The 72089-nt window shown below is 33.6% G+C and overlaps 3 protein-coding genes and 1 pseudogene across 4 annotated transcripts in view; 1 reads left to right on the top strand and 3 right to left on the bottom strand.

The window, feature by feature from the left end:
- Positions 1 to 17649: 17649 nt before the first annotated feature.
- LOC146917566 (F-box protein CPR1-like) lies at positions 17650 to 26993 on the bottom strand. Its single transcript, XM_085721894.1, has 2 exons — positions 25188 to 26993; positions 17650 to 18400 (listed from the first exon to the last, which is right to left on the bottom strand). The coding sequence occupies exons 1-2, from the start codon at positions 25721 to 25723 to the stop codon at positions 17650 to 17652; spliced, it is 1287 nt and encodes a 428-aa protein (XP_085578020.1). The 5' UTR covers positions 25724 to 26993.
- A 3483-nt stretch (positions 26994 to 30476) lies between these two features.
- LOC146917565 (NAC domain-containing protein 83 pseudogene) lies at positions 30477 to 31585 on the top strand (annotated as a pseudogene). The gene is made up of 3 exons (XR_015016671.1): positions 30477 to 30710; positions 30897 to 31186; positions 31255 to 31585. The product of XR_015016671.1 is annotated as an NAC domain-containing protein 83 pseudogene (transcript).
- A 33022-nt stretch (positions 31586 to 64607) lies between these two features.
- Positions 64608 to 66070, bottom strand: LOC146917564 (uncharacterized). Its single transcript, XM_085719374.1, has 2 exons — positions 65903 to 66070; positions 64608 to 65833 (listed from the first exon to the last, which is right to left on the bottom strand). Exons 1-2 carry the CDS (start codon positions 65987 to 65989, stop codon positions 64694 to 64696), a joined length of 1227 nt encoding a protein of 408 aa, XP_085575500.1. The 5' UTR covers positions 65990 to 66070; the 3' UTR covers positions 64608 to 64693.
- A 4514-nt stretch (positions 66071 to 70584) lies between these two features.
- Positions 70585 to 72089, bottom strand: part of LOC146917563 (uncharacterized) — a 1700-nt gene continuing 195 nt past the window's right edge. Inside the window, exons 1-2 of the mRNA XM_085717282.1 lie at positions 71776 to 72089; positions 70585 to 71703 (exon numbers count right to left, since the gene is read on the bottom strand). The exon at positions 71776 to 72089 is cut by the window's right edge and continues 195 nt beyond it. Coding sequence (XP_085573408.1) covers positions 70585 to 71703; positions 71776 to 71862 — 1206 coding nt within the window. The 5' untranslated portion in view covers positions 71863 to 72089. The remainder of the gene's footprint in view (positions 71704 to 71775) is intronic.

Raw genomic sequence — 72089 nt, 5'->3', positions numbered from 1 at the left:
CAAAGGAAGTCTCTTGCTTGTGTGCTTGAGCATTGGAAGTCTCTTGCTTGTGTGCTTGAGCATTGGAAGTCTCTTGCTTGTGTGCTTGAGCATTTGTAATCAGATATTACTCATAGTGAAATCTCCTTGGAAGTGCAAGGGGGACTGGACTACTTCCGGATTGTGGAAGGAACCAGTATAATTGCTTTGTGTCGTTCTTCTTCTCTCTCTCTCTGTTTTATTCCGCTGCATTTAGATTCTGATTATCACTTCAGAAGCTGTCTCGCTTAGCTTCTGATCAGTGTGTTCAGTTTTTAGGAGAAACGAAGAATTTTTCTAAAACACAATTCAACCCCCCTTCTTGTGTTTTTCTCACCTTCAATTGGTATCTAGAGCCTTGGTCTGTTGTGTATCACTTAACCGTGCAACAGTCAAAGATCTGAGAAAAACATGTCTACTCCTACTCCTACTGGTCCTGGTGATACTAGCTATAAACATGTCTCACATGATTATAGTGATAGTAAGAAAACCAGTATTGGAAAAGTTCCAAAGTTCAATGGAGATGCTGAAGAGTTCTCTTGGTGGAAGACCAACTTTTACAGTTACATCATGAGCCTAGATGAAGAATTATGGGATATTCTGGAAGATGGTGTTGGTGATTTAGTCCTTGATGAAGAAGGAGCTGCTGTGGACAGAAAGAAACATACTCCAGAACTGAGGAAACTTTACAAGAAGCATCATATTATCAGAGGAGCTCTTGTCACTGCCATACCCAAAGCAGAATACATGAAGATGAGTGACAAATCCACTGCTAAAGCTATGTTTGCTTCTCTCTGTTCAAATTATGAAGGGAGCAAGAAGGTCAAAGAAGCAAAGGCTCTCCTGCTTGTACATCAGTATGAGTTATTCAAAATGAAGGATGATGAAACTATTGAGGAGATGTACTCAAGGTTTCAAACCTTAGTTTCTGGTCTACAGATTCTAAAGAAGAGCTATGTTGCTTCTGATCATGTAAGCAAGATACTCAGAAGCTTACCTGCCAGATGGAGACCAAAAGTGACTGCCATTGAGGAAGCTAAAGATTTAAACACTTTAAGTGTCGAAGATCTTGTTAGTTCTCTCAAAGTTCATGAGTTAAGTCTTAATGAACATGAGTCTACTAAGAAGAGTAAATCAATAGCTCTTCCATCCAAAGGCAAGTCATCAAAAGCTCTCAAAGTGGTTGAATCTGAAGAGGAAGAACAGTCAAGTTCAGACTCTGAACCAGATGCTGCAGAAATGGCCATGCTCTCAAACAGACTTCAATATCTGGCCAAGAAGAACAGAAAGTTTCTCTCCAGAAGGGGTAACTCCAGAAGCTCAAGGAAAGAAGATCAGAAGGGATGCTTCAACTGTAAGAAGCCAGGTCACTTCATTGCTGAATGCCCTGATCTTCAAAGAGAAAAGTCAAAGGACAAGTCAAAGAGGTCTACATTCAAACCAAGCAAATTCAAGAAGCAGATTAAGCAGAGTTTAATGGCAACCTGGGATGATTTGGGTAGTGAATCTGGATCTGATAAAGAGGAAGCTGATGAAGATGCAAAGGTAGCTGTTGGGTTGGTAGCAACAGCAACTTCAGAAGCTGGGTCAGATTCAGACTCAGAAGATGAAAACGAGGTATGTCTAAGAGCAGTGCCAAAGCAAAGATCATGGTACCTAGACAGCGGTTGCTCAAGACACATGACAGGAGACAAGTCCATGTTCCTCAGTCTAACAATGAAAGAGGGAGGAAATGTGAAATTTGGAGGCAACCAGTCAGGCAGGATCATAGGTACAGGAACTATTGGTAATTCCTCTACCTCAATTAATAATGTATGGTTGGTAGATGGTCTTGAACATAACCTTTTGAGCATTAGTCAATTTTGTGATAATGGTTATGATGTGCTTTTTGAAAGACCCAACTGTACAGTAATCAACAAGGAAGACAAATCCATTGTGTTCAAAGGAAAGAGAGTTGACAATGTCTATAAAATCAATTTTTCTGAACTGGCTGATCAGAAGGTGGTTTGCCTACTATCAGTGAATGATAAGAAATGGATGTGGCACAGAAGGTTGGGACATGCTAACTGGAGGTTAATCTCTAAGCTTAGTAAGTTACAACTTGTGAAAGGGCTACCAGACATTGACTATTATTCAGATGCACTCTGTGGTGCATGTCAGAGAGGAAAAATTGTGAAATCATCTTTTAAAACAAAAGATATTGTTTCAACCTCAAGACCTTTAGAATTACTCCATATTGATTTATTTGGACCAGTAAGTACTGCATCCTTATATGGAAGTAGATATGGATTAGTCATTGTTGATGATTACAGCAGATGGACTTGGGTGAAATTCATAAAGAGTAAAGATGTTGCGTGTGATGTATTCAGTAGCTTCTGCACTCAAATTCAATCTGAAAAAGAATCAAAAATTTTGAAAGTCAGAAGTGATCATGGTGGAGAATTTGAAAATGAGCCACTTGAAGCTTTTTGTGAAAAACATGGAATTTTCCATGAATTCTCTTCTCCTAGAACACCACAACAAAATGGGGTTGTAGAGAGAAAGAATAGAACTTTACAAGAAATGGCCAGAACCATGATTCATGAAAACAATTTACCAAAACATTTTTGGGCAGAAGCAGTGAATACAGCTTGCTATGTTCAAAACAGGATCTATATTAGACCTATTTTGGAGAAAACAGCATATGAACTCTTTAAAGGAAGAAAACCCAATATCTCTTACTTTCATCAATTTGGATGTACATGTTACATTCTGAACAACAAGCTCTACCTAAAGAAATTTGATGCCAAGGCCCAAAGAGGAATCTTCTTAGGTTACTCTGAAAGGTCAAAGGCATACAGAGTGTATAATTCAGAAACACTTTGTGTTGAAGAATCTATGCACGTTAAATTTGATGACAAGGAGCTTGAAGATAAAACTTCAAAGCAAGGTGAAAGTTTTGCAAAGATACAGGTTCCTGAAGCTACTCCAGAACCTGATCAGATAGCTGAATCTGAAGATAGTCCAGAAGCTGAACCCACATCAGAAGCGCAAGATGAAACTGCTTCTGATGAAGCACAAGATGACTCACATCAAGAAGATCCTCCCAGAAACACATTCAAACACAAGTCTTCACATCCTGAGGAGCTAATCATTGGAAACAAAGATAGTCCAAGAAGAACAAGATCACATTTCAGACAAGAAGAGTCAATGATTGGACTAATCTCAATGATTGAACCTACAACAGTTGATGAAGCACTTTCAGATGATGGATGGATCCTAGCTATGCAAGAAGAGTTGAATCAATTTCAAAGAAATGATGTGTGGGATCTGGTACCCAAACCTCAGCACAAGAACATTATTGGAACAAAATGGGTATTCAGAAACAAGCTGAATGAGCAAGGTGAAGTAACAAGAAACAAAGTCAGGCTTGTTGCACAAGGGTATAGTCAACAAGAAGGCATTGATTACACTGAAACGTTTGCTCCAGTTGCAAGATTGGAAGCAATCAGGTTACTTCTTTCCTATGCAGTTAATCATGGCATAATATTGTATCAAATGGATGTCAAGAGTGCATTTCTAAATGGTGTCATAGAAGAAGAAGTGTATGTCAAGCAACCTCCTGGATTTGAGGATATTAAATATCCTGACCATGTTTTTAAACTGAAGAAATCACTATATGGGTTGAAACAAGCTCCCAGAGCTTGGTATGATAGACTAAGTAATTTCTTAATCAAAAATGATTTTAAAAGAGGACAGGTCGATACTACACTCTTCAGAAGGACCCTTGAGAAAGATATTCTTGTTGTGCAAATATATGTTGATGATATAATATTTGGTTCTACTAATGCATCTCTTTGCAAGGAATTTTCTGAGTTAATGCAGGATGAATTTGAAATGAGCATGATGGGAGAGCTGAAGTTCTTCCTGGGCATTCAAATCAATCAATGCAAAGATGGAGTCTATGTTCATCAATCAAAGTACACAAAGGAGCTTCTGAAGAAGTTCAAACTTGTAGATTGTAAAGTGATGAACACTCCAATGCACCCTACGTGCAACTTGAGCAAAGAAGATGAAGGAGCTAAAGTAGATCAGAAGCTGTATAGAGGTATGATTGGTTCTTTGTTATACCTCACTGCATCTAGGCCAGATATTTTATTCAGTGTATGCTTGTGTGCAAGATTCCAATCAGATCCTAGAGAATCTCATATGACTGCTGTCAAGAGAATCTTCAGGTATTTGAAAGGAACAACTAATCTTGGACTCCTTTATAGGAAATCCTTAGATTATAAGCTAATTGGATTCTGTGATGCTGATTATGCTGGTGATAGGATTGAAAGAAAGTCAACCAGTGGCAATTGTCAATTTCTGGGTGATAATCTTATATCCTGGGCTAGCAAAAGACAAACAACTATTGCTATGTCTACAGCAGAAGCAGAATACATTTCAGCTGCAAGTTGTTGTACACAACTACTTTGGATGAAACATCAGTTGGAAGATTATCAGATAACTGCTAACAGTATTCCCATTTATTGTGATAATACTGCTGCTATTTGTTTGTCTAAAAATCCAATTTTGCATTCAAGAGCGAAGCACATTGAAATCAAACACCATTTTATCAGAGATTATGTTCAAAAAGGAATTTTAGATATACAATTCATTGATACTGAAAATCAATGGGCTGATATATTTACTAAGCCTTTAACTGTTGAAAGATTTGATTTTATAAAGAAAAATTTGAACATGCACTTTGTATCTGATTAAATGCTTGCTTGCTCCTGAATAGGATTTTAGGTTCTGAAGTTAGTTCAGAAGCAGTAGTCCATCAGAAGCTCTTTATTGAGGTTCTGAGGAAAACTCGCTTCTGATGATGACGTCAGCATCTGAAGTCCAGAAGCTGGATTTGTTGCTTCTGAATAGTTGAATTAGTGGAAACGTTGGAAGTTACCTTTTAAAAAGTAACTTCTGGCCCACTAACTTGGTAGTTACTCTGTGAACTTCTTACGTGGCCTGTATGTGTTGGTGTATAACTAAAAAGGGCAATGATGATTTAATAGCTTTGAAAGTACTTTTCACGCGCCCCCAATTTTGTCATTAATGTTATGTTTGGTTGTCTCTTTTGAATTGCAATCGTTTTACTTTTAACACTTTGTCAATTCACACACTACTCACTCACAACAAACACATTTGCTCTCAAACCTCTTGCGAAGTAAGCGCATTCTCTCAACCTTAGAACCCTAAAATCTTCATCTTCTTCAAATCTTCGTCAATCATCAAATGGCATCATCAAGCTCAAAAGTTTCAGAATCTACATCAAACAAGCAAAGCGTATCAGAATCTGGGTCCATCTACAAAGAGAAGACTATGGATATTCCATGGGAATCCTTAATAGTTCAAGTAGAGTCACCGGTGGATTTTGCTTCACTCAAGAAGTATGAAGTAAACATGGAAGGTTTGATAGAAACTCAGATGATGTCTGAGTATTTCAAGATGCTAAATGGGCCAACATATGTGAACTTGGTCAAGGACTTTTGGTTAAAAGCTGAAGTGTACAATGAAAAGCCTGCAAAAGTCGTAAGCAAACAAGCGGGGTCAAAGAAAGGGAAAATGGTCATGGATATGAATCCTACATCATTTGATAGCTTAGAAATAAGGTCTGAAGTGATGGGCATTCCTATAACCATCACTGAGGACGTTATAGCTAAAGCTTGTAGGATGCATGCAGAGGGAAGATTCCAAGAAATAGTCAGGAAGGAAGATGTCCTGCTAAAAGGTTACTACAACTCTCTTCTGGGTGGGAAGAAAGATGCCAAGCCTTCAGAGATGGAGATTCACAACAGAATGTTGGTGAAATTCAGTAATGATTGCTTCTTTCAAAGAGCAGGAGGGTCTGACCAACCCAACAACCAACAGAAGCTAGCAATTTATTTCATGACCAATCTTGAAAAGATAAACTTCCCCAGATATGTAATGGATCATCTCTGCTGGGCCATAAACGAAAGCACTACAAGAGGAAGAAAACAAGTACCCTATGGAAGATTGCTGTCTGAAATCTTTCATCAAGGAAGGGTGCTGGAGTTCTTAAAAAGGACAAGGAGTGCTTCTGATAAATGTTTCGAAGTCTCTACTGCTGAAAGGACTATCAGTAGCAGGAGCTTATGCTCTATGAAGTTTATCAAAGAAGCCCCTAAAGATGAAAAGTGGTTAGTGATGACAACTGCTGAAACTGAGATAATCAGGGACTTTCCTCCCATCTTTAAGGAAAGTGACTCTGATTTCCTAGTTCAATCAGTAGCTGAGTACGTCTTGGAGGAAGATGCGAGGTCTCAGGAGGAAGCTGCTCTTGCTAAAGGGAAAGGCAAGAAGACCAAGGCAGTTGCTGTGTCAGAAGTTGCTGTTTCTGATGCACCTGAAGGGAAAAGGGCCAGAACTAGTTCTGAATCAGAAGCTGCTCCTACTAAAGGAAAGAAGGCCAGAACTAGTACTGAGTCAGAAGCTGCTAAACCTGTTTCTATCAAGGAAAAAGGAAAGATGCAGAAGGTTGGTGCTGCTTCTATTCCACAGAAGAGGAGAAAAGGTAAGGCAGACTTGGTAATCACTCAAGAGCAGCTGGATGAAGCTCTTGAAGAAATAGAGAAAGAGGAGGCTGATCCCAAGCTGAAGAAGAAGAAGGCTCCCCTTCAACTTGTGAGTCCTATGGTTGAGATGACTCGAATAAGGAAAAGGATGGCAGATGAACGTGCTTCTGAACTTATTTCAGACAACAAGTATCTAAAAGCACAATACACTCATCAAAGAGATGAAAAGCTCAAGGCCTTGGGTATGGAAGATTGTGATAGGTACTTCAAAGAGAAATTGGCTGAAGTAAGAGCCATTGCTGGTAAGCCTTCTGAAGACAATGAGGAAGACGATATGATGCTCATTTTTGAAAATGCTCCAGAAGAGGGAACTTCAGAAGCAGTTCCTCAATCTGCTGGTCCACAGAAGATCTCTTCTGAAGCTGGCCCTGCAGATCAGGCAATCCAGATTCCAGTCACCTCTATCCCCATTTCACCCTCTTCACCATCAGCACCTGAATCATTAGAAGACACTTCTGTCTTAGACAATCTTGCTCTCCACTACTCAGGTGAGTTACCCATAGACAAATCTACCTCAGAAAAGGCCTCTGAAACAACTCCAGAAGCAGCTGCTTCTGAAAATGTTGTTTCAGAAAACCCCCATCAACAAACACCTGAACCACAAAAACCCACAACAACCCCACAATCACCAATAGCTACTATTGACCCCCAACTCAACACTCAAACATCATCTTCACCACAACAACCATCAACTGAAACTGAGTTTCAACCTTTACCTGAACACTCCCCTGAACCAACTCCCATGGATGTTGACATCTCTCTAGTCAATGTTCAAGCCTCAACCTCCACCACACACATTGATTCTGACCAGCCTTCATCTTCAAACACACAAACACACTTTACCATTCCAGTTCCTAACCCTGTTCAAGATTTGGAAATCAATGATTCTGATCTTGAAATCCTTGAACAACCACCCACAGACATCCTGGAATCTGGATATATTAATTCTGAGCTTCTGACAATTCTGAGTCAATTGCATAATCTGGTGGATCAAAGAGGGACAATTGATCTCACAGGTGCATATGAAGACTCCTGGGCATCTCTTCAGAACCGGGCAACTGAGCTAATTGAAAGCATAAGGGCTAAGTGCATCAGAAGCAAGGAAGCTACTGTCAGGAAGTTAATGGAGCATCTGAATCAGAGTCTCAGAGTAAGAAGTTCTACACTGCTCCTGGCAAACCAGCCTTTCTTCTTTGAAACGGATTACTTGACCAGAGAAGCAAGGTTGTGTAAGCTTCTGAAGAAACAGATGGCACAGCAGCAGCAAGAAGCTAGAGAAAGGGAACAAGCTCTTCTTCAGAGGCAACAACAACTTGAAGAACTGTTGAAGAAGAAGATTGAAGAAATGGAAGAGATGAAGAAACAACAACAAACCAACCCTTAGTTGCACACCCTTGTGTTTTTCTTTGTTTGTTGTCTGTTTTAAAATTTCTTAGTCCTTGCTTCTGAAACCATCTTGTCTTATTTCTCTTGCTTCTGAATGCTTACTGATTCTGACTGTTTAGCTGCTTCTGACAATTGAATATACATGTTCATATATTTTGCTCTGATTTATTTAGTTCATTGCTTAGTATACTCTCTCATGTTTGAGTTTTTCTCATATCTCTTTGTCTTTTATGCCTATATATTTCAATTTTTTTTTTGATAATGACAAAAGGGGGAGTATATGTGACAAGTATTTAAAGGCTCTGAGCCCCATTAATGGCATTTGAAATTTTTGAAAACCTTCTATCATTTTTTTTACCTTATTGGTATAAGCTATGAACGAACGAAGGAGTATCAAAATTCAAGTCAAATTAATTGAACCATTCTTCTTATCTATAAGTTAATTCTTTCAATGATTCAATTTTGTTTTTAAGCTCTGATAATATTATTGCGCGAAAAATGAATTTAATTAACCTGGATAGAACTTAGGGGGAGCTTACAAACCTCACCTTAAAGACTATCAGACTCAGGGGGAGTTTGAGCTTACAAACCTCAGATTCTGAGCTTACAAACCTCAGAACCCCAAAGTCAACTTGTTAATTAGATTAACAACAATTGATCAATTTTAAATACTTTTGTTTGTCATCATCAAAAAGGGGGAGATTGTTGGAACAAAATGTGTTTAACAATGAACCTTAAAGGGTTTTGATGATAACAAGGTATTAAAAATTGTAAATTGGACTAGCTAATATTTGTTCAAGTGTACAGGACCATAATTATAAAGTTACATCATCATTGGTTCTGAATGAGCAAATAAAGAGCTATGGAAACAACAAAAATTTGAAGCTTGGACGCTCCTGAAGGCAACTTGCTACTGAAGAGAAAAAGCGCTCCTGAAGTCAAGCTGCTCCTGAAGAAATAGCGCTCCTGAAGTAAGCTGCTCCTGAAGAATAGTGCTTCTGAAGACAAGAGGTCCAGAAGCCACATCATCAGAAGCTGCGTCATCAGAAGCTGCAGAAGTCATATCATCAGAAGCTGCATCATCAGAAGCTGCCTCATCAGAAGCCATTTCACCAGAAGCTGAATATCAACTGGATTTGCAAAGAATCAAGAATTGAAGAATTATCAATGCAAAAGCTGTCTATTGGATTCGAAAACACAAACAAAGGATTAGTGGAGTTTGCAACGGTCATTTCAAAGGTGTTTGAAGGCGTGTGTTTGCAATTTGGACGAAAGCGTTGACATTGTACTTTGTACGAATTGTACAACCACGTTCTCCACTACTCTGTTTTGTGTCCGCGCTACAGGACAAGAAAACAGCTCCAGAATACGGTTTCGCCTGCATAGATGTTCCTTTGGATAAGGAATGGATTTCAAATTTGTTCTTCATAGGACAACAGCCAAATCAGGCAAAAGATTATTGGTGAAAGATCAAGCTTCAACAACGACTCTTTGGTGTGCTGGCAATTTCACAACGTCTCTTTCACACCACTATATAAAGGAGTGAAGACCTAGAGAATTGGTAATGCATGAACTCTGAACGAAAGACTCACAAAGATTTTCACAAGTACCAAACCTCTGCTGAAATTGTTCTGCATTCACTTAGAATTTCTGTGTCTCAAAGTCATATCTTAGAAATTCTTAAGTCCATTGAGTCTGTATCTGATTTGTATTGTGAGCACCTCTGATTGTATATCAAGTGTTCAACCTTAAACAATTTTCTGTGTAATTTTGTTTAGTTAGGAAGTCTCTTGCAGTTGTGCTTGAGCAGGAAGTCTCTTGATTGTGTTCTTGAGCAAAGGAAGTCTCTTGCTTGTGTGCTTGAGCATTGGAAGTCTCTTGCTTGTGTGCTTGAGCATTGGAAGTCTCTTGCTTGTGTGCTTGAGCATTTGTAATCAGATATTACTCATAGTGAAATCTCCTTGGAAGTGCAAGGGGGACTGGACTACTTCCGGATTGTGGAAGGAACCAGTATAATTGCTTTGTGTCGTTCTTCTTCTCTCTCTCTCTGTTTTATTCCGCTGCATTTAGATTCTGATTATCACTTCAGAAGCTGTCTCGCTTAGCTTCTGATCAGTGTGTTCAGTTTTTAGGAGAAACGAAGAATTTTTCTAAAACACAATTCAACCCCCCTTCTTGTGTTTTTCTCACCTTCAGGTCCTAACTCAAGGGATTGATTAGGGCTAATTTGTTAACTATCGTGAAACTAGAAAATCATTAGTAACAATAGGTGCAGTAACCAATTAGGGGAAACATAGAGGATTCGAAGACCTGATCTCATCTCTCTCCATAATTTCTTAATCAAATCTTATTCTTTTACTTGATTTCATAAAATCAAACCCAATCTGCTGCCTAGTGGCAAACAAAAATAAACTTTTATACATCCTATTTTTATAACGCGATTGAATTATTGAAGTTAAAAACAGTCCTCGTGGGATCGATATTTTTACTACTTCGATAGTATTTGGTGCACTTGCCAGAGATCTATCATCGTATGTCTCAGAAGAACAAAATGATAAAATCATGCGGCAGAAAATAACTACATAAACATTTATAAGGCACTGCAACGACATTGTTATGATACAAATGATGGAGTCAGAACTCCTATGTAAAGCCAAGCAACAAGACTTCCAAGTGGAGGCTGTTAGAAATGAGGCGGAAATCAAAGAGAGTATAAAAAGCTGCAGGAAGCTGTGCACAAACCAGCTCGCAGAAACCAGAAGCCAAACTAGCAGTCAGAACAGTACGAAATTACCACTGCGAAACGATGACAAAAAAAACAGACCACCGAAGCAAACTAAAGTCAGTCAGCCCCAAAACAAAATATACATCTTATCAAACAACTATAAGAATCGCCATCTCCATAATACAAACAATGCAGCATTTTCAATCTACCGAATCCCCATCTCGACGACATAACTTTGATATCCTCCGCCACCTCTTTAGGATCCTTACCTTACCTTCTAAATGGTCAAAAGATGTGAACCAAATCAAACAAAATCCCTTCCTAAGTTTCTTATTTCTAGCACCCCGCTCAGACAAGAAACAGAATAAATAAATTCCGGGGAATAATCACAACCAAAACAAGCCACTGAAAGACATCATACCAAACTTGTGAGGGGAGATCACAGAATAAAAAGATGTGAACATTAGTTTCTATGTTACCAACACAAAAGACAATGCTTTGATGCATGCAAATAAATTACATCATACCGCGCTAAAGTATTTCTCATAAGATTCCTATTTTGCCGGTGCCAGGCTTTTCGATAGACTATGAAACACACTAGTCTCCGTCCCAAGATAAGTCTCATTCAACATCTCCGCAGAAATCAACGAGTATGCTGATTTAAAGGTAAAAGCTCCATCGTCATCGGGACTCCAAACCCACCTGTCCTCCTCCAGAGATAGATAAGGTATTATTTAACAATCATAAACCTGCATTATTGTTTATGCTTACTCTATCTTACCTTATTATCCAATGCAAATTAAGCTATTATATAACCAAATTAATTCAGCATAAGGCCTATACTTACCGACAATAGAAAGAGCAAAAGTACTCCATTTATAATTGCTTTCCACTAAAACGACTGAACTCAGCTAATATAATATAATAGAAAGAGCCAAGGATACAAAGATTACAAGAAACTTGATACAGAGAAGCCACAAAACACCAGCAACTCCAACCCCTACTACAAGATACCACCCCACCATAAAGCTAACAAAGTGCTAGAAGGAAAGTACCAGATACCACTAGAAAACTATAAAGATCCTAAGGCAGTAAATACATACTGTTGAATGCATAGGACTGCAAAATGGCATGGATAAAAATCAGATCCCAAAACATTCCCAACGGCACAAAAATTATATTCCATCCAAGCTACAGTTGGCATGAATGAGGTTTGAGTTTTAGTGATTTCAGCCAAGCCATTTGTTAGTAACATGAATTGCTAAAATCTAATCAATTCCACTTAGCACTAATATAACATGAAAGGGTTGCTGGAAATATAGTCCATATAGTTATGCCATGAACGGGTTGCTGGAAATATAGTCCATATAGTTATGCCATGAACAAGCATTAAATGACACGAAAGAGATTAGTTGATTTGAAACAACTTATCAAGCATGAACCAGACCAGTTTATCATCTAGATATTGCTGGCTTATGAAAGTTAAAATAAAGATTTATTGCTCGTTAGATTATTAAGTTTCTCATATAGGAGTTATTTCTACATAAAACTAGAGGCCATCCGGTAAAGCTAAAAGGTCATTCTTTTCATTCATACGATAGCAAAATTAGATTGCAAATAAAAAGAGAGTAAACATTCACAATAAAGTAACATAGGCTTGCCAAAAACAAAGAAGTCTCCACCAGAAAACTATAAAGATCATAAGACAATACAATACATATTGTTAAATGCATAGGACTGCATTATGGTATGCATAAAAATCAGATCATAACATTCCTAATTGTACAAAATTCCTGCAAAACAGTACCAACCAAAGATACAGATCAAAGTGCCTACAATGCAGCCAGACCAGGATACCCCTCAGCAGTATAACAAATGAAATCAGAGAAGTAAAAAGAGGTGTGTTTGGGTCGCAATTCGCAGGAGCAGTAAAACAAGAGGTGGTGACCAAATTTCAGAAACCCATATAAACCCCTTTGCCTTGGCTTTTCATATATTAAGATAAGTCAAAAGTATTGATTAAGTGAATGTTTAGGAAAAAATAATAATATATGTATTTGGTAATTTGAAAAAAGGGTTTATATTTAGGAAAAAATAATAATAAACTAGAACGCCGACCCGTGCATTGCACGGGTCTCACGGGGTTAGCTTTAGGGGTTAAGCTTTAGTAAGTAAGATGTTTCGTAAAATAGAAGAGATAAATATGAAATAGTTGTTTCGGAAAATAGAATAGATAAATACGAAATATGATCAATGGCTAAAATTGAATAGCGCCTAAATGTGCAAGATCCAATGGCTTAGAAAAGTGGAGGGAAAAATGGGGGGAAAATATTAGGGTTAGGGTTAGCTTTAGGGGTTAAGCTTTAGTAAGTAAGATTTAGGAAAAAATAATAATAAACTAGAACGCCGACCCGTGCATTGCACGGGTCTCACGGGGTTAGCTTTAGGGGTTAAGCTTTAGTAAGTAAGATGTTTCGTAAAATAGAAGAGATAAATATGAAATAGTTGTTTCGGAAAATAGAATAGATAAATACGAAATATGATCAATGACTAAAATTGAATAGCGCCTAAATGTGCAAGATCCAATGGCTTAGAAAAGTGGAGGGAAAAATGGGGGGAAAATATTAGGGTTAGGGTTAGCTTTAGGGGTTAAGCTTTAGTAAGTAAGATTTAGGAAAAAATAATAATAAACTAGAACGCCGACCCGTGCATTGCACGGGTCTCACGGGGTTAGCTTTAGGGGTTAAGCTTTAGTAAGTAAGATGTTTCGTAAAATAGAAGAGATAAATATGAAATAGTTGTTTCGGAAAATAGAATAGATAAATATGAAATATGATCAATGGCTAAAATTGAATAGCGCCTAAATGTGCAAGATCCAATGGCTTAGAAAAGTGGAGGGAAAAATGGGGGGAAAATATTAGGGTTAGGGTTAGCTTTAGGGGTTAAGCTTTAGTAAGTAAGATTTAGGAAAAAATAATAATAAACTAGAACGCCGACCCGTGCATTGCACGGGTCTCACGGGGTTAGCTTTAGGGGTTAAGCTTTAGTAAGTAAGATGTTTCGTAAAATAGAAGAGATAAATATGAAATAGTTGTTTCGGAAAATAGAAGAGATAAATATGAAATATGATCAATGGCTAAAATTGAATAGCGCCTAAATGTGCAAGATCCAATGGCTTAGAAAAGTGGAGGGAAAAATGGGGGGAAAATATTAGGGTTAGGGTTAGATTTAGGGGTTAAGCTTTAGTAAGTAAGATGTTTCGGAAAATAGAAGAGATAAATATGAAATAGTTGTTTTGGAAAATAAAAGTGATAAATATGAAATAGTTGTTTCAGAATATAGAAGAGATAAATATGAAATAGTTGTTTCGTAAAATAGAAGAGATAAATATGAAATATGATCAATGGCTAAAACTGAATGGCGCCTAAATGTGCAAGATCCAATGGCTTAGAAAAGTGGAGGGAAAATGGGGGGAAAATATTAGGGTTAGGGTTAGCTTTAGGGGTTAAGCTTTAGTAAGTAAGATGTTTCGGAAAATAGAAGAGATAAATATGAAATAGTTGTTTTCCGAGAGATAAATATGAAATAGTTGTTTCGGAAAATAAAAGAGATAAATATGAAATAGTTGTTTCGGGAAATAGAAGAGATAAATATGAAATATGATCAATGACTAAAATTGAATGGCGTCTAAATGTGCAAGATCCAATGGCTTAGAAAAGTGGAGGGAAAAATGGGGGGGGGGGGGAATATTAGGGTTAGGGTTAGCTTTAGGGGTTAAGCTTTAGTAAGTAAGATGTTTTGGAAAATAGAAGAGATAAATATGAAATAGTTGTTTCGGAAAATAGAAGAGGTAAATGTGAAATATGATCAATGGCTGAAATTGAATGGCGCCTAAATGTGCAAGATCCAATGGCTTAGAAAAGTAGAGGGAAAAATGGGGGGAAAATATTAGGGTTAGGGTTAGCTTAGGGGTTAAGCTTTAGTAAGTAAGATGTTTCGGAAAATAGAAGAGATAAATATGAAATATGATCAATGGCTAAAACTGAATGGCGCCTAAATGTGCAAGATCCAATCGCTTAGAAAAGTGGAGGGAAAAATGGGCGGAAAATATTAGGGTTAGGGTTAGCTTTAGGGGTTAAGCTTTAGTAAGTAAGATGTATTAAGTCAAAAGTATTGATTAAGTGAATTTTTAATTTTTTAAATAATAATAAAGTATTGATTAAGTGTAATTTGAATGTTTTAGTATTGATTAAGGGTAGGAACAACCTTTAGCCATACAAATTTGTAAGGATTTTGGTGCTCGTTACTATCCATTTCTGTTGATTTGTTGTAAGCACTACTAACAGAATAACAATGAGATAAATGCAAATGTGAAACCTAATGATTAGCTGATTCGACCTGTAAAACCACTGAAGTCAGCCGCCCAACACACGCCCTCACCAACTCTTTCTCCCAAAATAGCCTCCTACACCCCTTCCGCACCTCACCTTTTACCCCCAACCCAAGAGAAAACATATCCTCCACAGTCGCCAACTTATTGTCAGGCAACTCATATAATCATTTTATAAATTATCATTGACTATAAGCTACAATTATGCAATGGCAAATATATATTGGAATAGAGATAAATGATCATATTTCTAGATAAAAAAAGAACATATATATTTGATTAGAAAAATTAAATAGCAATGTTCATAATTTTTTCCCATAACAAACACTTGCATCGACTCATTTTATTTTTAAGTTTTAAATAATATAAGAATATAAGAGATATATCCCTAAAAAAATAAATAATATAAGAGATATAATTATTTTTTTCCTTGAAAAAATATAATTATTTTTGCAAAATTAATGTATGTATGACCCCACAAAAAATACGAGAGAAGTGATGCCCACAAAATCACCCATCACTATAGACACCCATTTTTCTAGGACATCAATGGGGGTGCCTATTTAGCATGATGTAAATTAGGGGAGAAACTCCTTACTGTAGATGGTCTAAGGTGTATGTTTAGTTCTGGATGATAAAAATTAATTTCAGAGAAATTGATTCTAATATAAAGTAAGTTAGTTATAGATAATATGATTTGTGTGTAAATAGATTCATGTAAACATGAGTTTACGTATCCATTTGTGTGTAAAAATCAATTCTATGATTAAAATCTATAATTCTTAACTTAAAGTAGAATCAATTCTTGTGAAAAAATCAATTATAATGGAAAGCATTCAAACATGTCAAAAATAATTCTACATCTCCCACATCAATTTTTGTCGCTCTAGAATTGAAGCCAAATACACTAAGAAAGTCAAAAACAATTAATTTTAAAATTTATATTAATAGAAAATACTAAATTAAATATATAGTTAAATAATTTTAATTTACTTGTTTCAAAAATTCCATTATCACTACTCAATATCAAACTTAAAATTATAAAAAAAAAACTTAAAATTATATGCATGTTTTAAAATCGTAAGTAAATAAATAATTCTATTATATATGTTAGATATGCTAGCTAAATATATATGATATATAAATGACAAAATTACCCTTACAACAAAACCATACTTCAATAATAATTTTTTGGAATATTATTATTTAATAGAAATCTTCCATGTTTTTTGGGAGAGTGATTGTGTAGAGAATATACATGATTAATATATTTTAAATTTTTAAAGTATGATAATAACATGTATTGAATCTTCCTTCAAAAAAAAATAACATGTATTGAATCTTAACCTCTCAAAAAATGTACAAAGCATAACCCCATTCAATTTATTGAGCATGCAAGTCAAAACTAACTATATTGATCAATGAAAATTCAATGCCAAACAAATTTACATATAGGCATATATAAGCTTCGTTCCTCACCAACCTCTCCGGTAGGATTTAAGCTAGAAAAATATAACAGATAAGAACGAACATTACATTAATCGACATTTACAAAACTTAACTGAAAAGGATGTATATGAACGCTGACATTATCTCCTCAATTATTCAAGTAGTACACTGAACAAGTCATTTATAACTATTATATTGATCAGTGAAGGCTGAGTTTCCCGTAGCCATCTCTTATGAACATGGATGGTAAGAAGAAATGACAGCTCTATAATCTATACTGCTTATAACGCACAATGATGTATAACGGGGTGACGATAACAATTAGCAAGCAGTTTAACCAAAGATGTGGCGTCTTCTGAACATCATCCAGCTTCCAACTTGTCCAATAAGTTTAAGCGGGTGTAGGGGATATTGTGAACCTATGCGAAGGGGGTCAAGAACCAGGTGGATGCCAATTAGCCGAAACTGAGGTCAAAATTGGAAGTCAAAATTTGTTTTGGCGGGTCAGTCTCTTTTTTTCAAAGTTACCGGACGTGACTTTCACATTTCCAAAATTACTGCCACAGTCCTTTGTCTGTAAGACATCTTCAGACCCAAAAAAATTCTAGCAGAACAAAACAGTGACAACTATTATGAATAATGAACAGACAATAAATCAAAAGGAGCCAGCTGGGTAGGAAAACAAATGCACACAAGAGTCTCCGTTTGCTAACTCAATGTGAAAACCTTTCAGAACTCATCATAGGATAGTACCGAAATTGTTGATACTTGAAATGGTAATCATGTTCACGATTTACCAAAACTCTATCTGTTATTTCTACGCAAACACTTTTGTTGCTCATCAGATTATATAGTTTTCCATACATAAGTTATTTCTACATAAAACTAAAGGTCATTCAATAAAGGAAAAAGACAATTCATTTTATTGGATATAGACGTCTGAGAAATAAAACAAGCGTACACATTCAAAATAAAAATGTGAAAGCAAGATCAAACAGTTTCTTAGTTTACTTGACAATAATTGTGACATCCCAACAAGCAAAACAATAAAAACAATTAACTACCTATTCCTCAATTGGAAGAATGATTTCCTTGTAATTTATTATCCTACAACGAAAACTCTGTGCTTTATAACCAAGCTGCTCGATCATCTGGGTACTCAAATCAAACCAAGCTAGTTCCTCATCATTTCTTATGAAGAATATTTCCCCCTTCGTACCCACTCCAATAGGACACTCAACACAAGGCAATGGTCCAATAGTGAAGAGATTGGTCCATGATTCCTTCACACCAATCTCACCCATAATTGATATGTGAAAAGTAGTCGTCTTTTCATAATATGAGATCAATGCAATGGTCCCATTTAACACTGCCAAGTTTCTCCAATTTGTTTCAACATCAAAAGAATCATCTACATCTGAGGGTATGGGTGTTATGCAGAACACTTCATTGCTCAAGTAAAACGTTACCAAACTAGGTTGAAATGGGATATTATGTTTTTTCCAATATCCATATTCATATCCATAATTATTTTGACACAGCCAATGATACACTCTATCCATGTAGACTTGGGTGCCCTCAATACGATCCGAAGAATAAGGCATGTCAACAGGAATCTCTCTCCACGAGTCACTTCTTAGGCTATATATCTCCCATGATGGCCCAATGTTTGTTCCCGAAAAGCCTACAGATATATAATCTTCGAGCTCACATCTACCTGATAATTCTATCATAACTTCTATATACCGAATGACTTTATAGTCATTTATAGCATGGTCATATCCAAATCCATGAAGAAGGGTCATAACATAAATACTACTAATATCCGTATGGTCAGCTGGGATAGACAATCCAGCCAACTCAATCTCACTAGGAGGAAGACACTTGATTGTTTGGGTAACTGGGTTCCACAATGCAATTTGTTTATTATCACTGTTATCGTAATAATGACGATGGAGACAAAGTATGCCACTAATACTACCAAAACCAAGTATTTCAACATCTAAATTTTCTTTAAATGGATTTGATAAATCTAATTTCACTTTATTCTCAAACCTCTCACCAGTAAAAGAATAGAAAACGTCTTTGTTGTGTTTGAAATCCATTAGGATGATAGATGATCCGTTGTAATAGGAACAACGGGGAGAATTAGATAAGAAATCGCTGCGAAATATGCTCATGAAGTGATGGTTTTCATATAAAAGAGACCATGATTTACGAACACATTGAAAACGCTTGAAAGATTTAAGCGGTAATTTTGATAGAATGGAGAAGGAAAGATCATCAGATATATATGTGCTCACCTTCTCATTCGTCACAGCAGACACTGATTTCTTCTTCTCCATTGATTTAAGATAAGAAATGCTTTGATTAGCGTTCATAGCTATGAAGAAATTTTGGAGACTGGTGTATGTTAGGGTTTCTACTACTCTTTTTTTTTTCTTTTTTTTTTTTCCTTTTATAATTCCTTTTATATAGCCTTAAAAAAATAAATAAGATTTTAATTCTGTCACAAAAAAAAATACAAACACGTTAGTAATTTTGTCACATTTTACACTTAGTTTTTTTTTTTTTTATTATTGAACACTGACAAGGTTAATGTGATTCTCTAGTTTGTCATGTGGTTGATCACATGACAACATATATTTAAGTTCTTCCTATAAAAATATTTGGGGAAGTTTGATCCCAATTTATTATAAAAAAAATATAATCCTTAAATTTCAATTTTATATGCTTCATATTTCGAGGTTGGTATACATTTGCTCAATACAAGTGTTTTCAATTTTTTTTTTAAGAAATCAAAATGATATATTAACACAAAACTACGGACTATCTAGACGGCACAAGATGTACCATCTAAGACAACCGAAAGATACAACAAGAGTTCAGCCAAAAGAAAAATAATATAGTCAATACCCGCACATAAGAAAGGGTTTTGGCACCAATTGTGAAAGCTATAATAAAAGTTTACAGATTTAGCTTTAAACCACCAGAAGGAAAGAAGTTTAATATTCTCCAATATCTCAGTCAGAGAATTTTCTTTATTTTGAAACAACCTGACATTTCTTTCCTTCCATAAAAACCACAAACAAGCAAACCAAATCAGGTGCATAAGAGAGCATCGAGATATGCCATAGCCGGAATAAGTATCAAACTGATAGAAATGATCCACAATATTAGAAGGATCCGCTGAGTAAACACCAAGCCAATTCCTAACCAACTGCCATAACTGGCCAAAAAATTACAAGACAAAAATAAGCGAGTCTCTGATTCCTATTGCCCACAGCCAGAGACACAGTTGAGCCTCAGAAGTAATAATGCATCTACGGAACAGGTTTATCTTAGTGGACAACCTATGCCGAAAAAGGCGCCAAGCAAACACGGAAACCTTCAATGGAACGTCCTTCCTCCAAAGTAAAGCCACTGGGACATGCATAGTGGTGGGTGGCCCTGATGTGAGTACTCGATAAGCACCACTGACAGTGTCCAACGACCGGATCAGTGTATCTCATTTTTTTCTTTCGCACTTGTATGGTTCAGATTTTGGAATCCGAAAAGTGTGTTTCGTGCTTTCAAATTGTAGAATCCAAAATCTTTTTAGAGTAGCAAAATTGTTGATTTCTCATTCATTTTCATGATTTTATTAGCATATGTTCAAATTATGGACATGGAAGGACCAAAATGATAACTATATAATATATACCGTTTATAACGTAGTAGAAGATTACAGGGAGAGAATAAAGATCAACAAGAAATTGTGGCTAATGTCATCAACCGACGTCGCTACTAAAACAATATAAATCTACCAACTTGTCCAATGAGTTAGCACAAATTTACACAAGTATATAATCTTAGATCATGTAATATCCCGCTTGTCAGTATCGGAATATTACCCGTCAGACGCGTCAGAGGACAATGTTCATGGAAAGTAAGGGTAATGGAAATGTCTATTAATGGCATAAGTCAGGTATGAGCTAGATATCAGAGATTAAGTGTTACAGGAAGTCAAGTACGACGAAAGATGTTTTTATGAAATATCAGTCAAGCAGGGGTTTATATATCAGTGTCAGGTTAATCGCAACCAAGACGAAGGGCATTTAAGTAATCTCGCACAAGGGAGTATATAAGTGATTTTGGGGGTGGAAACCTCATAATTCCTTCTTCTTTCTCTCTCTAGGTTTTGAGAGAAAGAGTTCTCTCCTCCTTCTCTCTACCATGCGCCCTCCCTCTCCTCTCTAAATCATCCAAACTTCTTCCAAATCATGATCAAGCATGGATTAAGGCAGCTTAGCAAGCAAGAAACACATAAGGGAAAGGATTAAAGCATGATTTGGTTTGAAAGCTAAGGATCAAGAATTGGATCAAAACCTAGGGTTTGGGCTTGAAGCTTGAATAGATGCAAGAAACATGATTAGGTGAGTTCCATAGATAGTTTACCTTCCCTTGGTTGTGTAAATTCATGATAAAAAGTAGTGATTTATGTTTATGAGAGGTTTAGAACCTTAATGTACTTTTGATAAATTCTTGTTGATTACTTGTTAGTTTGCCATGGAATATGTTTATAAATGTATATATATATGTTGCTGGATGATTATGGTGCATTGCAGGATTGATTTGAATGAGTTTTGGGGTCAAAAATTGCAGATTTGGTACCACAGACCCGAAGAATTGCACTATTAGCGAAATCTACGCTAATAGCGAAATTCTTCAGGATGAGCCACGCTCCAGGGGCGCTATTAGCGCAGCTCTCTGGTTTGGCCAACATGCTTTTGGCCTGTTGGTCCATTCTAGGGTCCGTGGTGCATATACTGAAGCTTTTCTTTCAACGTTTTACAACTTTATAACCCCAAAACAACATCTAGGCAATGCACATAACATCAAACGATTCTTGAAATGAAAATCATGGCAATCTTAACGTGAATGACAAGAGTGATTCAAGAGAGTAAGCCGAATTACTCGGGTAGCAAAGAACTAGGCAAGGGAATGAAAGTAAAGCCTTGACATAGCTTGTCAAGAACTAGAATAGTTAGTAAAGATTAGAATGCTATGCATTAGTATATGCTTGATAAGACGCGAAGTGGTATAGAATATTATCTTCGCATAGGAGCTAAGTTTCATATGAGTATGGCAAGACGTGAATTGATTAGATATCTTTTCACATAGAAAGTTAAGCAAGCATTTAGTTTACCTCTAGAGGGATCGTTTAAGGATCCGAGGTAAAATAGATAGTAAGTATAAATTTAATACTCATGCATCTATAGACTCAGACTTTATTAAAGCTGTGAAGCGATTAGATATCTATTCACATAGAAAGCTTTAACAAATGTAGGTGTCATGTCTCTTGTGATCCACATTAGGTTGGACGTAAGAGGTTTCCACTAGGTGAAACGGGGTTAGCCGTAAGGAACCCGCACACCACTGAGGGAGTGCCGTTGGTTATACCTTAGATAGGTTTCCATCGGTTAGATATGGATTGCGCTCAGGTTTACTCCACCCCGAGGCTCTCCGTAAAAATGAACTCAGATAATAATTGTTGTTACACGCTAACATAATCAATGAATCTGACTATGCATATTTATTAGACATGTTTATGCTATGTCTTAGAGCCTTGACGTAGATCGTCAAGAATTAGTAGAGCCTTGGCGTAGATCGTCAAGAACTAGCATGATAACAAGATAGAATATGTTGTTAGATACAACGTAGTTAATGCATAGAGCAAGTATAAAGAAAGCTATGCCGATGACGATCCTAGGTTTCCCCTAATCGTCCGGTTTAGAATCGTGTCATGATTATGTTATGCTTAGGCCTCGATACGTATAGCGTAATCTCGGCAAATCGGTCCTAGAATCCCCTTAACCGCCATGACACGTATAAGAAGTGAAGCCTATAACAAGGTAAGAAGAATCTTATGACGGCCCTAATATGCACGACCGTCTAGGAAAGCAAGTCCCCACACACGTATAATCAACCGGCAGGTTGTATTGTAGACACGTGGTGACCGTAGGTTTCCCCTGAGGTTACCTATAGCCTAGGATTAGGTGGAACTCACTGAGACATTATGTCTCATCCCAATCCTTATTTCTTTCAGATTAATAGGTTGGATGGCAAGCTAGTAGCCGAATGGATGTATCAGCAAGTGTTCGTTCGTACCCGCTGCAGGATGATATGGATATGCAAGGACACATTCATTATTTTAGAAAAGTTGTGTTACTTTATTATTGTATGAACACACATTGTTGTATAAGATATTCATTCGAAGTTTTTCTGTTGTAAATTTTTAATGTATCCAGTACAAAATAAATGCACATGCTAAACTTCCTAGGTACGTTTAGTATGGGTATTACAGATCATCTGAAACCGCGCTCCTGTCAAATTTCGCAAGTTAGATCAATCAAAGAGATAATAATATTATATCACGATCATTATATTAGCTGAACAGACAAATTTGAAGAAACTGTAATTCTACACCATCACAATTCATTACTATTTCCCACATTATTCAAGTAGAGACTCAATATACTTGTCCGTACAGAATTCAATGGTTGCCACTAAACATGGACAGTACATTCAAACTTACAAAGTTCATTTATGGACAGACCAGAATCCATTCTGATTATTGAGCATACAAGTAACGAGATGAAACATAATAAACTAATACAATAATAATCATGTCAGGCTGAGTTTTTGACAACCATGTCTTATGGTTACGGAAGGACAAAAATGATAACTCTAATATATATATATATATTGCTTTTAATGCATCGATAACGAAATAAAAATAACAATCAGCAAGCAATTGGAACCCTTGACATCCATAATAATGCAACAAAACATGAGAGTTTACCAAAAGAGTATCATTCTTGCTGCCAAAATGTGATTAAATTGCGCTATAACATCTTATACAGTTGCCAAGCAAAAGACATCTATTACAACAAACAACACTTTATATGTATATATTCATAAAGTCCACCAGGACCAGGAATAGTTATTTGATGACTGAGTTAAAGTCAGCTGCCTACCCTTTTTAACAGGAAAAATAATCCTCGAAGATTGAAACGTTAAAAGTACACAGCTCAAAGTAAAAATCAAAAGTAAAAGAGTGAATGTAACAAAAAAGGCTGACAGGCAACTGCACATTAAAATGCAAAGGAACTATGATGCCTAAGCAGCACTTTGCGATGCTTTGCCCTTCAAATTAATATAAAACTAAGCCGCTAAGCTAGAACAGGCGCAGTTTGTTAATTTTGATTTGGAATGCAAAAGAAAATGAGATTACGGGTTGAACTATCTAGACCATCACCTACTATCACTGCCACAAATTGTCTTATGACAATGTGTACTTCACACTTACAGCTCAAAATGTTGTTCGTGGAACAATGGCGGGTTACATACTAGTGCATTTGTCAGCGGAAGACAAACTTCTATCAATAACATCAAGCAATGCATTTATTGGTTCCTATAAAATAACGTTGTGATATCTGATAGAATGCGGCTAGGATGTTATCTTCAAGAAATCACAGCGAAGAGCATAAGACATAACAATGCAGTATGTACCTGCATTTTAGTACAAGGGGGTGATCAAAGGCTGATTACAGTTCTGTTCATAGCAGAAACTACAGATTAAGCAAAAGTGACGCTCCCTACCCTCCAAACCTACAGATTAACCATGATAATGGCTAAGTCGGAATATTTTACTCTTAATAACATAAGAAATCCTAGGTATTTTCCATTTGTGGACATTTAGTTAAAGGTCAACAGCATGGTGAAATTTATGTAGAACTTAGACCAATTATGCATAGGAGGATTTTGCTTGAGTGAACAAGAGACATTCATCGACAAAGAACAAGTGGGAAATAGCTCGCCATTCTTAGAGGTAAGGATACATACATTGAGTCACCTTGTCTCAGTCAAACCCCTTCTAGGAGTGAAACTCTGCAATTTCTCGTTATTCCGCTTTAAACTGGTAAAGAAGAAGTTACACAATTTATGATAAGACAATTTAAACAATTCCTATCTTAAAAGGCAATTTGTGTGAGAGAGATATATGCATCAAAAAGAAATTCAAAGAAAATGTTATTAAAGAAGAAACCATACAAAAGGGAGAATTATACATTGGTATTGCCTAAAGACAGACTTTCAGAAATTGTTATTGGCTGAACTTCATATGATGCTAATCAACGGAATCAAATGAATCCAGCAACGGAAAGCTTCATTGAAACCAAAGCTACTAAGAACGTTCAGCAAAAAAGAATTGGCATCAGAATACTTTGTAAGAAAAAATTGGCAAAGAATAAGATAGAGCATACTCTGCAATAGTCTACTTTTGAGCACTTGTGTATGAAATTCAAAAAACAATGCAACATCCAACATTAATTCTTTTCATATAGAAATCAAATCTGTTTGCAAATGGAAAGAGACTAAACATTAAAAACAAAATTGATAAAGCAAGATCAATTTATTTCATAATTTAATTGACAATAATTGTGATATGCACAATTGACAAGCCAGTTTGCATAAAATGTAATATCTCAACAACCACAGTCATATACCTCTTGGTGAAAACAAGAAAAATACGAACATGGTCATAACCAAATCCATGAACACATGGGAAATAATACGAACATCAACAAAATCCTTAACATCATCTGGGATAAACCACTTAACTGAATCAATGTTGTAAGAAGGAAGGATCTTGATTGACTGGGTTTCTGGCATCAACAATAAAATTTTGTCCGAATGATCGTACTCATAGAGACAAAGTATACCATTAATACTACCAAAACCAAAAATACGAAAATTGTATAGGTTTGCGAATGGATTTGAGAAATCTAATTTCACCTTATTCTCAAACCTCTCACCAGAAAGAGAATAAAAACCATCTTCGTAATAGGGGTCATTCAACTGTAAGAGTAGAGATGCTCCGTCGTAATAAGGACCACAGTGCAAATTAGATAAGAAATTGTTGCGGAACATGTTCATGAAATGAGTATTTTCAAATAAGATATACCAAGATTTACGAACGCATCCAAATCGTTTCAAAGATTTAAGAGACAATTTCGATAGAATGGATAAGGCAATATCATCGATTATATAGTTTCTCACCTTTCCCTTTGTTGCAAACACAGTTTTCTTATCCATTGCAAATCGCAATCGTAGATCTGCAAATTCACCCGTACACACGTAATTCCACTCTCGTTTGTCTCACTCAAAATGAATTAGTTTTGAGAGCAGTAGTAACCCAAGCGAATTTACTGGTGTTTTTGCTAGAGTAATGAAACAAGCTACCCCTAACTTTAGAAGGGGAAGAAAAGGCATTGACATCATAAATTATATATAATTGGCGATTCCATATTGTTTCTGCATACATTTAAAACATTGGAAATGTCAGTCTTGAAACAATATCAACAAAATGAATGAAACCTTCAAGCTATAGATGTAACTGCTGGTAAAGCTAGTTGTAGCACAGACACTGTTGTGTCCAGGGTACAACTTCACGATACCTACACATAATTACTCGATTTCTTTCTAATTATTACAAGTGTATGTATCAATGACGTGTCCTGTTTAGTGTTTCATAGGTACTTGCAACATTAGTGACGTATGAAGAACACACATATATACATGGACACCAATCTCAACATTAACATGTTCACACCAGTAATAGTGACAAAACCGAAATAATTCAATGTAATCAAAAGCGGCGGTAGTCATTAATACTATAATTTTGTTTGAAGTTACAAAGGGCAAGCTCAATTTAGGTCTATGTGTAAAATAAATAGATAATTTATACTGCAAAATTTACATGTAATATACATAATGTGATGATCTTGAAAACAGGTGTAACCAAACAGTTTGTCATAGACACAGATATCAGACGTGGAAGTGATACCTCGGCATCAATCATAATTTGAAACAAGAATTAACTAAATATAATAATATGGGCCGATGTTGTGTCGGTGCTACATATGTCATATGATTTACTTCTCTTAAACATAAAATGTACCTTTTCTGTTCTGTTAATGGAGAAAATGAAGGGTGCTTTTGCAGCTCATTCTTCGAGGTCTGAAATTGAATAATGGATCACTTTAGCAATTACAACAACTTTGAAGATCATAACAAAATGGAAATTGATGGTCTTGCAATATCTGAAACAATAGGATCTGCGGAACCTTTCTGCAATAACTGCTATTATATAAGTGCCATGTTCGTAAATGATTGAAAGAGTAAAAAGATTACTGGCAACAATAGTTCCGCACTTTAACGCAAGTGGTTGGTGTGCAGTGTGTGTGAGGATACCGAGTTCAATGCCTACCACTAAAAAATAGATTCCTTGCCATAAAAATTGTATTGGAACATGACAAAATATTGTGTGGCGATATGGTATGTGTAATGTGTGTAGAGCATGTTTTATACCTTTAGTGCGGATCCATTGCACTCTAAGATTATATCAATATAATATAACCGACAAAAAAAATTACAGAATAAACATTAACAATAAAAACAATACACTTACAAGTGGATTCATGCTAGACTTTGCAATATTTAAAACTAACCTACTTTAAAAATATAACTTTTGAGTTTGTTTTTTCGTCTCCCAACTTATCTCTTCAACTCTCATGTCTCACATATCATCTCCATCCATCCCTTTTTCCTGTGTCTGGTTCTCCGCATAAAAATGCAACAAACCATGAGAGTCGACGATAGAATAATCCATGCACAGCTAGAAACCATGAGAGTTGGAACCAATAAATGTCAAGCTTAATGGCATTATATAGGTTGGATCTATAATACATAAAAGAGGAGGCAACCTTTTGAGAGTGTGTGTGCGTGGACACTTGTTGCGGAAGATCAAAATGATTAAAGTAAGTGGCAGAAAATATCGTCATAAACATTTCTCAGATAAGAGAAAATCGAGAAGGAACAAACATATCATATTCTGTAATGAAATTCTCGAAACTTAAAGGAAAACAACAATGCTTTTTAAAATTTCCTAAAATCCAATATAGAATAATAGAAATTATCATAAACTGGAAGCATTTCAAAATCAAGCAAACCAGAAAACCAATATTAAGACCCAAAAATTGTTGAGAATTGAATACATAAGGAAAACAAAACGCGGTAAGAGCACTTTGTTGAACAACCTTCCATTTCTAAAAATCACAATAGTAGTTCATATTAAAAAATTGGGAGCAGATAATGTATATCAACAACATATCACCACAATTATGCAGGAAGCCATAAAGAAAATGCAGGGACAGAAATCATTAACAACACACCAAAGATATCTTAATAAATGTGAAATTGTCAAGAGCTAGAACATTGAAATGAACGAGGTGTTCGGGACCCCCATTTGTGAGGGCGCACGAAAAATCCAGCCACTTCAAAGACTCGCTCCACACAACTGATAACATAGAAAAATTAAAAAGATGATTTACGGTTTCAAGGTTTCCACTACCGCCTATACAGTACACAGACGAATTGAAGTTTATCCCTCTTAATTTAAGATTGTCCTTAGTTGGAACTTTATTATAAAATAAAAATTAAGCTTTAATTAAGGTTCAAAATGTTAAATACCAAGTTGGCATATTTTTAATAGAAGGTTATGTCAAAGACCAAAAGTGTTACGGTTTTGAACTTGGCAGGGACGGAGCCGGGAAAAAGTTTACAAGGGCCAAAACCAAAATATACAAGAACGAGACATATTTAATTTTTTTATTTTATTTGAAGTTTAACCTATAAATTTGTACCAATTGTCTTAGGGGCTTAACCTGTATTGGTGGCAGGGGATTTAGGCATTTATCCAATCTTATATTTTCTAGTAGTGAAATGTATAGCTATAACCCAGTAAAAACTTGGATAAATTAATCCATTATTTGATACATGAGTGAGCATCAAGTTACCATGAGCAACAATAGTAGCAATAGCAAATTGCAAGAGTTTTGTGATTGAGTTGAGTTGAGTTGTTTATGCTTTATCTAATGTGCATAACTATATTGGTTTTACACCCTATATTAATATATTTTTTTAACATGAATCAATGTCATATTATATTTCATTTGATTTAAGAGCTAGACTTATTAATCTAATGGTAAAAATATATTTATTCAGGATCTATAAGTTTTAATTTAATTGATAAAAATACCAAAATTGTTAGACTGAATGTTGTGACTAAAGTCGAACCTCGACTCTTCTACGATTGATTGGATATTCAACACGTAAAGTAGTAAATTACAAAATGAAGAGTTGCCTCTTTTGAGGGGGCGTTGGGTTGAGTAGCAATTTGCATGAAAGGTAATGTGTTATGTGACGTGCTATATCATCAACCAGAGCAAAGTCACTTGTTCCCTATAAAAGTGAAATGGCTCAAATAAGGGTCAATTGCGTATTTTTGTTCAAACAAAAAATTGTTGTTTACACTTTAAACAAGGCTGAAACACACCAGAAAAAGACGTAAATGTTCATCGACAGTTAACTACCGCCGGTTAAAATTCATCGGCAGTTAACTGCCGATGAGATTATATTAGTAAATTACTAGTGTTTCTTAGCATTGAGTGAAGTGTGAACGGCATTCTTCTACCATTTAATGCTGCTGCTGGATTTTGGGTCACTTCCAGCTGTACCCAATGACATAAGATGACTTCACCTCTCTCCCTATATACTTACTTTACTTTCTTCCATACCCTTTTTTTTGGGGTACATTCTGTCTTTATTTTCTAATAAAAGCGTACTATTAGGAATATCGGTTGCTTTTCATTTTCATATATATGATAGTAATAATAAACTTTGCTAAAAAGAAATTATAGTAATAATGTTTTTAAGGTTTTTTTAATGATATGTTAGATTAATTTTTCTATTTTGGCTGAGTTTAAACTCAACTTTTTATCCTTTAACTAAATCAATTGAACTAACCATTGTTGTCAAAATCCCAACTTAAATCTTAAAATCCAGGATTTTGCGACTTTCTTCACCTTCAACGACTCAAATTCATAGTAGAATTCCGAAATAAACAAAATCCATCGATTTTGATTGCGATTTTACGATTTCTTATAAACTAAGTCAGTTATGACTATATAATACCATTTATAACATATACTCCCTCCGTCCCAAATTATAAGTAAAAAAGCTCATTTTCTTTGTCCCAAATTATAAGCAAAAAAGAATAACTTTTATCGTATTTAAATATGCTGTTTCAAAAAATTATTTTTTCCAAAGGAAAATTAAATGCAAAGTGGATTCAATTTGCTCTCTATTTCATTTTCTCAATAACCAATAACCAATGAAAATTGTTTTTACATCTTCTTATAAAACTTATTTCAAAGATAACACAAGTAACTATGTTGCAAACTACTATGTTTTAGTTTTCTTAATAAGTGTGATTTTTTTTTTTTGCTTATAATATGGGACGGAGGGAGTATTTAGTATTAATTTTTTGGGGTAAAATCCATCAATTTTGATTGATATTTTACAATTTCCTAATTTGGCTTGTCATTATTTAGGTATATTATTTTAATGGAAAATGTTAACCGGTGCTCCCGGAACACTGGTTAAAGAATTATAAAAGGAAATATTGTATTAGAAATTATGTATTATACTTTTTGAAAGTTAAAAAAATGTTCGTAAAACTTGACTTTTCTTTCTACTTTTAGTTCTTTGATTAGTGTCCCGAGAACATGGGTTAACGAGACACTATTTTAATTTAATCTAATCTATATGGTTAAGTGTGAGAGTAGCTTTGTTTAGAAATGAATGAGTTAAAGAAAGGATAGTTAAGAGAAAACGTGAAAGTGAAAAGAGAAGAGTTGAGTATAGTTTACGCCACTCAACTCAAACAAATGTCGTCTTATTCTTTTTCATCTTCATCTTCATCTTCGTCTTACTATAAAAGAAGACACACTTCATTTCACTCTTCTCCATGCCCTTTATCTGTAAAGAAAAAGAAGATAAGATGGAGAAGATGAATTTTGTGAAGAATGGTGAAGTGAGATTGCTACCAGGTTTCCGTTTTCACCCAACAGATGAAGAACTTGTTGTTCAATACTTGAAGCGTAAGGTCTTCTCTTTCCCTTTACCTGCTTCCATCATTCCTGAAGTTGATCTTTGCAAGTCTGATCCTGGGATTTACCTGGTATGTAACCTTTCTTTTCTTTTTCGTTCATTTATAATCATAGCTTAATGAAGCACAGACACAAACATCGGACACAACATGGACACTGACACATTCAGACACCGGAACATGATAACTTCTACTACCACGTACTACTACTGCAAACAATGTCATGTGGATTGATTTGAGTGTGTGTTGTTCTTTTAGGTGATATGGAACAAGAGAGGTACTTTTTCAGTACAAAAGAAGCCAAGTATCCAAATGGGAACCAATCCAACAGGGCTACAAACTCTGGTTACTGGAAAGCAACTGGTTTGGACAAACAAATCATGAATTCAAAGACTCATGAAGTTGTTGGCATGAAGAAAACTCTTGTTTTCTACAGATGCAAACCACCTCATAGTTCCAGAACTGATTGGATCATGAATGAATATCACCTCACTTCCTCTCACTCCAATCCCTTGGGCAGTCTTTCTTTGAATATGTATTTGGGTTTTGTAATTTAAAGGTGTTGTCATTAGTGTGACTTGAATTATTATTAATATGAATGAATTGGGTTCTGCAGAATGAAAATTGGGTTCTGTGTCGCATATTTCTGAAGAGGAGAGCTGGTGCTAAAAATGGAGTGAAAGGAGTGAAGCCAAGCAGTGGCAACAACTTTGGTGAGGTGAAGAAGAACTCAGCTTCAGCTTAAAGTTCAAAGGTGGTTGTTTTCTATGATTTCTTGGCAGTGAAGAAGAACAATTCTGATGCATCCTCCTCCTCAATCACAAATGAACATGAAAATGAAGACAGCAGTAACTCATTCACGGTGCTCGCATCCTCTATGCTTAATCCACCCCCCCCCCCCCCCCCCCCCCCCCCCCCCCCCCTCCCCTTCTTTTTTTGTTAATTAATAGTCATTAAGTCTCTCTCCCTTTTTAAATTGTCTTTATTATTATTAGGTCTGTCTATGTCTATGTAAGTAGTAATTATCTCAAATGTCCCAAAATGAGCTCTCAATTCAAGAGTATGTTGTAAATTTGAAGATATTTCAAAAGTTTAATTTGTTTTTCTTTAAATAAGAAATATGAAAAATATTTTTGTTGAGAAATATTTGTTTTTATTATTATTATTATTATTATTATTATTATTATTATTATTATTATTATTAAATATGTGTCACTACTTTTTGACATGAGTCATTAATTTTCTTGAAAATAATGGTTCCTCACGTTTTGTTATTCTCCCATCTTGCTAACTAAAATTCCTTAAATCTCTCATGACTCATTTAGTCTTATCACTTCCCTAATGTTTTGGCTTGGTCAAAGGCATCTTTATCTTTATATAATACAAAAGGATACATCTATAAGCGATAGTACATATGCCATCTTCTTGCTCTTCATCTCATTTAATGCTTTTCTATCAACCAATCAAAATGGATATTGAATCATTTGTTTTTTATTAGCCAATCAAAATGGATTATGACTCATTTATTTTTAATGAGCCAATCAAAATTGATTATGACATGATTTTTTTCCCAATATATAGAGACAATGTGTTTTTCATTGTTTTCATCTACATCTTCCTCCCATAAAAAACCATCGTTTTCAATCGCATTCCCTTTTCTTTTATTTGTTTATTTCTGAATTTTTATTGTTTGTTTAAGATTTATTATTCTTATGTTGCTTTTTATTGTGATTTCTTATGTTGTTATTTTCTATGCATATTCTCTTTAAAAAATTTCTTTTGGTGTTTGTTTCTATATTCTTTGTTTTTGATCGAATCTCTATTCATGTTTCTATTTTCTTTTGTATATACCAAAAAAAAATATTGTTTTTATGGCTCCTTTGATTTATTTAAAACAGACAACAACAAAACTAATATTTTAGGGTGTGTTTGTTTCAAGTTATATTTGTAGATTCCCAGGAATAAAATCATAAAAATACATATGCCTATGTTTGTTACAAGTTTACTAAATTTTATTCCCGGGTATAAAGTATTCCTGGGAATAGAAAAGTTTTCCCAAGGAAAAGGGTGGGAATAAAGTTCCCATGAAGATGGGAATAAAATTATCTCTAATTACCTATTATAATCCCTATTTTTAAGGTTCCTTGGAATATTATAATGTTAACCAAACATCTTTTTTCTAAATACCTTGGAATAAATTTCCCATCTTTATATTCCAAGGAATGTTATTCCTAGGATTAAATTTGATAAACTTGAAACAAACACACCCTTATAATTAAAAAAATAGATATTTGAGTGGACAAAGTTAATTAATTGATGTGCGTATAAATAAAAAGTAAAAACAAGACCTTGTGTTAGTATATAGTGTTTTTGATTTTTTTTAGTTTAATTTCCTTCATCCTTATGAAATATTTAAATGAATTCATACTATTATTAAAAACAATATTCTAATTAAAGATTATTAAATTATTATATTTTTTAGAGAAAAAATATTACAACGCCATATCTTTGTCTTCATTCTTTTTTTTTTAAGGAGCATTCATTTAAAACTTATAATCACAAATGATTTAAAACCGATTCCATATTTAATTCTTTCCACAATATTTGTTCCATCCTTACTTCTACAGAAAAACAATTCTTTCAAAACACTTCTACAAACTTGAAAAATTAAAATTGATTGGTTTTGAAATTGTAATCATAGTAATTTAAAAAAATAAATATGAAAACCAGGTATTTTGGCTCAAGTTGTTTATGAACTCTATCAAATATTTTTTTTTAGGAGAACCCTAATTTTAGTTACTTCGCAGTTGAACTCTTCTCTTAGGAACCATAGGGTTAACAAAAAAAAAAAATAAAGACACATAAATACCCATTATTATTATTTTAGGGAATAAATGCTCATTATCATTTTTCCTAAAAATAATCATACAATATACTACAACAATATAATTTCCACTAAACGACATTTATTACTTTTCTAAGAATAATGAGAATTTTTTTGGTGGTGGCCGGGATTTGAACCCCGGACCTTGCATATTTTTATGCATTGTCCATACCAACTAAGCTAAGCTCACAAGGACAAGAATAATGAGATTGAATATGTCATCATATTTTTACACCTATTCCTTTTAAAAAAAATGATATTGCATTGCATAGGTTTGTACTACATACAAATTTGATTCTATTTAATGGTGTTTTTTTTTTGTTCATGCTACTAACAAAGTTCGATTTTGTTATACGATAAAGGATCAAGTTGCACTAACTTAGACAAGTTAAGAGATCAATTTGACTTATATTAAAATTAAGGGACCAAACTGAGATTTTAAAATAAGTTTTTGAACCAAATTGACCAATTTTCAAGTTTTGGGACTAAATTGAGCTTTAAAATTAGTTACAGCGCCAAAGTGACATTTAAGCCAAAGAAAAAAAAAATAACAATATGGAAAAATTATAAAATTATAGAAATAGTAATAACAACAACATTTAAAAGGAGAATTGAATGATATTATTAGTATTAATATTTGCTATCATGTTTTTTTTAATATGGTAACATGTCTTTGATTTTTTTTATAAGTTAATACTAAATTACTAATGAAGATAGAATCAATTGGTAAAGAATTGACTTAATTGCAAGGTAATTGATTCAACTTATGGTGCATGCGCGAGGACTTCTTTAGTGAATGAATTACAACTTTAAGCCATGAGATTTGTTCTGACCCTGATGAGCTTCCGAAGCCTTACTCATCTAAACATTTTATCATAATTTTTTTAAATTGTAAATTTTAAAAATAAAAATAAAATTAAAATTGTGAAGTCTTAACTTTTTGATTCAAAATGAAAGCCTAATTTTAGCATATTCTAAAAAAAAAGATTATTCAAAAACATTTTTTAGGAAAGATTATTCAATTAAATGGAAAAATGATATAATTATAGAAATAATAATAACAAAGTTTTGAAGAAGAATCGAATGTTCCCCAAAATTAAATTTGAGCAACAAACGATGATTTTTTAAATTTCAATTTTACTAATTTTCAACAAAGTTTGTATTGCGATTTTTTTAAAGTATGTCGTATCCTTTTAATAGCATAATGCATGTAAATGTATTTTAACAACAATTTTTTTTAATGCATTTATGTCTAATTTTATAAAGAAAAATGTACATGGGATAACTCTTTAATGATCATTGCACTATAACGATTTTTGAGGTATAATATTTAACGAAGTTATTAAAATAAAAAACAAAAATCAAAATGAATTTATTTTTAATAAAAAAATGTTGAGGAATGTTTTTTTTTTTGAGCAAATGTTGACGAATGTTGAATTTGTTAAAGGTGTGGAATTTCATTTCATCTATCTCTAATGATACTAGCGGTGCTCAAAATTCAGAACCTCTTAATCTAAAGTTTTTTTTTTTTTTTATACAAAAAAGTTTGTCTTTTTACTACTAGACTAAACCTTAAGAGTTGGAAAATCACAATTAACTAGACTAAATCCTGAGAGTTTATCATAACGTCGGGACTTCCAGCAGAGCCTACATTGGATTGGATAATCATGTTAAGCCAATAGCAATTACACAAGTTAATTTGACACTACATCTTCACACAGAATCTTGAAGCCCTAGACATATGGGTCATCTTATTTATATGTTGATCAAACTCTACTCTTTCTTCCAATATGTAGAACGTTAACTCACACTTCATACATTAACGTATTTTAATCAAGTGTGTGATTTTATGCGTTCGTAATTATGTGACGTAGTCATAAAAAATAAAATAGAGACACAAACATGTTCAAAAATGTGGATTGGTGGTGATTTTAAGGATGCAGGTTTATGTTCCTTTATTTCATGAGAAGGGATAAATGAAATTATAAGCAAAATGAATACGGTAAAGGACATTGAACATGAGAGAAAAGAAGAGAAAAAGAAATGTAATGTGTTTTCTGTCATGAGAAGAGACTTTGAAACCTCTAAATCCAAAGTTTTTTTACCACCAGATTAAACCCTAGAGTCGGAAAATCACAATGAACTAGAAAATGCATTTTTAATTCAAATTAATCATGATAAATAACACATTCATTATACATGAACCATCTCTCATCTTGGTTTTTTACTGAAAAAATTTATTGGTTTAATTGTTCTTGATTATTGGAATGACACGATCAAACACATTTTTCAAAAGTTGTTGGTAATTTTATGAGTTTGTTGAAAAGGTTGAGAATTTCTCGATAATTAATTTACTAAAACATTAGACTCAATTAAAAACACACCACATCATTTAAAAACATGTAATAAACATGTATGTCATCAACTTTGCATAACATAAAAGTGCTTTTCCAAGGTTAAATCCTACCAAAGACAAAAAAATAAAAGAATTTGAAATAATACAAGTTGAATGAAATAAATGGTATGAAAGAGAACAACATGGAAAAACTTAAATTTAATATTTTCCAGAAGAAAAATTAGACTAAACCAAAAAAAGTGTCACATCATTTTAATTTTTTTAATATGCATGTATTTTATCACCTTAACATAATACATCTACATTTGTCTATTATAAAATTCCATCAAATGCCAAAAGTAAATGAATTTGAAAAAAAATTAAGGTTGAAAAAAAATATAGCATTAATGCAAATGGCATCTAATAACTAGAATTTGAGATAAAAAAAAATCAAACAAATGACATTCAAAAACAAACAAATCAGTTTATCATAATGTTCACCCTATACCTTAAGGAATTAGGTATATTGGTATATCATTTAAATGTTCTTTAAAATTTACTCTTGCATTCATGCAAAACTTTAACTCACACTTGACACATTAACATCTCTTCCTCAAGTATGAGACTCTTTGCATATGTGATCTACCACCTTGAACCACTCCCGCTTTCCCCACAAAGTTGAATCGGATAGAGAGGAACCCCACAAATGAGAACGATACCACATTTTCACCCAATATTTTAAGGCACTAAGTGTATGAATTTTTTCACTTATATGTTGTTCAACCTTCAATCTTCTACTCAATGTTAGACTATAACCTACACTTGATACATCACTATATTATCTCCTTCAAATATGAAGAAATTCTAGCCCGTGCTTGGCACGGGTGTCCATACTAGTATAATACAAAAGCATACATTTAAAAGCAATAGTACACATGGCATCTTCATACTCCTCATTTCATTTAATGTTTTTCCATCAACCAATTAAAATGTATCTTGACTCATTCATTTTCTATTAGCCAATCAAAATTGATCATGACTCGCTTATTTTTCACCAACCAATCAAAATTGATCATGATATGATTTTTTCCCTATATATAGACAATTTGATTTTTTATTATTTTCATCTATCTCTTCCTCCCATAAAAAATCACTGCTTTCAACCTCATTCTCTTTTCTTTTATTTGTTTATTTTTTATTGTTTTGTTGTTTATTTAACATTTCTTATTGTTATGTTTCTTTTTATGTGATTTCTTAGGTTGATGTTTCTTATTCATATTCTCTTTTCAATTTTCTTTTGGTGTTTATATGTTCTTTGTTTTTGTTCGGATCTTTATTTTGGACATGGAAGCCAATCAAGAGAAAAGAAGAAATGCATCACATATAAATTAGAATATATATGAAGGATTTCTATTACTACGTTCAAATATAATCACTTTCATCCCCCTTTTGTTTTATTGTAATCCCTCAATACTCACAACTTTTTCTATCTATCTATTCTTTTTTGTTTAATTTTTCTTAAGTTTCTTATGTTGTTATTTTACTTTTAATATCTTGCTCTTTTATATTTTATTTTGGTTTTTGATTTTTTTGTTTTTTGCTACTTTATGCTTGAGATGGAAACCAGTCGATAGACAAGAAGAACAACATCCTATTTTCACAAAATTGATTGAATCGATAACTTTGGAGTGAAAAAGATAAGAAATACATAATAGAAAATCGATTTTATGACACCTTTGGTTTTTGTTTTTTGAGTCAAAAAGTTCCTTTTTCTTTCTTTAACTAAAAGGGAGCAAGGTGCTACCCTAAAATTTTAAGTGCAATTTCAAAAAAAAAAAAATAAACCTTACAGTCATTTATATTTTATTTCCTTCATCCTAATTAAATATTTAAATGAGTTTATACTATTATTAAAATTAATATCCTAATTAAAGATTATTCAATTATTATGTTTTTTAAGTGAACAAATATTAATGTTTTATTCAACGTCATATTTTTGTATCCATCATCCATTCTATTATTAAAATTAATAATCACATATGCTTTAAAACTGCATTAATATTTTTATTAATTACCTTATTTATAAACGGAAAGTTGTAAAAGTCTTATAATAACAAAATTAAATGAATTTTCGATTACTTATTAATCATGTTTCAATGGCACTTTGCCCCCTAAAAAAAAACATGTTTCAATGACAACCATCAAATTATTATCATTGTTTGATTTCTCAACCAATCAAATGGATTCATGCACCCTTTGTCTAAATTTTTGACCAATTAGATTTAACTAAGTCATCAAAGGTTTCAATCATACACGTATTTCTTAACTATAAGCTAAATATAATTTTTTTTTGTTCAACAAATATAATTCCTATAACAAGCAAAATGTATGTTTTTCCGCTCAACTTTCAACCATAACATAGCATGTTGACATGACATTTTTTTCTTTTATTTATCTACGAAAAATGCAAAATCATGTAACCATTTAATGATATATCAATTCTCTAATTAAATGTATTTATTGGTTTCCTTTGATTGTGTTTTTTCCAAGATGTTATAGGTTCTTGGTACAAAATTGGATGAAGAAGAAAACAATTGATTTTGTTTCGGGAAAGAAAAAAATAATCTAACAACTAATTACTAACATTTGACATTAAAAAAAGCCTTTGTTTTATAGGATATTTTTTTCTTAATTAAATATATAACTTTTAAACTATGATAATCAATAAAACCTTATGTCTTTTATTTTAAATAGTATTCAAAACATTTTGCAAATTCCGTCAAAAAAAGACATTTTGCAAATTAAAAATAGAAAATAATTGACATTTTAAGGATCTACGCTAACAAAAAAAATTTAAGATAAAAATTTATGGAAAAAAAGAAGTAGGGGATGTAAATCTAACCCGATAAAAAATTGGGGACATAAATCGAATCCAAAAAAAGAGCCAACACGCTCTTTTCTATTCGTTTCAGTGATAGTCTTTGTCCCAATCGTTGTTTTTATCATCTTGAATTTCATTTGAAAATATTGTGGCATTTAATCAAATGAACTTTGTTCATTGATATGACCAAATATGCTAAAATTAATTTGCGATAAAATATTTCTAAGTATACAACAATGCCTTAAACTTCTGTAAAAAAAATGCCTTAATTTTTTTACTAAGGACTTAAATACTATACTATATACATTAAAAATTTTCAGCTTATTATAGAAGTTTCTTATTCATAGCACCATCGTCACTAATTATAATTTACAATTTTTTGCCTTGGACCATGAGCATGGGTGTAAAAAAAAAATTAAGCAAATTTATTAACTAATTTTTAAAAAGTTACTTTGAAATTAAACCTTAAAAAGTTACTTTGAAATTAAACCAAGAGTGTATTCCCATTTGTATTAATATTGAATTTATATTTATATTGTTAATATATTTCATGCAGTGACCTTTAACGACATAAATATGATTAATACCGGTATTCAATTGAAATTAATTTATATTATAAATATTTGTGAAGTAATTAATTTTTTACCTCTCAAAATAAGAATTTTTTTTCTTTGTGGAAAAAAAAATATTTTTGTTGTAAAAGACTCTTTGTCTACCGGAGTTTGATCGAAAGATTGTTCTACCGAAAAATCAAACTCGAATTTCTTGATTAATTTGGAACTCACTAACCACTTGAGTTCAATCACATTACAATCAATGCTTTTTAGTAAAAATATTTCAAATAATTCTAATTTCATAAATTATATTGATGCTCAAATGAATTTTACAGTCCAGTAATTGCAACTCGGTTGGAAGCTCTATTGACATTGATATGCAGGTGTCAATGTTCAAACTTATACCCCTCATTGTGTGAATTTAACCGCAAGAGTACTTGAGAGAAAAAAATACAAAATATCTCATGATTATATTTCTCTAATTCCTCTAATTTATATAAATGAAAATGATATATTATAAAAACCATTTTTAAATATGAATGTCATGAGTGTTGTATATTTTAGGAGTTCATGAAAATAGAAAGAAAATGCTAATAACAATATTGAATAAATAAATGTTAATTTTTTTAGAGGATAAATAAATGTTGATTAGTAATTGCTGTAGATTCAAACAAAATTACGATGATGTTAATTTAAAAAATAAATAAATAAAACAAGAAATTTTGTTCAAGTGGTTAATTAACTCCATCAACAATGAATTATTATGGAGAACATGAGTTTGATTCTAGGTGGAACAGTTATTGGTCAAACTTTACTAACCTCCCGACTTAACTTAAGATTACTAGGACCCCTTTACCTTTAAAACCATAGGGTTAACACCATAATAAACAGTGGTGGGCGTAATAGAGAATAATGTTTATGAAACGACTCTCTTCACTTTTATACAGATCTAATTAAATAAATTATTTTAAAATAAATGAGTGTTTTGGAATATAACAATATAGCTATTTGTGGAACTCATTTGCTGAAGAAATTACATTCTTATTAAGTATTATTATTAAAAAATAAATGATTAATGTGTATAAGCGACTCATTCAAAATCTCAAATTGGCGAGAGCTTTTATTCATACAAATTTAACTCATGTTTCATTTAAAATTAATGTTTGAAATAATGAATCAAGAATTAATATACTTATTAAATTAAATCTAATTTATATTAGAAATAAATTCATAATTAACATTTAATAAGTTAAATTTTGATATGTAAATATACAATAGTACAAAATTTGTAATAAAGAAGTAAAAAAGGTAGGAAATTTTTTATATTTTATGATATTTATAAAATAAATCATCATTAACTCAAAAACGTTTAAATAAGATGACATGAGTCTATTATTGCTCCTTTATTTTACGAACAATAATAGAACTATGAGCAAATGCCACTCTCTCATGCTTCCTTTTATCATTTTCATACACTAAGTTTGATAATCAAATTTGAATAAGAGAACCAGACAAGTGAGGTTGACACCCAATCTTCACCCAAAATCTTAAGACATTAGATATATGGATCATGTCACTTAAATTTTGTTTAAAATCTACTCTTCCATCAAATATAGAACTTTAAATAACACTTAACACATTGACATATCTTAATCAAGTGTTTACATCTCCGCGTTTGTAATTATGTGACATAGTCAAATAACATAAAGTGGAGGCACAACATGTTATAAAAGGTTGGTTCGTGGTGGTTTCATGGAGGGAGATTTATGTTCCTTTATTTTACGAGAGAAAGAAAATTAGAAGAAAAAATAAAGCATGTGAAAAATGAATTTGAACATGAGAGAAGATAAGGGAAAACAATAAGTATTATGTGTTTTATCCGTGAGAATATAGGGAATAGTTTAAGTTGTTGGTAATTTTATGGTTTTTTCGAAGTAGTTGGAGATTTTTGGATAACCATTTTCCCAAAATTAGAGTAAATTAAAAAAATTTCATACTTTAAAATGTCTAATAAACATGTATTTTGTCAATTCAACATAACACATCTACAATTTTTAATTGTATATTGCCATCAAAGACTAAAAGTGAAGGAATTTAAAATAATAGAGGTTGAATGAAAAAATTCTCAAAAAACATAATGACAATCAAAAACTAAATTTAAAGATCAAACAATTAAACAGATGACATCTAAAAACTAAAAATATAATAGTTCATCATAATTTTCTTGCTACCGAGGATTATACATTTAGTTTAATCATCATTTTAGACTAAATGAAACTACATAAGTGATATTGACACCACTTCTTCACCCTAAATCTTAAGACAATAGGTATATTATGTTGCTCAACGTCTACTCTTGCATTCAATGTTGAACTTTTACTCACATTTGACACAATAACAACTCTCCCACTCGCGCTTCCGCTACAAAGTCAAACTGGGTTTTGTTACGACCGTTGGAATTTATAGGGGAACTCACGTTGGTGTGGATTGATCCATTGGATCTAGAGCAATCATCCAAGTGAGAACGATATTACATTTTCACCGAATATTTAAGGCATTAAGTATATGAGTCTTCCAACTTATATGTTGTCCAACCTCCACTCTTTTATTCAATGTTGAAATGTAACTTACATTTAATACATACAACATATTTTTCACTTAAGTATGGTTGAATTCTAGCCCGTGCTTGGCACGGGTATCCATACTAGTCATCTTAATATGCACACGTTACTTAATTAATTTGGAAACCGTCATGTTTTAATTGTGTATTTATTAATTGCTTTGAGCAATAGAAAGATATAGAAAAGAGATCAGCATATAACACAGTACACGATGAGAAACACGTCTCTCCTAAAAACCATAAACAAAAATTGTTTTCTCTCCTCTCAAAAATATTGAGTTTCTTGGGTTACATTTTTTCAGGGTTCTAACAGATTCAAGTTGTTCTGTCACCTCTGATATGATTCATATCAGGGAAGAACATGTTGTATCCTGGGAGGAGATGCGCTTATGAGGCGTATAAATCTTTAAGGACAGTGACTTTGTCACGCCTCATGTTATATAATGGATTACTGTTTGGCAGGTTATCATTTTTCATGGTTTCGTGTTTGTTCACTTCACCGTTACCGACTTCTAATCACCGCAATTTCAAGAACAGATAAGTTTACTTGATATCCCTTTTGTTTATGCTCTTTAATATTTAATTGATGCTTTTATATATGATTATTTTTTATAGAGATAATTTATTCCTAATTTTTTCAAAAATCTTAAGGATTTATACCATGATTTTTTATGTGCCTAATTAGGAGATCTGTCATCGCAATTCTGTTTTGGGAAAGGTTAAGAGGCTACGAGTACGAGACAAAAGGGTACAAAGGCTTAAACTCACTCCTGGTTCTAGTAAACAAGCCAAGTAAGTCATCTAAACTATGATTAGTATTGTTGAAAGTTTGTGTCTGTATATTGGCGTGCCATGTATTTTATATGTCTCTATACATAATTCATGGTCTACCTACATATTTGTAACACCCATACTAGACGTATCTAGAAAGTCTAGCATGTGCGTTAGATTAGTACTGGATACATTAAAATTTACAACAAAACAACTACGAATGAATATATATATAAACAACCAAATGCGTTCGTACATAATAATACAACTCAACTTCTCTAAGAATATTATAAATGCATCCTTGATTATCCACACCATCCTGCAGCAGGTACGAACGAACACTTGTCGCATCATCCATTCGGCTACTAGCTTGCTAAACCAACCTGTTTATCTGAAACAAATAAGGATTGGGATGAGACATAATGTCTCAGTGAGTTCCCCTAAATCCTAGGCTATAGGTAACCTCAGGGGAAACCTACGGTCACCACGTGTCAAAAATACAACCTGACGGTTGATTATACGTGTGTGGGGACTTGCATACTTAGACGGTCGTGCATACTAGGGCCGTCGTAGTCTTATCTCACTTGTTATAGGCTTCACTTCCTATACGTGTCATGGCGGTCAAGGGGAATCTAAAACCGCAATGCCAAGAATACGCTCTACACATCAAGGCCTAAGCATACTATAATCATGACACAATTCTAAACCGGACGATTAGGGAGAACCTAAGATCGTCATCGGTATATCTTTCTCTATTCTTGCTCTATGCATAACTATGTTGTATCCAACAACATATTCTATCTTGCTATCATGCTAGTTTTGACGATCTACGTCTATGCTCTACTATTCTTGACGATCTACGTCAAGGCTCTACTAATTCTTGACGATCTACGTCAAGGCTCTATGACATAACATAAATATATCTAATAAATATGCATAGTCAAGTTCATTCATAAAGTTAGCGTTTAACAAACAATCATTATCTGAGTTCATTTTACGGAAATCCCCGAGTGGAGTAACCCCGAGCGCAATCCCTATCTATCCGATGGAAACCTATCTAAGGTATAACCAATGGCACTCCTGCAGTGACGTGCGGGATCCTTACGGCTAACCCCGTTTCACCTAATGGAAACCCCTTGCACCAACCTAGTGTGGACACAAGAGACACGACCACTACATCTTTCTTACTAAGTGACATGCGGGTTCCTTACGGCTAACCCCATTTCACCTAATGGAAACCCCTTGAGCCAACCTAGTGTGGACACAAGAGACATGGCACCTTAACTTTAAAGTCTTGGTCTATATATGCATGAGTATTAAATCTATGCTAGCTATCTCTTTTACCTCGGATGCCTATACGATCCAACTAGAGGTAAACTATATGCTTGCTTAACTGGCTATGTGAAGAGATGTCTAATCAATTCACGTCTTGCCATACTTGTATGGCTCTCTAGTTTTTATGCGGAGAAAATACTCTATATCACTTCGCATCTAATCAACCATACTACTCATGCCTAGCATTCTATTCTTTACTAACTATTCTAGTTCTTGACAAGCTATGTCAAGGCTCTATTTTCATCCCATGCCTAGTTCTTTGCTACCCGAGTAATTCGGCTAAACTCTCTTGAATCACACTTGCCATTCATGTTAAGATTGCCATGATTTTCTTTTCAAGAATCGTTTGATGTTATGTGCATTGCCTAGATGTTGTTTTGGGGTTATAAAGTTGTAAAACGTTGAAAGAAAAACATCAGAACGCACCACGGACCCCACACTGAGCCAACAGCCAAAAAGCATGTTGGCTGGTCCAGAAGGCTGCGCTAATAGCGCCCCAAGGGCGTGGCATATCTAGAAAATTTCGCTATTAGCGTAGATTTCGCTAATAGCGTAGTTCTTCGGGTCTGTGGTACCAAATTTCCAATTTTTGACCCAAAACTCAATCTAATGGTTCCTGCAATGCACCAGAACATCCAGCAACATATATATACTTTATAAAACAACTTTCATAGCAATATTAACATGTACAAAGCAAGATCAAGGCTAGGGTACTAAAAATCATATTTCTCTAATCTTGACTAAAATCATGATTTGCTTGCAATTAAACACATAATCCCAATGGTGGGTTCTATCTAAGAACTCACCTAATGATTAGCACTTGATCTTCAAGCTTCAAGCATCAAACCTTAGCTTCCATTCATCCTTGATCTTTAGCCCTTTCCTCCAAACCATGCTTTAATCTCTTCCTCCACTTGTTTCTTGCTTGCTAAGCTGCCTTAATCCTTGCTTGATCATTATTTGGAAGAAGATTGGATGATTATGATGAAGAGGGGAGGCGCAAGTCTAGAGAGAAGGAGGAGAGAAATGTTTTGCCAAAACCTAGAGAGAGAAAGTGAAGTGGGAAAATGAGGAAAAATGGCCCTTGTGGCCTTATATAGTCACTTGCGACGTTTTACCACTTTGCCCTTCGCCTTAGTCGTGTTTACCTGACACTGACACATAAGCCCATGCTTGACTGATATTTCTTAAAAACATCTTCCGTCGTACTTGACGTTCTATAACACTTAATCTCTGATATCTAGCTCATACCTGACTTATGCCATTAATAGACATTTCCATGATCATTTGTCCTCTGACGCGTCTAATGAGTAATATTCCGTTACTGTTAAGCGGGATATTACAATATTTAAGTTGGGCACTAATGAAGCTAATGAGTTTGTAATCATGCTTAATGGTTTAACTTTATGTCGCCATCTTTTATGAGCTATTTGAGTGTCATATATTCTGCATTGGTTATTGGCTTACATACATCCTGAGAATGATAAGAAAATCAAGATGTGAAGTTATGATATGTTCATAAACAAGTATATGGTCTTTATATTGTAGAACCTAAAAGAAGTTTCATTTTTGTTGTTTATGAATTTATGGAAATAAGGTTTTGTTTGTGTTCAACTGGTACGTTTGTTTCTAGATTAGTAATTTGTTTTTAGTGGCATGTCCAATTGTCTATACGGATTATGGTAAATGTGTCTTTGAGTTTGATATTGTTGAAAATGAATATTTTTTCTTCTTCTTAAAAGTAACAATGAAGCACTCAAAATCATATGTTAACTAAGGTCTATTTGGCATCTTGATCTATCAGATAAGCAATATTCCTTTATTAATTGGGTTTGCATATATATGTATTTGTATTGCCTATGTTTTGTGACTTGTATAAATGCAAAAGTTTCTGAGAATATGTAGTTCATGTGGCCTAATTTATTTCTAAGATCAATGTTTGATGTGATGAGCTAAATGATCAAGAGAATTGTATATATGACAAAGACATCAATGACTAAATTAGTGAAACTTTGTGAATATGTCATGTTTATATTTTACCTGATTTTCAAGTCAGTTTTGAATAGTTTTTTTGAAAGAAAAATTGGGAATAATCTATGGATTTGTTAATAGTCCTGGTTCATCTTATTTCTTGGTAGTAGATACCATGACTTTTATTCTTATGTTTCTTTATCCCACTCTATTACGACTATATTTATTTCTTGATGTTAATTGTGACTCCGTCAGACAATTATAGGCTTAATGAGGCTTAATTTGCTAGTTTATGGGCTTGTGTGATTTTTAACTTCGAGCATGGCATGAATGATCTAATTATTTTTGTATTAATCAAATTGTTTATCTGAATTGAATTGTTCTTGTCTGCATCGTACTAAATGTAAGATTATAAGGAAGTGTGACGGTATAATGTTTTTGATAAGTATATGATATTGAGAAATTTGTGGAGAGCATTTATGATATACATGAGTAAAATAAGCACATTAGAGATGTTGTCACTTGAAAATAATTCAAGGAGACATGAGTAGAAATCTACCTATTTTACGTAATGTGGGGGTATTGCCGCTTGAAAGTTTCAAGTATACATGTATAATAAAACTAATCATAAACTTATTTTCCCCCTTTGTAAAGATATTGTCGCTTAGTATTTATCTAAGTAAACCTGATGAAGTATATTATGGAAATTAGTGTTATAATATACGAGATGTTCTTTATAGAATGAATAAACCTTTGTATTAAAATAATACAAAGATGTCAAATTGATATGAATCCAATGAGAATAAATCTATAAGTAGATTTATCTTGTTGATGAATAAGATGTCGTTTAGTAGCCACTAAGCCGACTTGTGTAAATTTAGTGTGTAATCCAAGTTTATTATTATAGACTTGATGAAATAAAAGGTAATTGACTTAGAGACATCTTAGTTAATATTTGTGAATTAAGCGGATCCGTATATAAAACCCCTTTGGAAGAAATTTAGGGAAATGAGACTTTGCCACTCGAATACGACAAGTAATGGGAACCCAACCTTTGTGATTGGAGATCCCATGAAGAAGTTTCAATGGGTAAAAACAAGTTACTTGTTAGTTATGTTAGCACTAAAATAACTTTGTCTCTTTCCTATAGTGTATGATAATGGATGAGATGTGCTAAATAATATTAAATTGATGGGTAAGCTTTAAAAGCTTTTAATGATTACCATAAGCCCTTATGGGTGGGGTATGGTTGTAGCATACACTAGATGGAATCACCTATATGAGTGTCAAGTGGGTCCGCTTGCATGAGACCGTGGCGGGTCTCTAGAGCACTCATGAATACCAGGCACGCGCACGACCTATTAGCGCACAACCGCGTAACAGCAAGAATTGTGGGGGTGTAATGTGATTGTGAGACCTCTTGCATACAACAAGTGTCTTGGGTTCCATAGCTTGCTAAACCAATTCACTGTGTGTTAAGTCTCATTAGTCTAGGACGGGTTTCATAGCTTGCTACACCGTTCCGATGCATTACATCTACGATGTTTACCCAGGAAAACTCTTTTTAACATTTTATTTTAACTTTTAAAATATGTGGGGGATTGTTGTAAATTTGAAGATATTTCAAAAGTTTAATTTGTTTTTCTTTAAATAAGAAATATGAAAAATATTTTTGTTGAGAAATATTTGTTATTATTATTATTATTATTATTATTATTATTATTATTATTATTATTATTATTATTATTATTATTATTATTATTAAATATGTGTCACTACTTTTTGACATGAGTCATTAATTTTCTTGAAAATAATGGTTCCTCACGTTTTGTTATTCTCCCATCTTGCTAAGTAAAATTCCTTAAATCTCTCATGACTCATTTAGTCTTATCACTTCCCTATTGTTTTGGCTTGGTCAAAGGCATCATCTTAATATGCACACGTTACTTAATTAATTTGGAAACCGTCATGTTTTAATTGTGTATTTATTAATTGCTTTGAGCAATAGAAAGATATAGAAAAGAGATCAGCATATAACACAGTACACGATGAGAAACACGTCTCTCCTAAAAACCATAAACAAAAATTGTTTTCTCTCCTCTCAAAAATATTGAGTTTCTTGGGTTACATTTTTCCAGGGTTCTAACAGATTCAAGTTGTTCTGTCACCTCTGATATGATTCATATTAGGGAAGAACATGTTGTATCCTGGGAGGAGATGCGCTTATGAGGCGTATAAATCCTTAAGGACAGTGACTTTGTCACGCCTCATGTTATATAATGGATTACTGTTTGGCAGGTTATCATTTTTCATGGTTTCGTGTTTGTTCACTTCACCGTTACCGACTTCTAATCACCGCAATTTCAAGAACAGATAAGTTTACTTGATATCCCTTTTGTTTATGCTCTTTAATATATAATTGATGCTTTTATATATGATTATTTTTTATAGAGATAATTTATTCCTAATTTTTTCAACAGAGTATGTCTCTTAGTAGTTCTAAGTATTTTCAGTTTCAACAATGTAATCTAAGAATCCAAATGGAAATTCTTTATACTCCTTTCCTTTTAAGAGATTCTCTTGAGTGTATGTTTGGTATGTCACAATCATGGTGATCCACAATGATTTATCAATCAAAATTAGTCACCGTGATTCTAATATACCCGCATAAGTTAAGCAACACAAGGGTTCTCTTTTTATCTAAAAGCCAACTTTCATTTTCATTTCAACAAGTTAGGAGAGCAAAAGTGGCTCCATGGATGGAAAGCACAAAAAAAATAACACTACAATAGGGTAAACTTCATATTTTTCACACAACCAATGACACACACCATCAATGTAGACTTGGGTTCCCTCTTTACATTGCATAGAATACGGGCTTAAAATCACTCATCTTCAAAATAGAAGAAGCAAAATAGTCGCCGATCATCGAAGCTAAAATATGATTAAAAAATATGACTAAAATATCTTACTAAAATTTTTTATCATTTTTTTCCAAATTTGAAAAAAAAAATATGATTACTAAAATTTTAGAATTTTATCAAACTTTTATTCACCTGAACTAGTTCAAATGTGAGTCTAAATGTAACACCCATACTAGACGTATCTAGAAAGTCTAGCACGCGCGTTGAATTTAGTATTGGATACATTAAAATATACAACATAAAAACTTCGAATGAATTTATATACAACAAAACACGTTCGTACAATAACAATACATCACATATTATCTTATCTAAAATAAATACATCCTTGAGATCCATATTCTTCACGCTTCGGGTACGAACGAGCTCTTGCTGAAAATCCATTCGGCTACTAGCTTGCCATCCATACTGATAATCTGAAACAAATAAGGATTGGGATGAGACATAATGTCTCAGTGAGTTCCCCTAAATCCTAGGCTATAGGCAACCTCAAGGGAAAACCTACGGTCACCACGTGTCTACATTACAACCTGACGGTTGATTATACGTGTGTGGGGACTTGCATACTTAGACGGTAGTGCATACTAGAGCCGTCATAGTTTTATCTTATCTTGTTATCGGCTTCACTTCCTATACGTGTCATGGCGGTCGAGGGGGAGTCTAAAACCGCATTGCCAAGAATACACTCTATGTATCAAGGCCTAAACATAACATAATCATGGCACGATTCTAAACTGGACGATTAGGGGAATCCTAAGATCGTCATCGGTATCATGTTCTTTACTTGTTCTATTCCATGCCTTGTACTTATCATGTAACATCTAATGCTCTCATTCTTAAACATAAACTTGTATGGATTCACTCTTGCATAATCATGAACATAACGTAATCATAATCATATCATACATAAACGTATCTAAGTTCATTCATTATTATGTTAGCGTTGAACAAACAATTATCTTGGTTCATTTTACGGATAGTCCCGGGTGGAGTAACCCCGAGTACAATCCCATACATGACCGATGTACGTACATCGGACTCCCTCGGTGTCGTACGGGTACCTTGCGGCTTAAACCGTTCCCCTTAGGTCGAGAACCTCCCGTATCCCCCTGGCGTGGATAACAAGAGACACGAGCACCTACGTCTTGTTACTCAGTGACATGCGGGTCCCTTACGGCTTAAATCGTTCTCACAATGAGAACCCCTTGTATCCCCCTGATGTGGATATCAAGAGACATGTCACCTACACTTAATAGTCATGGTCTTGTCGTGCATAAGTTAAACATATACATACTTACTTGCTTATTACCTCGGACCCTTGAGTCGATCCGATTAGCGGTAAACTTATACTTGTTCATGTACATACTTAATCGTGGTGGAGTGATTAACTAATCAAACCACATCTTATCATGCTTGCTAAACACTCTTAACATATGCGAAGAGTTTATACTTCGCGTCTTAGCATTCTAGGAGTCTTGCTAACTTGCTAGTTCTCAACGACTATGTCGAGGCTCTAGTCTTCCCCTTGCGTAATGGATAGTTTGCTACCCGTTTCATGACATGATTTCTCTCGTATGCCATGCCTTACTAACATGCTTAATACCTGCCTCATATCATAAAAATCATGCTTTCATTGATCATCATTTAGGACCTTGGTTTGAGGGGTTTACATTCGTTAAAAGACACCACAGAGAAAATCGCGTCGCGAATCCCACGCCTGCCTGAAGCGAGCAAAACAATGGGATTTCTCCCTGTCTTACTCGCCTAGGCGAGTAGATTTGCTGGGGAGGCGAGCAGCAGCTCGCAGCTGCGAGTTGGGTGCGAGCAAAACCCCCCATTCGCAGTTCTAGCTCGCCATGGCGAGTAATTGCTCGCCGTCGCGAGTTAGGACAGTCCAGAACACTTAAACTTGGTATTTTTGACCCAAAAACCTCAAACCAAGTGTCTCTAAGCATATTGGAACATAATTGATCATTTAAAACTTGTAAAACATGTATATGGCAAGAATTATCATGTATAGCATTCATGGCATAAAAAGGGGCAACTAGACTAATACTTGAACCCTAGAATTTCATATTATTCATAATATACATACATGGCATAATCATAATCCCAAAGGGTGGGAAGTCTATCTATGGAACTCACCTAATCATAATCTTGAAGCATCAACAAGCTACAAGTTCCAACATGACAAAACCCTAGTTTGAGATCACTTGCTTCCTTGGCCCAAATCTTCCCTATCTTGATGTTTTTCTTACAAACCTTGGCATCATGATCTTTGCTAGCTCATCACTAATCACTTCCAAAGCTTCTTTCACCAAAACCCTAATTTCCAACCACTTCTTTCAAGAGGTGGAATAGAAGAAATCAAACATAATCCATACTTCCTTAAGCTTAAATAATCATAAGGGAACAAGTTTGGAAGCTTGCCATGAGAGGGTGAAGTTTCATGAAAGATTGGTGAAGAGGAAAAGAGATGGGATTATCTTCATGAGAGGTGGAAAAGGAAAAATCAATCCATAACCAAGTTTCTACTTGTACAAGAGACCATGAAAGAGCCATTTATTTCACTTGCCATGGAGGAAAAGAAGATTTGAATGATTTGGTGGGGAAGGAAGGAGATGTGCGTGAGAGAAGAGAAGAGAGAAGGAAGAGAAATGTTTTCCCAACTTAGAAAGTGAAAGAAATGAGAGAAATGAGATATTTTTGGTCCAAAATCATATAAATATCCTTTCCACATGAAATTACCATATTGCCCTTGCTTCAAGCGTGTTAAATCTGACAATGATACTTTATCCGTATTAAGCTGACATGTCATGAATTATTTTCCATTGACTTACTTTTCCATGAATTTATTTCATATGTCACGATCACGGGTAGTATACCGATGTTGACAGGCGGGATATTACATCCTACCACCCTTAAAAAATTTCGTCCTCGAAATTTAGAGATCAACTACCAATCATAAAGACCAAAACTTATCATCTATGGTCTGAGTCATACATATTCTATTCATACATATTCAAAGGGTTCGCCGTATCATGTCCTCATCTTGTTTCTTAACCCACATGTAACTGAACATAACCTTCTTAATCTTAATATCACTCAAACTTAGAGTTATCTTAGTACGTCCTGATTTGGGACATTCCATGCTAAACATAGACTCATTGTTTTGGATTGTATCTTACCCGCTTAACATAAAACATTCGTTGAGGTAACTTATCATAAACATGAACACTCAGGATTTGCCTTTTAACTGGAATCCTACCGAAATCCAGGTTTGCCCTGCAGTGCTTACTTGTAACTTTAGAACATCTTTTCATGCATACATGATCTTTCCTAGCGCACTTTGCGAATTATGCCTCTTACATATATTACTCATATAGACGATTCCATGAATCTCTTAACGAGTCTTAAGAATTCTTTCGATCTCATTGCATCTTATCGCACCCGTACTAAGGGTAACTCATATTGCTTGACATGAAGATGTGAAATGAACAATACCGTTCATTTGACATCTAACCACCAACCTCATGGTCCCCATGCTCTTGGAACTTTCTAGCAAATCTACTTGCACATACATCAAACATTCTTAACATACTTCCGTGTATCCTGTAGGATATTGGCTTCATACGGACATTGTCGTTTCCGTAACATGTGCATACTTTCATGTGCTGTCTCTTGTTAAATGATAACGATACGTGTTCTAGAATCTTTCTTGTAAAAATTTTCTTAAGCTTTGGTATTCGGGTTCTTGGAACGAATAGATACATGACTAAAAAGATTTTATCATTTTCAAAACTGAATTTGTAGTGCTACTACAGAACCACCGGATGAGTTTCTATATTTTGAAAAAGATTTTATAACTCGCCCCAAACTTGTCCACAACAACTTGGTCCTGAAGTTTATACGTCTTAAGCGAGTTTGCTTAAAACGTATTCCATCAGTTTCAAAAATATATAACTCCATGAGTTTTAAAATAAGCATCGTTCCTAAGTTCCTTAATACTAATTTTTTTTTTTTAACTTTTAAAAGTTATAAAATCATGGCTTGACATGTCTTAACAAGTATCGTTTCCACTCAACAAGTATTTGCATATGAGAGTATGATTCTCATTGTATAAACTCGAGAGTTGCATCTCCTTTCATGATAATGTACTTAACTCTGAAAGTGGATTCTTACCTTCTTAACTGATATACATGTCTCAGACACGCATTGTTGCATAACATAAATCATAGGAAATCCTTGGCCTACTTGACGTTAACTCGTTCCTCTTCAGGAACACAAAACTTGATGCTCCACATTAACTCATTCGATTTTTGCTTGAGCATTAGTACCTTTCCGTAAACCGGTCATCATTCTTGATGCTTTGATTCTTTACTTGAGTCACGAAAGGTAACCTTCTGAGTCTTACATGTTTTCCATTATCATCATTCATGCATCCTGACCCATTCATATATGGAAACACTCGTCTTTCTCTTCTTACCTAGGTAAAGATACATACTTTAAACTTTTACCTTAGCCCATGCTGACTATGTAATCATCCATACTTACTTGGTATTTTTGACCCAAAAACCTCAAACCAAGTGTCTCTAAGCATATTGGAACATAATTGATCATATAAAACTTGTAAAACATGTATATGGCAAGAATTATCATGTATAGCATTCATGGCATAAAAAGGGGCAACTAGACTAATACTTGAACACTAGAATTTCATATTATTCATAATATACATACATGGCATAATCATAATCCCAAAGGGTGGGAAGTCTATCTATGGAACTCACCTAATCATAATCTTGAAGCATCAACAAGCTACAAGTTCCAACATGACAAAACCCTAGTTTGAGATCACTTGCTTCCTTGGCCCAAATCTTCCCTATCTTGATGTTTTTCTTACAAACCTTGGCATCATGATCTTTGCTAGCTCATCACTAATCCATTCCAAAGCTTCTTTCACCAAAACCCTAATTTCCATCCACTTCTTTCAAGAGGTGGAATAGAAGAAATCAAACATAATCCATACTTCCTTAAGCTTAAATAATCATAAGGGAACAAGTTTGGAAGCTTACCATGAGAGGGTGAAGTTTCATGAAAGATTGGTGAAGAGGAAAAGAGATGGGATTATATTCATGAGAGGTGGAAAAGGAAAAATCAATCCATAACCAAGTTTCTACTTGTACAAGAGACCATGAAAGAGCCATTTATTTCACTTGCCATGGAGGAAAAGAAGATTTGAATGATTTGGTGGGGAAGGAAGGAGATGTGCGTGAGAGAAGAGAAGAGATAAGGAAGAGAAATGTTTTCCCAACTTAGAAAGAGAAAGAAATGAGAGAAATGAGATATTTTTGGTCCAAAATCATATAAATATCCTTTCCACGTGAAATTACCATATTGCCCTTGCTTCAAGCGTGTTAAATCTGACACTGATACTTTATCCGTATTAAGCTGACATGTCATGAATTATTTTCCATTGACTTACTTTTCCATGAATTTATTTCATCTGTCACGATCACGGGTAGTATACCGATGTTGACAGGCGGGATATTACACTAAACGGGATCAATATGATCAAAATTAAAGTGGTTTGAAGTTGTAACCTATCTAACATGGTCTAAAACTTAAATGTGTTGTCTAGTGTCTTTTAATTTAAAATTTAAACTGTAGAATTTAGTTTAGTTTTGGATTATTTAATATTTAGAATGTCATTTAATTATATCAATTTTTAGCAATCTTTTAAATATTATATGTATCATGACTCGATGACCAAACATGGACTAAATTGTTCATCATAGTTTTGGTAGCAAAAGAATTGATTTTTTTTTTAAATATTTTGAAATGAAAAGAATTGAGTTTTTAATTACTTGCAAACATATAGCAATTAGAGAGCTAGCTACTCTCTAAAGGAACGGTTAAATTATATTATCTAAACATATGTAATAGGATGGGACTAAGGCATAAAGATCATGAGGGATGGTGACCCAACCTAAATGACTGGAGATCCAAAAAATAGGTTCAATGGGTAATAACAAGTCATGAATGGAAATGCTATAATAAAACTAAAGAAGCATGATTCATGGAGCGACGGTAAGATGAAATAATAAAAACTCTTAATGAGATCTATACTATATATGGAAAGGAACATCTAGCTACATGAGTATTTTTTTATAGACTAGCCTATAGGAATGTGGAAATGAGGTCGATTCTTATGGAATTTCGAAGCAGAATACCTAGAATTTTCGTCAAACTGAGATAAACGTCAATGGTAAAAAAACGCATAGACTTTTAGAATACACATAAGAAAATGGTTGTGTGCAGGTTCTGTTTGAGATTGAGTTCAATGCTATGAGCAACTCTCGTTAATCGGAATTTTACTAGCTATACATAGGTTCAAGTTATAGGCGACATATTTATTTATTAGCAACCATAGAAACGTCTTTGACGTTATTTGCGAAACCATTTTTATAATTCAAGTGGAGGATTGTTGGAACATGCATGAAAATTGAGTTAAAATATTAAAGACAGATCCCCACAATGGATAAAACTAGTGTTGTGTGAATTGAAAAAAGTGGAAGTTCTACATTATGTGGATCACACACATTAGTATTGTTTATATAATGGGGTGTAATTAATTATGTGAACGAAGTAAGCACTAGCGAAAAATATATATTTATATATTTTATTATTTGGAAATGTTAAATTAAATAGTTAATTTAATCATCGTTAGAAATTGCTTTCTTTGTCCCCAAGTTTCGCAAAAATATTTTGGTATGCAATCTAATATATTTTGGTTCTTGATCTGAAATATATTTTGGTACGTAATATATTATATTTTTGTACTCAATATGATATATTGTGGTACTCAATTTAAGATATTTTTGTATTAGATCTAATATGTGAATTACTTGTTCCCAAAGTTTCTCGCATATTAGTTGTGAATTTTCTCTATAAATAGAGAGCTCACATAGTTCTTTCCACACACCGAAAAAGACTTCTTAAACTTCGAATCTTTTCTTCTCTGCTCCCTTTTCAACTTGTGTTGACTAGTCTTTCTTATCTTCATCATTTTTGCCTGTCCATTCAAAATTAAGAGTGTTCTTAAGACTATAGACACTTTCTATAGATATAATGTCCCTTATGAATTAAGAAATGTGTCCCTTAGGAATAAATAGTATTTTTAAAATCATAGCCCTTTTGAGGTTTAATGTCTATTCAAAAATTAAGCATGATCTTAAGAATATAGTCTTCTTCGATTTTTGGAGAAGTCTAGGTGAACCCTGTCTTATTCAGTAGAGGAACCGTAATTAAGAATCCTTCTTATCCATGGAGGATGAATCACGTCCTAGAGAATAATTTTCTTTTCGGACGTGAAACAACACTTTCTTCATTTCAGTAGTAGCATATGTTTTGAACATAGCATATTCATAGTAAACATGATGTTGTTCCACCATTCACTTGATCTCCAACTAGATGGATTTACCTAGTCATAGCAGTAAATTTCTCTATAGTTAGGTTTGTCTGTTGCACTTTGCGAGACATATGACATGTAGTAAATAACACAAACAAAAAGCAAAATAATTCTTCTCTTTTTCACAAAACACAATGTGATACCGATTCCTCTACTTTTTCAACGACCCTACTGAAAAATATAACACTATAATCCTTGACCCTTTTATCAGATAAGGAAAAATCACTTCAAGAAAGGAACAAAACCCCATTAAAGGTTTGAACTTGAAGGTGACCCTTTTACCGTGAAAACACTAAAATCTGAATGAAAGAGGTTATGAGATTAGTTGATGAAGATCAAGATTCAAGCTTTGAAACATTAATGAAGAATGAAGAAAACGGGTTTCAAAAGGGTAAAGATAATGAAGAAGAATATCTTTTTTCGCATCTCTTTTCTTCGTTATTCATTGATGCTTCAAAGTTTTAACCTTGATCTTTATCACCTAACTTTGTAGCCTCTTTCATTCAGATTTTAGGGTTTTCACTATAAAAGGCTGACCTTCAAGTTCATACCTTAAAGGTGTTTTTGTTCCTTTTTTGAAATGATTTGTCTTATTATGATAAAAGGGTCAAGGATTATAGTGTTAGATTTTTCAGTAGGGTTGTTGAAAAAGTATAGGAATCGGTATCGCATTGTGTTTTGTGAAAAAAGGAAGGTTTTTAGCTTTGAGTTTGTGTTATTTACTACAATTGTGAGAAACTAAATATTGGATATGTAGAGTTGTAATTCACGTCCGAAAAGGAAATTGCTCTCTAGGATATGATTCATGCTACAAAGACGAGAAAGAATTTTATTTACTAATTTTTACTTAATAAGATTGGGTTCACTCAGACTTCTTCAATAATCGAAGAAGAATATATTCTTAAGATCATGTTTCATTTTCGAAGGGACCTTAAACCTTAAAGGGGACATATACTATCGAAAGGATTATGCTCTTAACACCATTCGTAATTCCGAAGGGACTTTTATGCGAGCTCTCTATTTTTATAGAGAAAATTCTCAACTAATATGGGAGAAATCTTGGAAACAAGTAATTTACATATTATATCTAGTCCAAAAATATTTCAAATTGAGTACCAAAATATATCATACTGAGTACAAAAATATATTATATTATGTACCAAAATATATTTCAGCTCAAGTACTTAAATTGCTTGCCAAAATATTTTAGCAAAACATGGGACGAAGAAAGCACTTTCTAGTTGATAGACGTTTGGCAAGTGCACCAAATACTATCGAAGTAGTAAAAATATCGATCCCACGAGGACTGTGTTAATCTCAATTCAGCAATAAGGTAAAATATTTAGGATGCGTAAAAGTTATTTTTGGTTTGCCACTAGGCAGTAGATTTGATTGCATAAAATTAAATAACATAAAATAAAGATTTGGTTAGAAAATAATAGAGAGATGAGATCAGGTCTTTCGAATCATCTATGTTCCCCTAATTGGTATACTGCACCTATTCTTATGACTAATTTCCTAGTCCCACGATAGTTAACAAAATAGTCCTAATCAATCCCTTGAGTTAGGACCCTCTTCTCACACTACAGCCCCTAATCCCTTAGGTGGTCTAATAATATTTGAAGGTTTAAGCACGTTAACCTAATATCACTAACAAACGATTATCTATTCCTAGACTAACCATGTTTATTAGAACAATTCAATTTGGTCTAAGTCGAAAGCTATGGTCAGTAGTCATTCGTTCTCACAAAATCATGTTTATATTTGATCAGGATATAAAAAGCATTAAGAACAATTGAATTGAATAAAGACTAAATAATCATTCACAATAAATAGAGTTTCACAGCATCATGTATCAATTAGGGTTACAAAGAATCATCTCAGACCTAATCTCTAAGAGATTTAGCTACTCATAATTGAGTTTACAAATAGCATAATCAATGAAAGAATTAAAACATACATAAACTGGTAAAGAATGGAGGAAATCGCCCCGTTCTTCAGTCTCCAGGTCTGCAAATCGCACTTTCTCTCTCCAGAATTCGCAACCCTTGTTTTTGGGATAGACTTCAGCTTAAATAGGCACAGAAATTTGCCTAAAATCGTGTCACGTTTTAAGTAAATCGTGACACGTTTTTACAAACAGCTGAAGAAATCGTGTCACGTTTTTGCAATCGTGACACGTTTTACCCCAACGCTGAGAGCATGTTTTTCAGGTCTGGTAAAATCGTGTCACGTTTTGGTAAATCGTGACACGTTTTTGGCGTTTTTCCGGCATCTTCAATTTTTCCTCTTTTTCTCACTATATCATGCTCAAAATAACTATGAACTCCAATATTCTTCAGAAAATTACTTTCTTCAAAATCTTCAACTTTTCATGCTTTTCTTGCTTTTCTTGCTGCTTAATCTTGCTTGTGAACTCCAAAATGTGATGAAAATGACACTAAAAATAGCGAATAATTGACTGTCATCACAGCCCCAAACTTGAACCATTCCTTGTCCTCAAGGAATCTACTTGCAATATTGACAATTGACAGTAAAATAACAATCACCTGATCAAGCGATAGTACCCAAAAGTTCAACACCTTACTAGCTAAAGATTAGCTAGTTTGACTTGTACGCATCCACCAATTCACAACTCCACGCAAAAATATGAAAGGGTTCACACACAGTCGACATGCAATCTACATATTACCATACGCTTGAAAAGTTTCTAAACGTCAATCAAAATCAATGTCAATGCACACTTTGAGGTCTTTAAGGGTTATAACGGGGCTTAGGTGAAGGTGGGATAATATTTAGATAAGTAGGCTACACAAAATTTGAGTTAGGCATTCCTACGGAAGTTAAGCACAAAATTCGATCCATCATTCATTCACCTTATGAAACAAAAATTCTTGCAAAGGTACTAGAGAACACTTGTAACTATTGGGACAATCGAGTTTAAAGTTACTCGGATTTTCAATGTTTTGTCCCTTTTTCATTCTATATTCTTCTTCTACTTCTTTTTTTCTCTTTTTTTTTATACACCATTTTTGTGTGTATTTTTTTCATGATAATGTTCTTTGTTCTCTAGTACCCTCAGCCCCAAACTTAGTTGGTTGCAAATTCCAATAGCAACCCCAAACTTATTCTTTAGCAACATTCTACAATGCCTAACTCAGAAAAACAATATGGGGAAAGTCCTAAAAGTCTCTAAGCTTATAATGTAGTTTGTCACCGAACAAAAAGTTCTAATCCTACCGGCTCAAATTGGTTAAGAAAAGGATAGAATATATCAATTAAAATCAGGGTAGGCTTCAAAAGGCTCACAGGACCAAGCACTTTTGCCTCAGTGTGCTAATGACAAAGATCAATCAACAATAAAGAAAAATCGTAAATTCTAGAAATGTAAATGCATGGAACACTCTATATAAGTAAATTGGAAAAATAAAATTTGGCCATGAACCTTACAGTTTAGATTTCTGGGAGTTGTGACTACCTATCTTTAACGCCGTACACTTCGCCTTTGAAATACCAAGTCACTCCTCCTTTTGAATTTTTGGAATACCACTTGAACAACTATTTGTCACTAAACTGTAAAAAGTCAACAAACAAGCAAATTCATCAATAATAAACAAGTTCAGATTCAATCACATAACAGGGGGATACAACTGAGTTATTCAAACATACTGACAATTGTCTGACTCAACAAAAAAGTTAAAATACTGAAAATAAAGACATAATAAAAAGGATGGGTTGCCTCCCACCAAGCGCTTTCTTTTACGTCATTGAGCTTGACGCTTCAACCAATGTTAGGGTGGAAAATATGATAGAAAGAATATATCATCCTTCTTCTTCCTCTTGTTTGGTAGGAATTCCATGAATTTGTAGCAAAGAAGTAGATGCTCCCATGCTCTCACTGTTAAACCATTGGAATTTAAGCTCTCCCACCGTAGAGAAGGACATGCATCCATCTGCACACGAGTGATTTCCTTAACCTCCGTTGGTCCAGACTTTGGGAAAATATCAACACTCATTACTTTGGGTTTTTCTTCCACCACAACCTTGTGACACTCACTCTTCATCTGAACCAATTTCCTATGAGACTCATGTGCTTTCTCAACAAGATCACCACACTTAAGATCAAACTTCTCAAATGAAACTTGATTTGACACCAAGAAATCATCTAAAATATTATGAAGTTGAGTATTGTAATCGATGCTGATCACCTCTTTCTTCCCTTCACCATCACTACCTTGTTGATTCGCCTCATAATGACCACAACTCGAGATTTTGTTGTCCAAAATTTTGATCTTAAAAGATAACATATATTTTTCATACTGCAACTTAGCAATCTCTTCTGTGTCATAGAGGAGTACCCTGTCTATCATAGCTGCAAAACTTGGATAAACTTTTCTGTAGCACAGTACAATGAGAAGAAAACAAAGAGCATAATTTTTTTTTTATTTTTTTTTAATATATATATATATATATATATATATATATACACACACAAAAATATAAAAGACAGAAATCCTAAATAATAACGTAATTACCAAATTGAAATGACTCAACAGTCCCCGGCAACGGCGCCAAAAACTTGATAGACGTTTGGCAAGTGCACCAAATACTATCGAAGTAGTAAAAATATCGATCCCACGAGGACTGTGTTAATCTCAATTCAGCAATAAGGTAAAATATTTAGGATGCGTAAAAGTTATTTTTGGTTTGCCACTAGGCAGTAGATTTGATTGCATAAAATTAAATAACATAAAATAAAGATTTGGTTAGAAAATAATAGAGAGATGAGATCAGGTCTTTCGAATCATCTATGTTCCCCTAATTGGTATACTGCACCTATTCTTATGACTGATTTCCTAGTCCCACGATAGTTAACAAAATAGTCCTAATCAATCCCTTGAGTTAGGACCCTCTCCTCACACTACAGCCCCTAATCCCTTAGGTGGTCTAATAATATTTGAAGGTTTAAGCACGTTAACCTAATATCACTAACAAACGATTATCTATTCCTAGACTAACCATGTTTATTAGAACAATTCAATTTGGTCTAAGTCGAAAGCTATGGTCAGTAGTCATTCGTTATCACAAAATCATGTTTATATTTGATCAGGATATAAAAAGCATTAAGAACAATTGAATTGAATAAAGACTAAATAATCATTCACAATAAATAGAGTTTCACAGCATCATGTATCAATTAGGGTTACAAAGAATCATCTCAGACCTAATCTCTAAGAGATTTAGCTACTCATAATTGAGTTTACAAATAGCATAATCAATGAAAGAATTAAAACATACATAAACTGGTAAAGAATGGAGGAAATCGCCCCGTTCTTCAGTCTCCAGGTCTGCAAATCGCACTTTCTCTCTCCAGAATTCGTAACCCTTGTTTTTGGGATAGACTTCAGCTTAAATAGGCACAGAAATTCGCCTAAAATCGTGTCACGTTTTAAGTAAATCGTGACACGTTTTTACAAACAGCTGAAGAAATCGTGTCACGTTTTTGCAATCGTGACACGTTTTACCCCAACGCCGAGAGCATGTTTTTCAGGTCTGGTAAAATCGTGTCACGTTTTGGTAAATCGTGACACGTTTTTGGCGTTTTTCCAGCATCTTCAATTTTTCCTCTTTTTCGCACTTTATCATGCTCAAAATAACTATGAACTCCAATATTCTTCAGAAAATTACTTTCTTCAAAATCTTCAACTTTTCATGCTTTTCTTGCTTTTCTTGCTGCTTAATCTTGCTTGTGAACTCCAAAATGTGATGAAAATGACACTAAAAATAGCGAATAATTGACTGTCATCACTAGTACTTAAATTGCTTACCAAAATATTTTAGCAAAACATGGGACTAAGAAATCACTTTCTAATAATGATTAAATTAAATCCCTCAAAAAAATAATGATTAAATTAATTATTTAATTTAACATTTCCAAATAATAAAATATACAAATATATATATATATATATATATATATATTTTGCAGTGCTTACTTTGTTCACATAATTATGTATCCCCTTAGAGCTACACCCCCACTATATAAACAATACTAATGTGTGTGATTCATCCAATATAAGACTTCCACTTTTTTCAATTCACACAAACTTGTTCCACCTAATATGGGAATTTGTGTTTAGTGTTTTAACTGAATTTTCTCACATGTTCCAACAATGAACTCACAATGAAAGGTAGATAATTTTCCTTCAAGTTGAACCATAAATCAAACACATAACAACTTGAAAAGTACTGCTCAAGTTGTAATTGTTTGGATAAAAATTCGGCCCCATGATGCTAACTTGAATTTTAGAACAAAGGAGATAAGCTCAATTATTAGTAATGTGAAATGTTACAACATTATAGCTCAAGATAGAACACCAATTGACTAAGTTAATACAAGATGAATTGAAACCATGCACTGAATTTGGAAGGTATATAGTCAAGTGGTTGTTGAAAAGAACAGTATAAAGAACATAATTGAGTGATGAGGAAACTACATTGAAAGACTGGTGATGTACATTGATGCACTCATTCTGGCTGCATGAATTGTACTCTTGCTCACTCATATTTTGTTGCATTGATATGCAGAGAATCACAAAGAAATAGAATAACATTGTGATTGTTGAATTGCAAGCTCCCTCTGAATCATCAACATCATTTTGGAAGAAGAATGTTGATGAAGAAATTGGTACTAAGGTTTTCTTTCGGTGGAATAAGCACAACAGTGACCAATAGTCTATACCAAGGTTTTAACCCCTTTGTATTCAAATAGTTTCTTTATGTTCTATCTACTTGCGATCTTTATCTTCTGTAGCTAATACCAGATTGTGTAAAATAATGAAAATTGTAAAATTGTAAAATGTCGATATATAAATTCATTATTTAAACCAAATCATTTGTCCGGTCAATGTTACAATATAGTCGTGTATGGTTGTTTGCTTGAAGCTACGGTTGGAAGGATGAATTAAGTGTTTGAATTAGTTCTTTTGAGTTCTCTCTGTAATTTATTTAATACTTGAGTATTCGTATTAAGTTTCTATTGGTTCTCTAACTCTTCTCTATCCAAATAGCTTCTTTGTGTATGACTCTCCTAATTGCTATATAGTTGTGATCTTTATCTCTTGTATTTTCATATCAGAACTTTTCCTCAAAGAGAGAAGTCATCAATATGTACATCTCAAGCACTAGATATTACTCCAAAAACCTATGTCAGCATTTTGATCTTCTACTTAGCCCCGTGATATTACTCCAAAAATCTCTCCCAATTTATCTCTTCCACTCTCATGTGTCACATATCATCTCCCTCCATCTCTTTTTCATGTCTCATATATCTCACATACCAATAAATGTCAAATTAATGGCATTATATAGGTTGGATCTATAATACAGAAAAGAGAAGGCAACCTTTTGAGTGTGCGTGCGTGGACACTTGTTGCGGAAGATCAAAATGATTAAAGTAAGTGGCAGAAAATATCTTCATAAACATTTCTCGGATAAGAGAAAATCGAGAAGGAACAAACATATCATATTCTGTAATGAAATTCTCGAAACCCAAGGACAAATGACAATGCATTCATTTTAAAATTTCCAAAAGTTCAATATAGAATAATAGAAATTATCATAACCTGGAAGCATTTCAAAATCAAGCAAAACAGAAAACCAATATTCAGACCCAAAAATTGTTGAGAATTGAACACATAAGGAAAACAAAACACGATAAGAGTTTAAAAGGAAAACAAAACGCGATAAGAGTTTAACCTTGTCTCTACCACAAACACAAGCAACACAATTATGTTATTATTTCATTTCCATTCATTCCTCAATGATAAACATGACGAAAGATATAATAAAATACAGTAGAAACAATGACAAACAAATTGAACCAGATACGAGAGGAAGTGAGAGAAGGAGAGAGTCCCTGCACTACTTTCGTTCCCGATTTCTTCCGTCTCTCCACCATGTTGTGTCATCGCGGGTGAAAGAGAAACCAGGTGGTTTCTACCAAAACTCTAACTTTTATTTTCTACCAAAACTCTTATATTGCACATCAGAATATATAGTTTTCCATATATAAGTTATTTCTACATAAAACTAAAGGTCATTCTACAAAGGCAAAAGATCATTCATTTTATTGATACAGAAGAAAGGTAAGCTTGAAAATAAAACGAGAGTAAACATTCAAAATAATAATTCAAAAGCAAGATCAAGTCGTGTCTTAGTTTAATTGACAATAATTGTGATATCCCAACAATCACATTCATATACTTCTTTGTGAAAAACAACAACAACAACAAAACAAAAAAAACTACTTAATCCTCAAAAGGAACAATGCTTTCCTTGTAATTTATTATCCTACAATCAGAATGAAGATTCTCTGTTGTATAACCAAGCACCTCAATCATTTGGGTACTCAAATTTAACCAAGCCACTTCTTTATCTTTTCTTATAATGAATATATCCCCCTTTGTCCCCACTCCGATAGGACGCTCAATGTAAGGCAATGGTCCAACCATGAAGAGTTTGATCCATGATTCTTTGAAACCGAGTTGACCCAAAATCGATACACGAAAAGTAGTTGTCTCTTCATTATATGAGATCAATGCTATGGACCCATTTAACACCACCAAGTTTATCCACGTTGCTCTAACATCAAAACAATCATCTAATTCTGGGGGAATGGGTGTTGTGAAGGACACTTCGTTGCTCAAGTAAAATGAAACCAAATAAGATCCAACTGGCCTATATTTTCTATATTGTTTACCCAACCAATGACAAACACCGTCGATATAGACTTGGGTTCCCTCTGTACATTCCATAGAATACGGCATGTCAACATCAATATCTTTCCACGAATTATTTATTAGGCTATATATCTCCCATTTTGGTGAATTAATATCTCCAAACCAATAAGATACAATTTCTCTGAAGTTACCATCGTAATCGGTTGATGAATTTGGTTTTATAAAAACTTTTACATGTCGAATGATATTATAGTCATTTGTAACATGGTTATAACCAAACCCATGAAGACGGGCGTTCACAGAAATATCAAAAAAATTCTCCTTAGCTTCATCAGTGACAGTCGACTCATCGTCACTGGGTGGAAGAAGCTTGATTGTTTGGGTAGTTGGGTTCCACAATACAATTTTTCCAAAATTATCATATTCATTTTGTTGGACACAAATGGTGCCATTAATACTACCAAAACCAAAAATATCAAAAGAGTTATCTTCTTCAAATGGATTTGAAAAATCTAATTTGATTTTATTCTCGAACCTCTCACCAGAAAAAGAATACAAAACTTCTTTATAGTGTTCAATTACAAAGAGTAGGAGAGATGCACCTGCACCTTCACGGCGAGAATTGGATAAGAAATTGTAGAGGAACATGTTCATGAAGTGATGATTTTCAGATAAAAGAGACCAAGATTTACGAACGCATTCAAAACGCTTGAAAGATTTAAGAGGTAATTTTGAGAGAATGGAGAAGGCAATATCATCAGATATATATGTGCTCACCTTATCATTTGTTGCAGAAACCATTGATTTCTTCTCCTCCGTCAATTCAAGCTGAGAAGAGCTTATTCGCTTGTGATCAGTGTTCATTGCTTTGAAGAAATTTTGAAGACCGGTGTTTGTTTGTTTGTTAGGGTTTCGCAAAAGAAAGATTAGTGAATATGCGGCGACTAGTGTATGTTAGGGTTTTGGGTTGTGTTTGTTTCTTCAATCTCTTAATATATATAGGCTTTTTTTGCGGTTGAGACTTTGTCTTCCCTTTAACTAATAAGCATCTAATAATTATCCACTTTAATACATTGCACCCAAATTACACTACCAAAAAAAAACATTGCACCCAAATTAAAGAATATATTTAATATTACACATTTCTAACTTATATAAAAAATATACTTAATCTTATATGCAAAAGAAAAATTGTGACTACTTTTATAAAAAGTTTCATTACTTTTTTTTCTAACTGCAAAATTTATTAAAAACTCAATTTCTGCTCAAGATGAACAGAGACTAGTAAATCAGAGATTACAAAACAAAGGCGGCGTATATAGATGGAACACCCAAAATAAACACTATCATGAACACCTAAACACACATCACCTAATAAAAACCTACCTACACAACCACCAAAACCAAAACCAACATCAACACCCATGAGAGAAAAAACCTATCAAAACCAACTTCACCCCATTAAATCAAACTCCTTCGCGAAACAACCACTGAAAATGAAATCCATAAAAAGTTTCATTCCTTAATACTAAAGAAAATTTATCAAAATATTTGATTAATTTGTAGGTCCTTAAACTGTTTGAAATTTTTTAATCAATTCCTAGAACTATTAATTTTCACGTCACTATATTATTAAAAACAATTGATACATTATTGTTTATTGATAATGTAAAATGATATAAATATATATATATATATATATATATATATATATATATACGCGAAAAGACTAATAATAATTGTTAGAAATGCAACTGGGCTGATCTGGTGGTGTTGACTTGAAAGTTTCGAGTGTGCTTCTCGTAAAATCATGTGTTTGATTATCTTTGGTGTCAGTTTCGATGAGCTAATTTGACTTCTTAACAAAAGTTTATTATGTCATGAAGGAATTAGTACGTTGAATTTTCAAATTGTATTTGCTGGTACAATTTTGTTTCCGACTTACTGATCAAAGTGTTCACGGTGCAGTTTGGATCAATTTGAATTTTGATGACAAATTAAAAAATAATACGATCTGTTCCAATTTAATATGGTTTATTTCTAAATTACAAATTGTAAATTGTATCAATAAAATAAAAGATTTTATGCAAAATATAATATACTATAATATATTAAAATATAATATCATGTTTCAAAAAGATTCAGTCTGACGTTCCATATATTTCTGGATCTGTCTTTGGGCCGTCACATCAACTTTGTCAAAATTTAACTTCTAGTTATCTGTGAAAAAAAAACTTATACTTTTATAACTAAAACTAATTTAATATGGTTCTTTCATGTGGGTTGACGAGTGACCTAGTGGCTCAACCAATGACACAGCATCTTTACCGGGCTAGTGACCGGACCAGTTTCTAAAACCCAGGAAGAAAATTTCCTAGAAGGAATCAGATAGTGATACTATACAAGCTTGACACTTTTCTATGGTTATTCTCACTGTTACTCCTATCAATTTTAAAATTTCTTTATGTAAGATAGAAACTATTTATCCTACTTTAGCTCCATATCTCAAGCTTTTGCATGATAGAAACTGCTACTTTAGCTACGTCACAGGTTTGTGATTAACTATTTATGCTACTAAACCATATGGACATTGATCACACCCTGCTGCATTCATATGAAAACATCTCAAACTATAAAAATTACTCATTTAAATAATAGTGTATATGAATTGGCTTTAAATTAATTTCCAAATATAATGAATTAGGATTAACCAGAAAACAGATTAATAGTAAGAAAGTTATCAGAAAAACATAGAGCACATTTCTTAAAGAGGAGAGAACTCCTTTCATTTGTAAACGACCAAAACATTGAAAGATAACATTTCAATTTAAAGTTACCATTTCACCAGTTGAAGACCTCGTAATAATCAGAATTATAAAATAAAAAAGGAATAAAACTGAAAAACTAAAATATAAAAAAGATTAAAATAAAATAAAAAAGGAATAGATGAAAAACAACAATGAAATAAAATAATAATAACAATAACAATAACGACCAAAATTAAAACTAAATAAAACTGACCCTTTCAGTAACCAAATGAGGTATTTTAAAATACCTCTCTGCCGATATTCCGTCTGAAACGACGAAGTTATTCGGCTTTAAAGTATGATTAAAAAATTTTTTAAAATGGTCAAAAATTGGGGTATGACAATCTGGATTCTTTGTACAGGCTTAAGACAAATTTTCAAACATTAGTATTGGTTGATGTTCATACGATGCAAATTTTGTACGCACTCGGTTTTTATGTTGTTGATGAGTAACATATTTGATGTGGTACTTCATATGTCATGTGTATTTAAGACAAACTGTAATTGATATTTAGGTTCTCACAAGAATATTACTACGCGAAATCTTTGTTCCAATTTTTCTTTTAAATCGTTAAATCAGAAAATTTCAACTTCTTCTATTTCCTGTTCCATTTCTTCTTCCTCCATTAAGGGATCAAAATTATATATTTTCTTCGTACTTTTGTCTCAAATTAAAAAAAAGTCCCTAAATAAATTTTTGTAATACTTTTATCCGCAAACCCGCCTATTTTCTATATGAGATTATAGAACTTTATCTTGAAGAAAATTGTATTGGTTTACAAGGCTAAACTCTTACTACTGAGTTAACACCTCAAATGTAGATATAGCAATGATTTGAAGGAAAAAAAAAAAAAAGACAAATTATAGGTATCAAAGGAAGACTTTTCTTTGAATAAGATAGATGTTTAAAAATTTTGAACTTTGATTAATTTAATTCATTATTTGGCATAAATTTTTTATCAAGTATTATCACAAAATTCAAATAATTTAAACATCCTTTTGCTAACTCAAGGCACAAAAGTTTCATACAAATGTCGTATGAAATAGTAGTAATAGAAGATTGTTATCCTTGTATCAGAACTTTTCCCCAAAGAGAGAAATAATCAATATGTACATCTCAAGCACTATATATTACTCCAAAAATTATATTAGCATTTTGATCTTTCTACTTAGCCCCGTGATAAGGTAGTTTGTTTTTCCGTCTCCTAATTTATCTCTTCCACTCTCATGTCTCACATATCATCTCCATCCATCTCTTTTTCCTGTGTCTGTGGTTCTCCGCATAAAAATGCAACAAACCATGAGAATTGAAAATAGTATAATCGATGCAGCTAGAAACCATGAGAGTTGGAAACAATAAATGTCCAGCTTAATGGCATTATATAGGTTGGATCTATAACACAGAAAAGAGAAGGCAACCTTTTGAGAGTGTGTGTGCGTGGACACTTGTTGCGGAAGATCAAAATGATTAAAGTAAGTGGCGGAAAATATCTTCATAAACATTTCTCAGTAAGAGAAAATCGAGAAGGGAACAAACATATCATATTCTATGACATTCTCGAAACCTAAAGGAAAACAACAATGCTTTTTAAAATTTCCTAAAGTCCAATATAGAATAATAGAAATCATGACCTGAAAGCATTTCAAAATCAAGCACAAATTGTTGAGAATTGAATACATAAGGAAAACAAAACGCGATAAGAGCACTTTGTCTAATCGACCCAATTGGAAAATATGAATTGATGAGCCAACTGTTATGAATTATGAACTGATAAAAAAGGAAAGTTCAATTTCCAACAAAGAGAACAAAAGTAAGAGGGGTTTTGTTTCATATTAAAAAATTGGCAGCAGATAATGTATATCAACAACATATCACCACAATTATGCAGGAAGCCATAGAGAAAATGCAGGGACAGAAAGCATTAACAACACACCAAAGTTATCTCAATAAATGTGAAATTGTCCCCCATTTGTGAACGAGGTGCTAGAACGTTGAAATGAACGAGGTGCTCGGCCCCCCATTTGTGATCACAATATATATGTTATTATTTCATTTCCATTCATTCATTTACATTTTCTATACCCCTAACCATGATTTCGATCATTTAGCAAACATTTTAAGAAATCAAGTAGTAAATATAATAGCATAAGATCCTAAAATAAGATGAAGAAAGATACAATAAAAAATAGTAGCAACAATAATAAACAAATTGAACCAGATATGAGAGGAAGGGAAAGGAGAGAGTCCCTGCAACCACTACTGTCGTGCCCGATTTCTTCTGCCTCTTCACCATGTTGTGTCATCGCCGGTGCAAGAAAAACCAGGTTGTTTTTTAGCTGCTGGTAGCCCACAGCTTATATTTTTCCCCCACTTGATTTCTACCAAAACTCTTTTGTTGCTCATCGAAATATGAAGTTTTCCATATATAAGTTATTTCTACATAAAACTAAAGGTCATTCGACAAAGGCAAAAGATCATTCATTTTATTCGACAAAGGTAAGTTTGAAAATAAAACGAGATCAAGTAAACATTCAAAATAATAATTCAAAAGTAAGATCAAGTATTGTCTTAGTTTATTTGACAATAATTGTGATATCCCAACAATCACAATTATATACTTCTTCGTGAAAGAAAAAAAAAATTTAAACTAATTATTCCTCAAATGGAACAAAGCTTTCCTTGTAATTTATTATCCTACAATCAAAATAACGATTCTCTGTTGTATAACCAAGCACCTCATTCATTTGGGTACTCAAATCAATCCAAGCCACTTCTTTATCTTTTCTTATAATGAATATATCCCCCTTTGTCCCCACTCCAATAGGACGCTCAACGTAGGGCAACGGTCCAACCATGAAGAGATTGATCCACGATTCTTTGAAACCGAGTTGACCCAAAACCGATACACGAAAAATAGTCGCCTCTTTATTAAATGAGATCAATGCTATGGACCCATTTAACACCACCAAGTTTATCCACTTTGCGCTAACATCAAAACAATCATCTACTTCTGGGGGAATGGGTGTTGTTAAGGACACTTCATTGCTCAAGTAAAATGATACCAAACAAGATCCAACAGGCCTATATTTTCTATATTGTTTACCCAACCAATGACACACACCATCCCTATAAACTTGGGTTCCCCCTGTACATTCCATAGAATACGGCATGTTAACATCAATATCTCTCCACGAATTATTTATTAAGCTGTATATCTCCCATTTTGGTGAATTGATATCTCGAAATTTTTTGAAGTTACCATCGTAATTAGTTGATGAATTTGGTTTTATAAAAACTTTTACATGCCGAATGACATTATAGTCATTTGTAACATGGTTATAACCAAATCCATGAAGACGGGAGTTAACAGAAATATCCAAAAACCTCGCCTTAGCTTCATTAGTGACAGTCGACTCATCGTCACTTGGTGGAAGAAGCTTCATTATTTGGGTAGTTGGGTTCCACAATACAATTTTTCCAAAATGTTCATATTCACATTGTTGGAGACAAATCGTGTCATTAATACTACCAAAACCAAAAATACCAAAAGAGTTTTCTTCTACAAATGGATTTGAAAAATCTAATTTGACTTTATTCTCAAACCTCTCACCAGAAAAAGAATACAAAACTTCTTTATAGTGTTCAAAAACAAAGAGTAGGAGAGATGCACCTTCACGGTGAGAATTGGATAAGAAATTGTAGCGGAACATGTTCATAAAGTGATGGTTTTCACACAAATGAGACCATGATTTACGAACGCATTCAAAACGCTTGAAAGATTTAAGAGGTAATTTTGAGAGAATGGAGAAGGCAATATCGTCAGATATATATGTGGTGCTCACCTTTCCATTCGTCGCAGCAATAACTGATTTCTTCTTCTCCATCAATTCAAGATGAGAAGAGCTTATTTGCTTGTGATGAGTGTTCATTGCTTTGAAGAAATTTTGAAGACTGGCGTTTGTTTGTTTGTTAGGGTTTCGCAAAAGAAGATCAGTGAACAAGCGGCGACCAGTGTATGTTAGGGTTTTGGGTTGTGTTTGTTTCTTCAATCTCTTAATATAGGCTTTTTTTTTTTTACGATGGAGACTTTTTTTTCCCTTTAATTTTTTTTCCCTTTAATATAGGCTTTTTTTTCCCTTTAATTTGGTAGTGACGA

The sequence above is a fragment of the Medicago sativa genome, chromosome 6, assembly GCF_051527215.1.
Source record: "Medicago sativa cultivar Bolivia chromosome 6, Bolivia_mono, whole genome shotgun sequence".
In the NCBI taxonomy this organism is placed as follows: domain Eukaryota; kingdom Viridiplantae; phylum Streptophyta; class Magnoliopsida; order Fabales; family Fabaceae; genus Medicago; species Medicago sativa.
The sequence above is the reverse complement of the archived record's forward strand: the minus strand, read 5'-3'. Positions and strand labels throughout refer to the sequence as shown.

Bases quoted from the DNA above. Each gene is read 5' to 3' on its own strand.
- LOC146917566 (XM_085721894.1), bottom strand. From the start codon at position 25,723: ATGGATAAGAAAACTGTGTTTGCAACAAAGGGAAAGGTGAGAAACTAT. The intron at 18,401-25,187 runs GTTCATGGATTT...GGATATTAGTAG, and splicing joins GTTCGTATTATTTCCCATGT to TATTTATGTTATGACCCTTC.
- LOC146917564 (XM_085719374.1), bottom strand. From the start codon at position 65,989: ATGAACACTGATCACAAGCGAATAAGCTCTTCTCAGCTTGAATTGACG. The intron at 65,834-65,902 runs GTGAGCACATAT...AAATCTTTCAAG, and splicing joins TTTCTGCAACAAATGATAAG to CGTTTTGAATGCGTTCGTAA.